The 63,482-nt window shown below is 37.0% G+C and overlaps 3 protein-coding genes and 1 non-coding gene across 6 annotated transcripts in view; 1 reads left to right on the top strand and 3 right to left on the bottom strand.

Annotated features, from left to right (window-relative positions):
* LYN (LYN proto-oncogene, Src family tyrosine kinase) overlaps window positions 1–30,200 on the top strand; it is a 34,383-nt gene extending 4,183 nt beyond the window's left edge. Inside the window, exons 3-12 of the mRNA XM_072411185.1 lie at window positions 6,533–6,581; window positions 6,682–6,787; window positions 8,418–8,516; window positions 8,596–8,699; window positions 8,929–9,078; window positions 12,715–12,897; window positions 14,205–14,281; window positions 20,380–20,533; window positions 21,029–21,160; window positions 25,482–30,200. Of these exons, the coding sequence (XP_072267286.1) occupies window positions 6,533–6,581; window positions 6,682–6,787; window positions 8,418–8,516; window positions 8,596–8,699; window positions 8,929–9,078; window positions 12,715–12,897; window positions 14,205–14,281; window positions 20,380–20,533; window positions 21,029–21,160; window positions 25,482–25,684 (1,257 nt within the window). The 3' untranslated portion in view covers window positions 25,685–30,200. The remainder of the gene's footprint in view (window positions 1–6,532; window positions 6,582–6,681; window positions 6,788–8,417; window positions 8,517–8,595; window positions 8,700–8,928; window positions 9,079–12,714; window positions 12,898–14,204; window positions 14,282–20,379; window positions 20,534–21,028; window positions 21,161–25,481) is intronic.
* A 2,245-nt stretch (window positions 30,201–32,445) lies between these two features.
* Window positions 32,446–46,624, bottom strand: LOC140330777 (kinesin-like protein KIF20A). 3 transcript variants are annotated; one of them, XM_072411182.1, is made up of 19 exons: window positions 46,567–46,624; window positions 45,990–46,125; window positions 44,348–44,431; window positions 44,022–44,141; window positions 43,790–43,928; window positions 42,740–42,924; window positions 42,308–42,383; window positions 40,881–41,045; window positions 40,406–40,517; window positions 38,948–39,019; window positions 38,572–38,718; window positions 37,480–37,642; window positions 36,880–37,041; window positions 36,062–36,201; window positions 35,211–35,376; window positions 34,562–34,640; window positions 33,745–33,806; window positions 33,504–33,614; window positions 32,446–32,812 (listed from the first exon to the last, which is right to left on the bottom strand). In XM_072411182.1, the coding sequence occupies exons 2-19, from the start codon at window positions 46,098–46,100 to the stop codon at window positions 32,552–32,554; spliced, it is 2,355 nt and encodes a 784-aa protein (XP_072267283.1). In that variant the 5' UTR covers window positions 46,101–46,125; window positions 46,567–46,624; the 3' UTR covers window positions 32,446–32,551. The 3 variants fall into 3 exon arrangements, with proteins under 3 accessions (XP_072267283.1, XP_072267285.1, XP_072267284.1); XM_072411184.1 differs by having other exon boundaries at window positions 45,990–46,108; window positions 46,567–46,589; XM_072411183.1 differs by lacking the exon at window positions 46,567–46,624 and having other exon boundaries at window positions 45,990–46,141.
* Window positions 46,625–50,838: 4,214 nt separating this feature from the next.
* On the bottom strand, window positions 50,839–54,944 carry RPS20 (ribosomal protein S20). The gene is made up of 4 exons (XM_072411181.1): window positions 54,805–54,944; window positions 52,409–52,508; window positions 51,961–52,034; window positions 50,839–51,064 (listed from the first exon to the last, which is right to left on the bottom strand). The coding sequence occupies exons 1-4, from the start codon at window positions 54,805–54,807 to the stop codon at window positions 50,882–50,884; spliced, it is 360 nt and encodes a 119-aa protein (XP_072267282.1). The 5' UTR covers window positions 54,808–54,944; the 3' UTR covers window positions 50,839–50,881.
* LOC140332241 (small nucleolar RNA U54) lies at window positions 52,164–52,229 on the bottom strand. Its single transcript, XR_011921088.1, has one exon. It is a non-coding gene; the product is annotated as a small nucleolar RNA U54 (small nucleolar RNA).
* Window positions 54,945–63,482: the final 8,538 nt, after the last annotated feature.

The following is a 63,482-nucleotide window of genomic DNA, read 5'->3' as shown; positions in this document are numbered from 1 at the left end:
CTGTGCCAATTTAAATTCCCCTTCTGATCACTTACTGGTACGGTACCTTTTTCTCCGCCGGGGAATTCCGTTAGGGCAAGGATCAGCTTGCTTCCAGCGTGCTTCCGGGTTCCGTGCTTCGCAGGGGCTCGTGTGCCAGCTTCTTCTCGCGGTGCTCTGCAGGAAGGAGGAGACACGCGCTGCAGCCAGCATCGAGGAGAGGAGAGAAGAGGAGACGTACGCAGGATCGGGGTATCGGGTGAGTATGTTGTTTTAATTATTTTTTAAAACGGTGTTTGCCGTATAAGACGCACCCACTTTTGGGGGAGAAAAAGTGCGTCTTATACGGCGAAAAATACGGTAATGCAAAATTTAATTGAACAGAAGACTTTCTTACAATAATTTATACAGAAATTTTCCAACCTAACCAGTAAGGTTCTTTTGATTTTGCATTCAATGTTGAGGACTTAGTTACAGAATTAAACTGAATTCAGAAAAAACAAATTGATTCACGGTTGATATGATAAAATGATTGAACAGACTGCTTGATTGAAAAGTAAAATGTACCTGTGCATGGCAGATCACCATTCTTGTGTGTTAAGAAAGAAAAGGGGATTCCATAATAAAGATTATTTAACACAAAACAAAACAGCTCACATATTGCTAAAAAGGAAGTACATTCTCTCTTGAGATTAATGCCAGACGGTTACAGTGAAAAATACAATATGCAGCTCAGCTTATTGTGAAGTGTTCTTCATTAGTAAACTTCTGGTAAACGGTTAACAAGAAAAACAGACAATACAGTTTGGGCTGTTCACTTAACAAAGTAAATTATCATCCCCCAAGGATTTTTCAATAAACTTGGGGAATTAGTTGAAGCTCTGCTGACAATCCAATCATATGCAAACAAAAATCAAGTTTTTTGTTTTACATTTTCTTGCATGTGATTGGGTATTTTTTGCAAATGTCACTTTCACCAGGTTCCATATGCTTAGTAAATTATCACTTACAGAGTGAATGTGTATAGGAAGGCAATAGTGTTTCCTGGACAATGTAATGCTGTGTTGGTAGTGTGGTTTGACTATAGAGAACAAGGGATCAACCACTTTTATTTTTTAAATTTATTAGGCAGACAGACATTTTTTGAAACACTCACTGCACTGGGTAACAGCAGTAACAGCAAAAGAAATACAGTTTGCTGTTACTACCTGTTTACAAACAATGGCACATGACCACCATCACATGGATTGCTTCCCAATAATTAGTTTGGCTTGGCAGCCATCAGTTATTGCCTTTTATTTTGGTGCAAGGGAACAATAAACTAGATTGCAGATGGCAAAATACCACAAAATAAACTTGACAAACTACTAACCTTTTAATCATCCTTAGGCTAAAGTTCAAAAAATGTCAGCGCCTACTATGTGCAGTATCATGTTGTCCAAGAATCTATGAGGACTGTACCATAGGTTCCTAGTGGTAAATAAAAAAGTTGGAACCAAAGAAAATTATTGAAAATGTTAAACACTTGAAAAGCTGCATATGTTTTTTTTTTGCTCAGCCATATGACATTGGGCCTGATGTATTAAAGCTCTCCAAGGCTAGAGAGAATACACTTTTATCAGTGAACCTGGGTGATCTAGCAAGCTTGGAATGGATCTGGTCCAGTATTCAAAACTAACAAATAGCAAAAGACTTTGAGGAAATCCATTCCAGATTTGCTGATGAAAGTCTATCCTCTCCAGCCTTGTAGAGCTTTAATAAAACCAGGGCCATTACCTCAAATATTCCCTGGTAGAGTATCAGTTACTGTCATTGAAACACATAGAACTTGAAAATTCTATACCAGGGAAAGTTTGAGGAAACATCTTATTCGCTGCTTTTTAAATCGGGATTGCTTGAGAAAATTTGGCTGTGCATAGACATGTATGGTCAGCACCATCTGTTAAATTACAAAAATCAATATTTTCTATTCTAAAAAAAACGCTAACATTGCAAAAATATTTTTAAAATATGTAAGGCATTTCCCAGCACAAAAGAGGAACATTTTCTCACAGAGGAAGCATGTCTATTTTCCATTTGCAATAATTTATTACGAAAGCGTGATGTCTTCCTTCACAAACGTAATGGTTCTTACCAGAAGACCCTCAAAATTGTCTATTCTAAAGCCAAATGTACAAAAAATTAAGCTACATTCACACATTAGATTTCTGATACTGGAAACAATCTTTTGTAATTGTTTCCAGTGACAGGAGATCAAATGAGTTCTGTACACACAGCTTAGCTCTTTGGAGAGAGGAGTGAGGAGGACGAGGCACCTCCTGCATCCTTCACCATGGAATATTACTGTAGTCCTCTTGTACAATTTAGATTTTCTGGGAATCTTTCCCAATCTCTAAACAAGCATCCATGAAAAGTTGGTTATGTTGGTTTGGTTTAGTTTTTTTAGGTAAACTAAGAAGCCATAAGACTTGGTCTATGAGACACTGGCAGAGTGAGCTTTTGTTTTCATAAATGTGTTTGTCATCCACTGATTAATTATTTTCCAGGTGCTTTTTTAATAATAATATAGCAGACAATAAAAGTTACTGTCTGTTCACTGGCCAGGTCTACATAGAGCTGGCCTAATTTCTATTTCTACACAAACAAAGCTGAATGTTGTCCAACAAACACTATGGAGGTTTCTTTAGTTACGAAAACCACATTCTGTTTTGTAATGTAGATAACATAAGATATACCATACACAAATGTAAAACCATGTAAATCTTGTGGTAGTTAGTATGATTGATTATTGGCAGTATTACACTGCTATATATTTAAACAAGTACAAAGTGTACCTGACCTGAATTATATGTAACACTAAAAGAGGTACCTTACAACTCTTTTAGATATTTCTTTCATTAGATAGGAGGCTGGTGAGTGTGTGGCTTGTCTGCGTTACTGTGCATGCACTGCAATGTCCATGAATTTTGGGGCTGCACTATTATTTCTAAAGAACCCTCTTCCACACAGCTAAAAACACAAGAGATGTAACTCACTGCTACACATACACCAATAGAAATCTAAATTACATTGTATACATTGTTTAAGGTGGGTTAACATTGATCTCTGCTCATTAATAGCTTTCCAACTTATGCCTCTCAGCCCCCTGACATTAAAAATTTCCTTATTACTAAATATTATTCAACCTTATATTTGCCCTAAGATTGCTTTTAAGTGGATAGGGAGATGCAGACATGTTCATCAACATTTGTCAATGCATAATTCAACTTTTCAAGAAACATTGTAACGCGAGTGCATGAAAGTAAATGTTCCCTTAGAACCATTGGTGGGAAAGAATAGAAATCAAAACCTCCATAACCTATGTAGTCAGAGATGGAGCTAAAGTGACAAGAAAGACAATATCACCATGGAGCACACAGTCATAGGCACCATTATTAGTTTTAGACAGAATAGAGAAAAGTTGCACTTTTACAGACTGTTGTACCTTTGGTGTGAGTTATACTTTAAGGCAGGGTTCAGCAAACTTCGGTCTTTAGGCTAAATATGGCCTAGCCAGTAGTTCGTTCCGGCCCCCTCCCCTCCGGAGCCGCGGTTTGGCGGCCAAGTCTGCCAGGGGGCGTTAGGAACTGGTGGAGCTGCCGGAGCTCCGGTGCTGCCTCCTTGCTGTTGCTCCCCTATTTACCGCGGTCGGCGTTGATATTCCGCCGGCGCAGTAAAAAGGGAAGGTTCCCTGAAGGGACATCCGCAATGCATACAGAGGAGAGGGATTTCACTTCCCTGCTGGTGGGCTGAGTCATTAGGGCAGAACTCAGAGACCGGCCTAATGTACTCCCTCCCACCCCTGAAATGGCCTAGTGGCCATAAAAGTTTGCCTACCTCTGCTTTAAGGCATGGTCCCTATTTAATGTACAATGTTGCGTAATATGTTACCCCCATATAAATACTTTTTATTTTTTGTTTATTAAGAATAATAATATTAATATTAGTACTGGTCTGATTGCCCATAAAGCAGCCCGTCTTCTCTGATATTTACTTTTGCTTCCATTCCACTGATTCTATGGGGCCCTGCCCATAGCCACATCGTTCTTCAGATACCAGTTCTCTGCAGGACCACTGGAGCCCTTTATGCATAAAGATCCCCAAAGAAACAGGGCCTTAGGCGCACACATGCAGTATGTAGATGACCCAGACTACACTCAGGGTGGAGAAAACAAAGATGCAGTTCTCCTTTAAAACCCAATTCCATTTTTTTTTTTGGCAAATGGGTTGCTATAATATTAGGTCTAAAATTTTACCTTAAGAGTTTCTTTTGCATTACTGGTTTTTAGATTTTGTTTTACTAGAAGGTAGCTAATTCTTCAGAATGCAGCTGCCTTTTAATTTTTAATATAAAAAGCCTGCAGAATAGAGATATATCAGTAACTAAATCTGCTTAGGTATTTCTGCACTGGTGACCAAGGTAAAAATATCAATTGATGAAACATGATGAGATCATAATAATAGGAAATAGGTTCTGTAATTAAATGATATATATGTGTATGAATAGATAAACAATTGGTGTGATTATTTGGAAAGACATTTTAACAACATTTTTTCAACATACCCACTACTCACTAAAAGAGTGAAATTGTTACATGATCATGTCATGGCTCACTTAGGTGCTAACACTATCAGTAATTTACATCTTCAGATCATATATGTGTAATTTAAATCAATTCCCATAACCCTTGCATGTTATTATTTCCAAATTTTATTTGCATGCATGCCATTTTTAAAATAAATACTGTAGAGTTATTATGTGTTTTAAAAAATTGTACAGCTCCGCAAAGGCAAAATTCAGTGACCAATGCCCATCAAGTTTTTACTGGTCCACTAAACAGAATTCAAATGGTTTTCATAGAAGATACTCATCATTTCTATTTGCTCTGTGTTGTTAAAGTAAACCTGGCCGATACTTAGTGCAAACTAAGCATATATAAGCATTAAAAACATAAATTTATCGTCAGCAATAACACCCAGTTGCGATTATCATTAGGTTCCACAGTTATATCTGAATCTTTAGCAAGTGCTTTCCACTTAAGAGATCCTCTTGGTTGCTTTATTTTCATTTTGAATTGACGAGGCTTAAGGAAAAATATTCTGTTATCATATATTTAGTAGGGCAAGGAAGACCAAGTTTTTTTTAAGTTTGAGCCTAAAAGTTGACTAGGAGTGAATAGAGTATTCAGCCTTTTAAGAAATACTTACAATGAAGAAATCATTAGTTATATGCCATATTTAGTCTTTATTCCAACAGGCAGAGCACAACAGCACCCTGTGCATTTTATGCTACTACTACTTAATCATAAGGCTTAAAATGGAACAAAGCAGTTCATTCAGTCCTGGCACTGGAAGCGGGGATGTGCTGGGTATCAGGCAGGTAACAATGTTTATTGCAGAGGTGACAGCGCCTGTCTTGTTCCTTTCTGCAATAAAGCCTTCCTGATCACAAATTTTTAAAGTAAAACTAAAGCCTAATGTCTTATGACTAAGTGCTGGCACAACAAAACGTGTCAAGGTGCTGCCATGCTCTTTTAAATACGCTGTGTTTAGATGTGAATAATAAAATTACTGAATATAGCATACTGCATATGATCCTTGTTTGTGAGTATGTTTTAATGCATTGCGACTAAGGAAGGTCTGCATTGTTAGTGGCATTGCCTGTGTTGGACATTGGGGCTGGTGATGTTTTCTGGCAGCAGAATTGTTTATATTTCGTTTAATGCTGAACAGGATAGAATACCCTTCATTCATCGTTGGTTTAGGGGCTCCTCCATTAGGCAGTGAATTGTATCTAAACTTCACTTATTACGTATTGCAGCAAAAGTATAATAGAACTGCAGTAATCATTGTTATCCAATCATATTTCAACTTGGTGTTGATTTCCAGAAGTATGAGCCAGGAACCTCTAGTTTGGACCATAGACTTCTCCAATAAGGTGGGCTGGGTGTCATTTTTAATCTTTGGATAATCTTGTTTGACTATATGTAGTTGGATTTTTTGGTGTCAATCAATACTCCTCCATCTACATACCAGTCACAGATTTACATTTGATTGATATATATGAGAACAATTGTGCTGCTTTTTTTCTTTTAAATGTCTTTTTTAATATGAAATAATATGAATTAGTTTTTACCTCCTACAGAAATAAAACAAAAATATTTTTGTGAATATTTGGCATACATAGGAGGGGGTGCTGAGAAGTTCCTGGCTTTGCCCAGAAAGAAGAAAGCCAGAGGTATGAAGAGCACATTTACTCAACATATTCCCCCTGAGACAAAAATATTTTTTAACAAAAATATTCGCCCCTTGTAGAGGGTCAGCAGTGTTTGCTTCATATTCTAACTCTTAGACTCAATAGCACAATTAGTTTTCAGTATATTTGTTGCTTGTATCTGTCTTCACTCATTGTGAATAAATGAGATACTAACTTGGTGGTGTGTGAAAGACTCATCTTTGTATTTTGTAGTTTATTACTCAGTCTATTAATTACCAATTAATATTGTTCTTTTAGACAAATAGATCGGACAGCCTTTTGCCTGGACAAAGATTTCCAACAAGAGGTATACTTTTTTATTCAGCCAGAATGTATGCAAAATGTATTGCTTTATTTGTCGTTTTTGTATGTTACATCATTTTCTCACTTTTGGATTGTTTTTGAAGAAACCGAGGAAACTGGGAATATTGTTGTAGCCTTATACCCATATCAAGGCATCCACCAAGATGACTTGACTTTCAAGAAGGGTGAAAAATTGAAAGTACTTGAAGAGTAAGTGCTATTTATTATTTTATAAAGATGATAGAATAATTTGCTTTTCATTAGTCACAACTAATTAACTAAATTCAGCTCCTCCTCCTACTCATTTGCAAGCTGTAAGACCCTGGTCAGCACCAGTACTTACCAGACACCGGTCCCCCAATCTAACACCGCAGTCTTCACCTACAGCAGCCCCCGCTCATCCTCGGGGGACTGGTTGCATCTCCCAGCACTCGGTTGCCCCTAGGACTTAACGCGCAAGGGATGGTGCCTGGGGATGGGTTGGCAACAAGCCAGAAGCCCACAGATAGCAGTACCAAGGTTCCAACAGAGACAAGTCCAGAATACAGAGCTGAGGTCATACACAGAATATCCGTCAACCAAACGAAGTACACAAGGGCAAAACACAAGCAGAGTCCAGGTCACAGGTAAAAGATTGGTCCAGGCTGCATACAAACGATAGGTCAGGAACAGTAAATCAGAAGAAACACTCTGCAGCACAGATTAGCCCAGCTATACACTACAACAGGCACTGGTGACTGGGAGCGGAGAGGCTAAAAATCTCAGCAGCCAGAGTGCAGGACCGAGTCAGGAGCGGATCAGCCTCTAGAGTCCCCTTCAGCTGTGCACAGCCTAACAATGGATGCTGGGGATGCCATAGAATACATCGGGCCGCACGACTAAAGGGAAGTAGGAGCTGCGGCTATCTTAGTTCTCCTGGCTGCTGCAATGACATCGCTGGACAGAATAAACAGTGTTTCATACTGCGATGGTGCACAGCATAGAGTCTCAGGACAGATGAGCATCTCCTAACACCAACACCGACATATTCACCCAATCCTGTTCTGGGACCTTCAGCCATGTTTATTGGCTAGGTGAAAATGACATAAAATCTTTCATTCCCAGCAGCCCAGCATTCTGTTCCTTCTGCAAAAAAAAGAACTTATCTGCTGGAAAATGTTCCATTTCTAACTTTAGCTTAGTTTTAAGTAATAGGGTAACTCAGAACTGTTTAATTTTGTTTAACCATTGGGTAGGCAGTGATAGGATAGCTCATTTGCAGTTTTAATGACATTTGGATCTTTTATTGGAAAACCTTAAAATACTTGGTTCTGCCCCCCATTTGACACTTTAGCACAGTCGTATTAGTGCTCCAAATACCAGTCCCAAAACAATCCCATCCATCTAGAATTGTGATTATTTTTTTTTTTGTTTAGTCCTTCATTACTTCTTCAGTGAAATATTAGGCTCCAGGTTCATGATTTCAGCCAGTGCAATAGTCAGAAGCAGGTTGTACAGGAAAGGAGTTGCTATAAACACAGCTGCTGCGAGGATTTGGGTGACCCTGTTTGAGCTCACCCCTTACTGGCTATTAAAAGTTAAAGAGGCAGTGGCTCAATCAAAAAATTTGATTGAGTGTTAGGAGAGAGGGTCAGGCAGTAAGGATTCTTTATTGGCATTTACCATATTTATTGTTCCTTTAAGTATTATTTTACCTTTTTTTATATTTATTTTATCGTTCTTTTGGTTACCTATGTGTTATGTAAAATTAGATCTATACAACACTTTTAAACAGAATATACTGGCCATTTGCCCTGGGATAGTGCCCTGATGTCATTAACCTGAGTCTTTCCTTTCCCAGGCATGGAGAGTGGTGGAAAGCCAAGTCCTTGACCACCAAGAAAGAAGGATTCATCCCAAGCAACTATGTAGCTAAAGTTAACACGCTAGAGACAGAAGAGTAAGTTTCAATGTTTATCTGGGTGATCGGAGACACATGTAGCTAGTCAATAATACTAATTTCACCAATTATTTCTCAGATGGTTTTTCAAGGACATTACAAGAAAAGATGCAGAAAGGCAGTTGTTGGCTCCTGGAAATAATGCTGGTGCTTTCCTGATCAGAGAGAGTGAAACGCTGAAAGGTTTGATATCTTTTTTTTTATTATTATTGCATAATTTATTTTATTATTCCTAGTTAGTGACCAGCCAGAAAAGGACTCAGTGTTTTACAACCTATTACATAGGCTATGTAATATACCAAGAGAAATAATAGAAAATAAACACACTCTGTTTGGTAATGTTTGTATTTGGAACAGCCACCTGAATTCTTGTAGCTCTTTACATGTATTTTTCATTTTTCCTTATTTGTAGGCAGCTACTCATTGTCAATAAGAGATTTCGATCCCAAGACTGGCGATGTCATCAAACACTACAAAATCAGAACTCTTGACAATGGTGGTTTTTATATATCACCTAGAATTACCTTCACATGCATTAGTGACATGATTCAGCATTACCAGAGTAAGTATCCTTTACATTGAATATGTTGATCCATGGGTCAAATATTATAATAAAAAGACAGTTTTACAATAGCAAGGAGTGTATTTGTAAGACTTTGGAATTCCAAATCTACTCTCTAATTACATTTTATGCCATACAGCAAAAATACTTGTGTGTCCAAAGGTATTTGTTGCATATATTAGTTCCTGTAGACTTGTATGTGCATGCAAAGGAAAGGTCTTACAGTTGGTTAATTACCGTATTTTTCGGACCATTAGACGCTCCGGACTATAGGACGCACCAGGTTTTCCGCACGGGAAAACAAGAAAAAAAAATTCATTTGATTTCCCCTGAGATCCAGCGTGCGGCACTTGTGCCCGCCCATGAAGGGTCGTCCAATCCGATCCGCCGGTCCGGTCGTTCGTTTCCAACGACTTTCCTCGTTCGTCGGCGTCGTTGGTTACTTTTTTTACGAGCGATTTTTGCCCAATCGATCGTTCGTCGTTCGTTCGTCGTTCATTTTGAACGATAAAAATTGGAAGTGTGTACGCAGCTTTAGACAGCGAGTTGATAAAGTGTAGTAAAAAAATGTCATGTGAAGGTCAAAGGTGGATACTTCAGGATTCATTCACCCTTAAATTCAATTTACCTTCAAGCAGGGGCAGACATCGGGAGGTGCAAAGTGTGCCACTGCACAAAGACCCTGGAACCTGCTCAACCCACAGGGGCCCACCGTTGGCTCCATCAGTCTATGCCTAATACAGCAGTCCACAACCAGAATATATAGTTGGTGGAGGACGGATTTTCCCGTCTGCCTGGATTTCTATTTTATATAATGTTGCATATTCTTGCTCACGGGTTGCTAAGTGTACAGTAATGCATGTCCTAATGGTCATGTAGCATTTATTACACCACACTGTGTATTGAACTGTGCTAAATGCATTGTGCTGCTCAACCTAGATGTACTTTATTAGGGTGGTAAGATACCCCCCTGCATTGGCCATGTAACCATTGCTAGCTCAAAGTTTCAAATAGTAAATTGCATTGAATTAAATTTGAGCAGATCCTGTACGTAAGAGTTTATAATAAATCATTTAATCACTAAAATCTCAACTCCAGGCAAACAGCTAAATTTACAGGTATGGGTAATGCTTTACCTGCCAAATGATTTGTATTCCTGACAATCAATTTATACAAATTTTCACAGCTCTGGCAGAGTAAAAGATCTGATATATCTGCAGTTCAGAAACACTTTCCTATCTTGTCCCACCACCACCCATTGAATAGATAGAAGAAGCAGCAAACTGATTAGCTCATCTATCAATCTGCTCCATCCTTTCAACAATGAATATTCATTCCTAAAGGAACTCAAACTTTAGGAATAGATGGACCTTGATTATTTAATCTTACAAATGTCATGCTACAGCGGATGTTGGCTTTGTAGCTCCAGCTACAACACTTTACATGTTTGTGTTTAATACACATGTTATTATAGTGTATATTACAGTATTTCCCTATTACATTTACATGCCAGAAAAGTAAATGAACAAATTATTCAGAATCTTAGCAGGTTCAAATTGCATAGGCAAACACACTTGCTTTAAAATAAAAATAAAATTCCAAATTAGTACACTGTTTGCATTCTTTCTTGATTTTCCTGGTGAAATCTTTATTTAGCATTCTGCAATAAGCTGCTGTCATGGTGTAAACACAATGACCACTGCCACTGTGAATGTGTGAAAACATTGTATGATATTCATTAGTTTAACCTGCCTCTGCCAATTCTATAATTGTGTTAATGATATTGTGTCATGTATGAAACAATTGAGCATAAAATAACAGAAAAAAGAATGAGTAGATACTTGAATAGCTAAGCTGTTACACACTCCTATAGCTCCCATAGCTGCTATAAATTCATTTTAGAATGTAAAAGAGCATTGCCTGCCCCTCCTCATGTACATTCACAACTCAGGAAATGACACAGGCAGTTTTTGCAACAACTACTAGCATGAGTTTCAAGATGTTTCCTCTTGTTGACGTTATAAAGCATGATGTTCATTTTGAGAGATTAGTGTGTCTAAATGAATGTAGAAATTGGGATAATGATGCCATATGTGGATTTCCTCTAATATGTCAAAAGCCAAGTATTGTATTCATTATAGGAAGCATTCTGTAGTTATAGTAACATATTAGTACTGTGTTATGGAAAAAAAGTCATATTGTACAAGTACATATATGTGGTAATTGTATTTATTTCCTGCTTGCTTTTCCCATGCCTTAGTTTTTTTAGAAATAAGATATATAAACATTTCATCCACCTTATAGTGTTGGCCATTATCCTAGTATCCTGTGCTATCCTGTGCTAACCAATATATAACTAGATAATTTCACAATCCAATTTTTACTTCCCTGTTTTATTGTTTCATAATACTAGCTGATTACCCCGCGTTGCCCGGGTATTTATTTCTTGCAATCTTATATTATACAGGAAAAGGAATTAAATAAAGCTATAGTGATTTTCTAGTCTATGGTGTTGTTTTTTTTTGCCTTTGATTGCACTTGGCCAATTATGTTTTCTCTAAGGCATTATTACAGGCCAGAAATTTGTAAAAGAGTCCAAAAAAAGTATGTAAAATATAAGCAAAAGGGACACTGTCACTGAGCAATATATATACATACATACATACATACATACATACATGCAAATATACCCCTGACATATACCACTCACATGAGTCATATGTATAGCAGGTTTGGTTAAAATGTCTCGATGTGTTTCCAAGTGATTTTGAACAGCGTTGTACAAAGATGACTGGTGCACTCACATGAGTCTCAGTCATATGTAAAGCAAGTTTGGTTGAAATGTCACCATGCGTTTTCAAGTGATGGTGGAACATACACACATACACACATACATACATACATACATACATGCATACATACATTTTTATATATATAGATTTATAAAGCTTTGACATATACCATAGGGCTGTACAATTAAACACTGAGCTGAACCTTATAGTCTCTGTACAGAGGAGCTGACACTCTAATGTCCCCCACAGTCACACACTATTATTATACATTTATATACCTCTGACATATACCAAAGCGCTGTACAAAGATCAGCGGTGTCATATGTCCAGCAAGTTTGGTTGAAATGTCTCCATGCGTTTTTGAGTGATGGTGGAACATACATACACACACACATACACACCAACATACATACATCCAATTTTATATATAAAGATATAATAGAGTCCTGCACTAATTAAGGTATCTTTAAGTTTACTGACGTGTAGGAAGGTGACAAAAGACAGTTGGGGGCCAAACTTTTGGTATCTGTACAATATTTCTTTAGTAAGGTCTGATTTGTCGGAGCTATATATTTTCTTTTAAAGTACCCTGTGCAGAAACTGGTGCTGAATTTGATCTACGTATTGCTAATAAACATTCCATTGGCTGCTTTAATGAACAAAAATATAATGTATGAGAATGTGACAGGTACACATGGCTTATTAATTATAGTAAATTATTAGTATATAGTAAATTATATAGTATATGTAAATTAATTATAGATGTGTGTTGCTTCCTATTTCAAGTAATTACTTTTTGGTAATGCATTCACATTTTCAGTCCTTTACCAATTATCTATTTCAGGGTTCTATAACAATAATACAAAGATAGCGGTGAAAACTTTGAAACCTGGATCCATGTCAGTTGAAGCTTTCATGGAAGAAGCCAATCTAATGAAGACTCTCCAGCATGATAAACTAGTCAGACTTTATGCTGTGGTTACAAAACAGGACCCAATTTATATTATAACTGAATATATGGCTAAAGGTGAGTTTGATATCTACATTTTTTTTTTCTTGAAGTATGTGTATAAATATATGTGCGAAAACATCCACACCAATATATATATATATATATATATAAGATATATCAGTGAAACCTGAAATAGATATTTACCTAAAATTGTAGTCCTCCATTGCTGTTGTGCGTTTGTATTGCATACACTTTCCCTTGTTACCCATTTTACATTGCAATTCATTGTTATCTTCCCTGTTGTCATTGATCCATTGTTACAAGTTTTTTTTATATCAAATATCAATAATAAAAATACATATATAGAGATAAAGAGACATGTGAGCAGTTAATAAAACATATCTCCCGTGGTTGCAGTTAAACACTGCCATGATCCCAATATTCCTTGATGCCCCTGGAGCTGGAGCTGTCCAAATGATGGCTCATCATTTAAAAGAATTTCCAACCATGAAATCATGCATGGAAGCTTTGAATACATTTTAACCAACAGGGCATCTTCTGATGAATTACGTAGGAATTAGTCTAGAGATTTCAAGATCAGGACATTTTACCCAGGGCGGCAATAGTTGTATGGTTTTCTATGCTTTCCAGCATTTTTAAGTTTTAACAACAGTTCTGGATAACACTTACACTACTTGAGTCCTTTTCCTTTCTTTGCATTATTTCACAGTGTAAATATTTTTTTGGAAGTATGATGAACAATTAGCTCCAATGAAGACTTTAACAATCTTCAACAGCACTAAAGATTAACTCTGGTCAGCACATTTTAAAGTACCCTCAAACCTCACCCTTCTCCCCTTGTATGGTGTATTTTAGTACTTCTTTTAGGTACCTTGACCCTGTACTGTGTAATCCCTCTTCCAAGCCTTGTGATATCATTAAGTCATGTAAGTACTCTGATAACACTGATCCATGCACAAAACCTAAAACTTGCTCCATATCTCTCTCCCCATTTACCTTCCTATTCAATTAAAGAGGAATAGCCGGGTAAAGCTTTTTCCGAAACCAATACACTTGGTATTTTTAATCTCCTGTGTCCCCCACAGCACTTACTAGTTCCTCCTACCACACTATATGTGACCAATGTGTTCTCTTGTGACACATGGGTCAGTGGGGAGAACCCTAAGCCATTTGTTTGACACAAGATATTGACGCTTGGATGCGTCAATTTCAGGAAAAAAAAAGTATATACAGTACTTTCCACCCTTTTTATACCCTAAAGGGACATCTTTTATGATGACTTTCATTTGTCAGCAGGGTTGTCAAAATTGTTCATTTTTTGTTTTCCTATTTAAATATATATACATTCTATTTGTTACTAGGAAGCCTACTAGATTTTCTGAAGAGCGATGAAGGGACCAAGATCATTCTTCCCAAGCTGATTGACTTCTCAGCTCAGGTAACAAAGGCAGCTTAATTTTTTAAGTACTAAGTGGTGTTTATGGGTTTTAACCTCATGGGTGCAATATGTAACCATGAGGCTGATTTAAAGAAAGTGGAAGTAAAAACAGAAAAAAAGGAAGAGAAGGGTTTAGGTTTAATTGTCTAACTTGTCTTTTTTTAAAATTCAAAAAGCAAGAGAAGATGATTAGCAGAAGAGTTACTTCTCTTTTTACAGTTTTTATAAATGCACAGTGCATTATTAGTTTTTTCTATTATTCATACAAAAGTACAAATGTAAATCACACATGTTCTATTTATTAATTGGTGGAGATATATTTGTGCATTGTGGTCTAAATATGAAAGTATTGTAGAGCAAACTAATACAGTACAGAAACCCTGTTTTATTTATGCTACATATTTTGTTCAAACTTCTGTTACCTTAAAAAAAAAGTTCATAGGATCTGGATGTTACATACACTTGCACATTCATTGAGGAGTTCTGCTTAGTAAAAAAACAGATCCTAATGAACAATTATGACAGACAGAGACAGATAGATAGATAGATAGATAGATAGATAGATACTGTAGATCACTGTTTTTACCCAGTATTCCTCCAGAAGTTGCTAGGGATAAATTGAGCAATAAACAATTTGTGACCCTCGGGTCAGTTTACCTGATAGCTATCTGTAAGGGTGACGATCTTCCCACTGGCCAGCAATGTAGGAGGCCTACTGATCATAATGCTAATACAGCGAGTTGTGGATATAGTAATTGTACTAGGGGGTCCTTGAGAACACAAAATTATTTCAAGGGTTTCTCCATGTTAAAAAGGTCTACAAAGGATGCTAAATACTGTAGATAGGTAGAAAGATGGATAGGCGCTGAATAACTAGAATCTGTTAAATACAAGTCAATTGCTATTTCTCATCATCAGCAACTGCATCTGCTCTTTTTCCGACATGCTAGCTTTGGATGGTATAACCCTTTAAGTATGATCGCCAAGCAAACAGTTATTATTATTATTAATATTAAACAGGATTTATATAGCGCCAACATATTACGCAGCGCTGTACATTAAATAGGGATTGCAAATGACAGACTAATACAGACAGTGATACAGGAGGAGAGGACCCTGCCCCGAAGAGCTTACAATCTAGTAGGTGGGGGAATTTCATACACAAAAGGATGGGAGATATGTAGTGTGGGAAGTAGTGATGGTTTCAAATGACAGAAGAAGCCGGGTAGGCAAGTTTGAAAAAATGGGTTTTGAGTGCTCTTTTAAATGAGCAGAAAGTAGGAGCAAGCCGAATAGGACGAGGAAGACCATTCCAGAGAGTTGGAGCAGCTCTAGAGAAGTCTTGTATCCGTGCGTGTGATGAGGTTATAAGTGAGGAAGTCATTAGTAGGTCATTGGAGGAGCGGAGAGAGCGGCAGGGGGAGTATTTTTTAACCATGTCAGAGATGTAAGCGGGACAATAACTGTGTAGGGATTTGAAGGCAAAGTTAAATATACAATCGGAATAAATATAAAGGGCCCTGTTTCCGCTGTTCATCTAGTCTTGAGATTTATAGAGCTCTGTCAGTACAGTTCTATCTATCTAGGTCTGAGTAGTCTCTGAGTGCATTTCACTAACACTTCCAAGTCTTGTCCCTCCTTTAGCCTGTGGTAGGACAAGTTGATGAACTGATGAGCTTATCTATTCCACTTTTCTCTCATTTCTTTTAGTATGTTATTATGAACCTTGTCATATGCGTTTTTGTTAGCAGGAGCACATGATCACAAATAACTGATTCCTTTTACTGATTCTTTCTCTCCCGCACTAAGCCACGTTGTATAGGGACTGCATAAGTATATTACCAATTCAGATTTAGGTACTTTCCATGATACCTTTATTGCTATTGAGCTGATTGATTTACATCTTTTTATCTGCCTAAAGGTAATCTTTAGCATACATTTCCAAGCAAAAAGTTCAGGCTGAGGAGTTTGATCATCTGCTGGCTTAGTATGTCTTTCTAAGAGTGCAGTGGTGAGATTTCCCAGCAGCAGTTTGTAGGTCTGAACTCTCATGGGGCCATTATGATGGTGTCACCATCTCACAGCTGCACTCCCTGGCTCTTTGTTTCATATTTTGGAGGAGGAAGAAATAATTGACTTGACTGTCGGCAGATACATTGCATTGTTTGTGGTACAGGAAACTGTTTATATTAAAGACAACACATGTATATTTAGAGAGGAGACCGGAGTCCAGTAATGTCTCCGAGAATGCAAATATGAGCTTCAGTCTTTGTCAACCATCCAACATTTTACTCGGAACTCTGATGCAAAGTAATACCTTTTGTCTGACTTTCCATGTAATGGGTCACTGTACATGTTTGTTACTTTTCTGTTTAGTGTGCTGATGAAGATATATTTGTGTTTATATGTAAAATACTGTTAAACAATAGACTCACTATTATGTTACTTTTTGTAAAAGTAGGAAGTAGAAAAGTATGCAAATTAAAAATAAACATAGCTGAAGAACCTAACTGAAGATACAAAAGCCAAATGTATACTGCAAGCTTTTTAATACTTTAACCTGAGTTAGTAATTTTGTGACTGTTATTGATTTATAACCTTTCATAATGAGTTAAACCAGCTCAAAAAGTTGTGTAACTTCAGACCTATAAATGTGGCCTGAACATTATGCACTGCATTTGTAGCTTGTGGTCTACGAGAACTAGATCAATAGATCCAAGATAGATAACCACCTTGATTAATATTAAATATATTTTTGTCAACCCCTAAAAAATGTGTTTTGTAGGGTAAGTTTTGACTCACATTATAGACGTGTACTGAACCAAAATAGTTTTTGTTTTTTTTGACAATGAAAGATGGGTTTAATTAAAATATTTGAAAGTAAAGAAATAAACTTCAATAGAGAATTCCACTTGTACATTCAACTTAATACAATTATGAGACTTTTTTCCTGCTTATTGGGGGATATATTGTCTGTTTAGAGAATAGGTCTGGGTTGCTGGTGCATTTAACCATTTAGCTTCTTTAGGAAAGGGTGAGACAAAAAACAAAGATTGTGGTCTATTGCAAATGCCACCACAGCACTACCTATGCACAGACATTGTCACCATTATGGGAACAATCATTTATCAATACAAAGTTATCAGATGTTCAGTACCAAGTAAAGCCAAATCTGCTTAAAATGTCAGGCAAACAAATACATATATGAAATTCATACCTGGGTATTGTTTTATTTGCCTCAGGAATTGTAATTCTAGACAGTTATTCTTGTGAATTTATGCATCTCGTACACTGCCAAAGAGGTCCACCTATTTCCCGATTCAATTTTGTGATTGTGTTACAATGAGCCATAGTCTTTGTCCAATAGGTAGGGAGCAAACAGAATATTAAACAGAATAATAAACAGAATATTAAGGTCTGGGATATTATGGAAATGGCTGGGGAAAATTGTTTGGCATGTAAAATATTATTTATGTATATAAAAAGATAGATAGATATATATTATTAAAGGCAACTACATAGTTAAAGCAGAAAAAACTAAACAAATAAACCATGATGGTGACAAAAGACATTTAGCACAAGAAATTTTAGAAGCATGAACATTGCACATACAGTACCATCCAGCCTATGGGTGTCACAAGCAAAGACAGTCTTTGCCATATGTCATCAATTTTATTAGCAAATAAAGCAATTTATACATTCTTTTTTATTCAAGTTCCCCATTTAGGTAATAATCTTAGCACATTGAGCTGTTCTCTTCTGTATTTCACACATCTTGTTTTAATTTTTAACCGGTATTGAGAAAGGGAACTACAAGATAGCAAATTCACAGCAAGTAGGAAGTAACAGACATTGAGCAAAACAGCAGAAGGAAAATATGGATCAACTTACACTCAGCTTACAAAATAGTTGTGAAATTGTCAAAAATGGGTTGCATTATTTTCCTATTGGGCCTGATTTGTTAAATCTCTCCAAAGCTGGAGAGGATAGACTATCCTGAGAGAACCTGGGTTATCCAACAAACCTGTAATGGATTTCTTGATAAAAAAAAGTTGACAAATGTTTTAGTTCTGGACCAGATCCATTCCAGGTTTGCTGGATTGCTCACATTCTCCCATGATAGTCTATCTTCTCCAGTCTTTGAGAATTAATAAATCAGGCATATATTATCTAAAGAAGTAGCCATATTTGCCACCCTTTGTTTATCTCTATTAAACTAAGGCTTGTAGTTTACACAAGAGATATAGGATTTTTTATTTGTTATACCCTGTTGAAGTAAGGACACTGCATTCCTAGCAAGATCAGCTGATATTTTCTGTGCTTGCTGAAAATATTCCTAGCCTGGAAACTAGGGCAGCCAAAACTAAAGTTGCAATAAAAAAACCTTAAGGTCAAAGTAAAGTAATACATTTTGGGAGACAAAAAACATTTTCTTGGTATGCGACAGTGGAAACAAGATTCATAATGATAAAAATAAGAAATGATAACAAATCAGCAGAAAAAAATTAACTAAGGTATGAAGTGGGCTAAAGAGTAATTGGGGTTGATAACATTTTATTTAAAAACAAATTACTTGTAAGTTTTTTTTTTTAGGTGATGCCATTTGCAGTTTTTTATTTGTATGATCAATATATGAAGTATTTTCTGAATGACATTTGCATACTATTTAGAATTATCATAACATATATGTTGTTGGTCATTCTATTGTTGAATCTGATCCCCCTGTCCTTCCAAATATTGGGTGCCTTATAGTGCCTTGCCTTGCTTGGTCCCATGGAAGCCACTCTTACATGTGAGCTTCCCTCAGGGATTGGACATATTTGGGGCAATCTAAAGCATGCTTTTTGTGCATGTGAAGTGAAGGGGAAAGTAGAAGCATTGGGGTTGTAGCAGTACACATGGGCTGTATGTATAAGATGTTAGGTCATAGGCAGTCGGGGCCACATTGGCAGCAAAAGGGTCATCGGCTTTAATACAACTTCATGTTGGCAGGTAATGTGATTATTGTAGAGAAATGGGCAAATGCTTAACGGCCCCAATGTCTTTACTGGAATATGCTTACTGTGTGCATGTATTGTGTGTATTAGAGTTTTGTGACCTCTGAATGTTTGGCAAGCTTTCTTAGTCATAAACTTGTTTTACTGGTTTATTAAAAAGACAACAAACATATGAAGGTTGATTTAGCTCAGGTTTCTGTTTTCTTTCATACTTAAAGGGAAATAACGAACTTGTAATGTCAAATTGCAGTCAGAAAAAACATGCAATGAAAACTTACCAGCTCCTTATTGCCCATATACTATAGTAATCCTCTCTGCCAGTATTTGGTTTGCTAAAAATATATGAATGATAAACCGGAGACTCATGTCCCTCTTCCTAGATGATTCTTCATTATTCCATTTAGGCTGCTGAAAGAAGCTTGCAGATAGTATTGGGTTTTATAATATGTAAGCCATACATGCTTTGCAGTCTGAATGTATCTTTGTAAAACTATTTACTTAAATTAACCAATAAAGCTCAATTGTTGACATCCTAAAGCACAGTGGTACCTTATGGTACATGTGCTTGTGTTCTTTAATCAAGTTTTCCCCCACTACCCCTATGGGTGCAACCCACCTGGACAAATACTTATTGTTTTCCTAAAACAAACAGTCTTTGCTATGTATTCCTGTCTGGATAAACAGCTTTTACTGAAAATGTGTCCCTACTGAGTATTCAATTAAATGACATGCATGTTGCAGTCACATTCAATCCTATGGGTAAGCTGTACTCTCCAAGACCATTGAAGACCAGTATGGGTTACCCATAGAAATTATTGCATTTTACTAAAATTGTGGACACACTTACCGTGACAAAGGGTTCTTGCATAACCTAAAAATACTCATATTATGTCTTTTGCTTATACTTCTTGGTGTAATTCTTAGGAATGTTTTCAACTTTGGTGCTGGCTTTTTCCCTAGATTAAATGATGCATGGCCCTTTTTGGTCAACTGTATCTTTCTATTGGTAAGAATGCAGGAATCCTTGATTTAGTTCATTTGAAATTAGGTTTAAAGCTCAATCCCACTATGCAGTTTATTTATCTCATTAATCTTTTATAGATTGCAGAAGGAATGGCTTATATAGAAAGAAAGAACTACATCCATCGGGATCTCAGGGCAGCCAACGTACTGGTATCGGAGTCTCTAATGTGTAAAATTGCTGACTTTGGTCTGGCTCGAGTCATTGAAGATAATGAATACATGGCAAAAGAAGGTATAGTTTCTGCAAAGAACAGTGCACCGAAATAATGAGTTCAACACAGATTTTTCCTTAACATGTTGCAAAATCTACTTAGGTTGTATAAACACTTTGGCCCTGATTTGTTAAAGTTCTCTAAGGCTGGAGAGAATACACTTTGATCGTGAAGCTGGGTGATCCAGCAAACCTGAAATGGATCTGGTCCAGGATTCAAAACATTTGCTAGCAAATAGCAAATGATTTTAGGAAAACCATTCTAGGTTTTTTAGATCACCCATCTTCACTGAAGAAAGTGTATTCTCTCCAGCCTTGGAGAGCTTTAGTAAATCAGGGCCTTTATGTCTCATGCAAAATATGCGTATAACCTTTCTTATTATCCAAAACTTTATAGTTACACTGTCTTCATTGAAAATTTCTTGCACATTTCAAGAAATGTTTTTATGTTTCAGCTTTACTGTTTGGTGACACAAGAAGAAAAACTATAACATCACATCTCTCATTTTTTTGTAGGTGCAAAGTTTCCAATTAAATGGACAGCTCCAGAGGCCATCAACTTTGGATCTTTTACCATTAAATCAGATGTGTGGTCTTTTGGCGTTCTTCTATATGAGATAATCACATATGGGAAGATTCCCTATCCAGGTATTCCAAAAGCACTAATATAGCCATATCTCTGACCAGTAAGACCATTACATCTTGAAGACATAAAAAGAGTACAGTGTGGCTAGTGTAAAAATAGTTGTTGTTGCCCTCACAGCTACTATGGGGCGTGGGGTGGAAGAAGGCTCCATTATTTGTGCTCCTGTGTGCAGGTGAAGATAACACACATGTATTTTTAAAGACTGCAGGGGTTCAGGGGACCCTGTACACTCTGTGAAACTTCTTATCAAGAATAGCCGATGTCAAGCGCACATGCGGACTCCTGAGAATCCTTGTCTGATTCCCCTTTGCAATATTGTGTTTTTCTGTCTACTTGTGTAGAATCATTGCCCTCAGGCCTCCTGGTCATCTTTGCCATTACTAAAACCGACCCTGTATCTCTAACACCATCTTCCTCAGGCCATGTTCCTGTGCCACTCCTCGGGGCTGGCACCTTGTATTAGAGTTACAGAGGAGCTTTGTACTAGATTACTAATCTGTAATTATTAGTCATAAAAATCATTTTATTTATTGTTATAATTTTATTTATTTTAATAATTTTTACTGACAAACCCAATTTCTTCTAGCACTTGTTTGCTGTGATAGTGAAAGGGTAGAAGAGCATAATGTACACAAAGGCCCTGCAATCAGACATGCTGAGAAATGTTTAGTAGTTACTGAGGATAGAGGCAGAAAAAAACAGGTTAAAAAGTAATTCTGTGCACTGATACCCCATTTCTGTCTGACACTTGTCCACAACACTAGTCGCCAGTGGTGTCCTGACTTTGCTGACAGCTCTTCTGCTACCTGACCTTGATATAGACATTTTATGTTAGGCTACATACACACGTCGGATGATTCTCACTCGATGCGAACGGTCGGGCTTGTCTAGGGTGAGAATCTGACATGTGTACAGTGGTTGCCCACTGACAGATCCATAAACAACTGACGGTGAATGACTGCTATCCATGTCAATGGAGAAGAGCACAGCGGAGTGCCACTCGCTCGCTCTCCCTCCTCCCCTCGTCATATAACAGAACAGCCCTGTGTGTACAGCACTCATTCGTTCACCTTTCACACTTTTGTCGCTAGAAACAATCACAAGAGATCAAATCCAACGACAAAAGTTAATCGTGTGTATGCAGTCTTAGGAAGAACAACAGTAGGTAGGTCACCTGGGTTTCCCATTATAAGTTTGCTATGGGACCCCATTATCTGTAGTTACACTCCTGCACATTGCCATGCCTTTGTTTTAGCAGTAAAGATTAAATATGCCGCTCTAACCACAAGACTAGACTGCTTCTTTGTCCCAGTGGTTGTTGTAGGTTCCAGATATTAGTAACTATGGTTTACTTGGCAACAAGTGCTGTTTATTCTGACAAACCTCTTTATGTAGCGGCTAGTACAGAAAATCACCCGGGTTCCCAGTACACGCTGCTTCTTGAAACAAAGGTTGTGTTACATGATCATACAATGGATTCCTAGGAAACTAATAAATACTCTTACCCCATAGAAATTATTGACATTTTCAACATTATTTAAACAGCCACAGATTAGATCTTCTTTCAAACATATCAACAGATAAAGGTCATATATTTGAATAAAAACTGCAAGCATTTTTTAAATATTAGAAGAGATATTATTGTACTGTGCAACAAGTGGGTACAGTCCTAGTCCTAGGAGCTGGTATTAACCCTTCTTTAGGGCATTTTGAATAACTGTTGACAATTCCTTGAATTTGACTTTCATACCAGTCCTCTTTTATATCCCACTACAACATTGCAATGAGATTCAAAATAAAGCTTTAAAGAGCCGAGTCCGTAACCCTCCATTTTTACATTTTCTATGTGCTTTGGAACATGTCATGGAAAATGACGTATTTTCTGGTCAACTACTACTTTTGAATGGCCTGACATTTTCATCAATCACCCTTTGATACAATGCCGAATACATAGTTGACCTGAAGCAGCAAAGTAACCTCAAACCATAACATTTTCATCACCATGTTTCAACTTCTCCTAATATATTGCCTTTGGTTTGACAAAATATGTCTACTGTAACTGTGACTAAACAACACTTGTCTTCACCTGATCAGTTCACAGCAAACTTTAATGTACATCTTGGCCTGGAAAGGCTTTATACTGGCAATCTCCTGTGCAATGTAAACTGATTGCAGATGCAATGCACTTTGACTCCAGCTGTTGCAAGAACTATGTGAGGATTCCCCACTGTAATTTATGAGCTTCTACCAGACAAATTTTAGCATCAAACTGTCAGCACTTGAGCTGATTTTGCTAATCCGGCCAATACTGGACAAATTAGCAGTCATGTAAAATCTTTTGTTTTTCTAACAGTGGGGTAATTCAAATCAAATAAGTTGCCAATCTATTCTAATTACCTGTCAGAGTTAAAGGATCCCACAAGCTTCATTTTGGGGGACTCTGCTGAATTCACATAAAGTAGCCAATAGCCCTCTTTCCCATAGCTACCCCCTAGCAAGTGCATACCCTACTGTCCACTAGCTAACTTATATGAATTCGGGTGAACAGATACTCTTGGTATGATGACACCACGATTCAATAAGAGCCAAAGAAAACACCAGACTCAAGATATCTGATGTTTAAATAGGAACCCTGCATACTCCTTAAGAATGTTCCTATTAGTGACACTTATTTTGGAACACCTAATTCTTATTTTTTAGATCAAAAGTGATGGTAAATGTAGAGGTGTAATTACTCTTTCAATATGACATGTATCTGTACCTAATCAAGTTTTAGCAATCTGATTATAAGAATGAGAAAAACAAATACACCATGAATGTTTTGTTAGATCTCAAGAAGTATATTAACTTTAATCTATAGACACCATTTATATAAAGCTTGTTTGTTCAAATATGCTAAAAAAACCTCAATAATTTCCATGAAGTGTATTCACATGACTTGTAAGTTAGATCCGCAGGAAATTGAACAGTTTTTTTTTTTTTACTTCTCCAAATTAAATAAAAAAGTGCATTAAAATAAATTCCCCTATACTTTACAGAGGATGTAGTGCCATCTTAGCCCCTATTCTGTGAATGCATCGGTAATTGTTCTCCCCAGAGGCCAGTTTTGAATATAACTCTTTATTATTAGGCTATATAATTGTTTTTTATGACACAGACATCTCACAGCAATTAGATTTAAACTGTCATTTTAGAAGTGAAAGTTGGAAAATAAAAGTTAAAACCTGGTTGATGTGAGATGTCTAGACAGTGCGTTCCATAATCAACTTTCCACAGAATTTGGAATTGGTCAATACAGACAACTATGCAAGAGACATTAAAGGACAACTATACCTATGAGAATATTATACTTATATTGGCCTCACTCCCCCTATCTGACCTAAACCATTCTCCCTCCTTCACAGATTTCTGGTCTTTGCATTTGTTCACATCCTCCTATAAGTTCACACATGTGTAGTCCAGCCCATTAGTTGTCTATTGTGTCCCACGACCAGGCCAGAGTACTATAGACAGCTCTGGGCTATAGTGCACAAGCATAGCTCTCTTGTAGGTGGATGTGAAGACTGAAGTCCTTTAGAAGTAACTAGGAATCTGTAGGTGTTTTAGGATAGCTCAGGGGAGGATGGTGGTTAAAGAGGTACTTTTTTAGTACCTCATGCCCCTATAACCTATAGTACAGATATTCTTTTAGGTTAACCTATTGCAAACCTGGAAACTTTAACTGATAAAACCTATACACAGATTATTTAATACCAAAATAAAATCATTGGATGTAGAGATAAAAGCAGGTTTACTTAACACATGTTGACTTTTTCTATAAAAGTAAAGCTTGCCCATCCCAAGCTTTCCCACATCAAAGGACTAAAAGTTAGGCTAGGAAGGTGAAAGGGTGAACAACAAAGCTTAGCGTTTACACATGAAAAGTTGAAATTTAACTTTTTCTATATTGTATACAAATTGGATGAATTGCCCAGTTGTGTATAAAGTTGTGACCAGCATTTATTAAATGCTAAATGTTTGTCATTATTGTAGATTTTGTGGGATGAGCAAAAATAAATATATAAAATATTTAATTATGTCTAGAATGGAAGTAAATAGGTGACAATATCCCATTGTTTTAGGATTAATATAAAGAAGGCGACAGTATCCCGATAGCAGTAAAATATATCTAAATAAAATGAGAATATTTGTAGGATAGGTAAAGAGAAAAAGGTGACTACGTCCCATTATTTGTACCAATAAAAAATATCCCAGTAGGATGAGTGAACAATCAATCTGTGATCCATTTACTTGGAGAGTCTGACATTTTCCATTTCTTCTCAGGAATGAGTAATGCGGATGTGATGTCAGCACTGCAGCGTGGTTATCGAATGCCACGGATGGAGAACTGCCCCGAGGAATTATATGATATAATGAATCAATGCTGGAAAGAAAAAGCTGAGGAAAGGCCCACATTTGATTACTTACAGAGTGTTCTTGATGACTTCTACACAGCTACAGAGAGCCAGTATCAACAGCAACCTTAGATCATGGACAAGATTACCATATTGTGCCAGAACTGACTAAGCAAGGTTTTCCAATTCTCTTTTGTCCAAACAGCTAGGAAACCTGAAAATATGGAATACCCGTGGCCTGAAGTGTACAATAACCATGGCTGTTAGATTTGTGTGGCTTTGAAACAAACAGCATGGCACTAACATTCCATGTAGCCATTGGCACCAGACTCTTTCAAGCTATGGAAACGTACACAAAAGACTTGTATATCTATTCTGCAGCTTTTGATATTTAATTAATTATGTGGTTCACTTCTTTACTTCAAAGTGCACTGTTTACCTGCTCGACATGGAGAAAGGTATGAGTTTGTAGTGAGAATGCAGATATTAGATCATAGATAGTAGCCACTTAAACCTGGTATAAACCCATACCTTTCATGTGGCTTACAGGAATGCCTTTCTGTCCTGATAAAGACACCGGCATGTTTGAATGCACATTTCTATAAAAGCTGTGCATGCAATAATGCAACTATACAAGGAATCATATAGTCTATATGTCATTAGACAAATGATGTTCAGTCAGAAATCTCTTCTTTATGCTAAAGAATATACTCAAAATCCCAACCAGAAATACAAACTGTGCTGGATACTAACAAATGCTTATACCCTTTCTTAAGGAAATAGTTCATCCATACGTTCTATAAATTACATCCTTTTAGTTTACTCCTGCTGTAAACATTTATTTGTAGAGATAAGAGCAATCCTTTGCCTTGAATTTATCATGAAAGCCTCTCCAAGCTCATCAGAGACACCAAAACTCTGGGGCTGTCGGTGGATTTAGTACATGGAAGTTGCCAGTGACATCAGTGTTAAAGCAGGCAGGCTATAGGTAATAAGTCATAATAGTAAGCTAAAGAAGTGGTGAATACACAAGGGAGAAGGTTGATGGGATATGGGATATGTGCAAATCTAGTTGTAGGAACTAGGCCCCTGTGGAAGAGTGCAGCCGAAGTCTTCACAGGGTGGGGGGAAGCTATGAAGCATAAAGTGAGGATTACTTTCATGCAATGCTGGATCCAGAGTCATATACACCATAAGATGTGAGTGGTCACAAAGGAACAGCTCTAATTAAAATGTTTAAAAAGAAAAAAAAAGCTGTAAAGTGTTAAAAACTGTTATATATTTTGTCTTTCTGGTATTTAGATATGAGTCTTCATTAGTTTGTCTTTTTCAGTTTTATTCCTTTTTTTTTTTCCTATTGCCAGCACAGTTCTTGTTCTAGGGCGACAATACTATGTCATTGTAATGTATCAATGAAAAGGCAGTGTTATCATCCCAGATTGCCTTCTGGCTTCAAAGCAGAACTGAAACCGTGGTACTTGCCTATCTACGCTAACCCATCTTCCATTCTTCTTTGTCATCTATCCCCAGCAAGGGAAGCCGGGATTTACACATTCCTGGTGCTGGTAAGTAGTGTTATTGCAGAAGAGGCATCGCCTGTCTCATTCTGCAATACCCACTTGTCTGACTCCTTATTTTGTAAAGTTGGACTTTTGTTACACTGTAAACTACAACATCTTTTCCTCATCTCCACCACGAAGGAAAAAGTTTTTTTTGTAGTTCACAGATAATAGCTAAGGCGGCCAGTAACATTGTGTAAGATTTCCATTCTTTGCACAAAGACAGTTTGTATGATCACTGGATTGTAGGTACTTTTCTATACTTATATAAAATGTACTTAACCTGAAAAAAAGAGAACTAATGCCCCCACCATATCTAAGAATTGGTAAGCTACAATAAATAAAATTGTGTTCTTGAATTTAAATAGCCTTTAGGCAACAGAATAAAAAAAGTATATTCTGTCCACAAAGAATTTGAGATAGATTTACTATACAAGTTAAAGCTTTTCACTTTGCTTTGTGAAAAAAATCCAGCTTGTAAAAAATACCCAAACGTGTATAGGGGAAAAATAGAGAGTTCTGCCTGCACATGACTGGACTCAGCAGAGCTCAATAATATATACAAAGCTAAGAGAAATACAAAGTGATAATTCCCCTAAGTATGCCAAGTGAACAGCCTAAATCCTTTATAAATAAACCTAAATATTTTTATCACTGTTTTAAACCAAAATGAAGGGTTAAAAAGATTTATATCAAACATTCTGTTCTCAGGAATTTTTATATCTGAAAGTTTAATATCCTGAAATATGACTTAACATGCATGCAGTGTCCCATCATTTTTAATGCTGTCTTTACTATGTATATTAAATAAGAACTTTTAAAATCTTAAAATAGTGTGAGTAAACTACTACATAAAGCTATATTCACATTCAAGTATTTCATTGCTTGCTAGTTTTTGAGCTTTTTGTATGAAATTTGGGGTGTTTTCCTATCATTTACTTGGCAAGCACATGGTAGCAAGGGAGGTAATTTAAAATGAACTAATTCATATTAACACTTTAACAAGAGTAATATGCACGGTTCCTGTATGATCACTGCTTACAGGGATGCACATCAATTCACCCACCTTGATAAAAGATATTGGCAGTAGAAATGTTTATAAAAATGATCGTTAGATTTTTTATTTTTTAGCAGGGTGTTAACAAGATGCATACATGTTTTTCTGATATAAATTCACATCTACACAGTATTCAAGAACAGGTGTGCTGCAAACATGGATGTGGTTCAGTGGCTCAAATCTATATGCAGGAAATGGTTTTCGTCCTCCTCCAGTCCCTAGTACTGCACAGAGCGGCATTTCCCCTCTCGTATGTACCACCATGGCTAGCATTTTTAATCATCCTTGCTTATGCACCACCATCACTAGCGTTTGTTCTTGCTGAATCTGAACTGTTAGACAATCAAGCAACCTGATGTCTGTATAAAGTAACCTTTACAATCAGCAGTATAAGATAGATCAATGCCCCCTTCCCCCAGATGAAAAACAGTACATACAATTTCTAAATCCTTGCTGTGATGTTGCAGCACTGTCATGCATAATGCCATCTTACTTAGCTTTCAAATTATTAGGGCTAATTTAATGAGATCTGTACATACAATTATATATTTTTATGGTGTAATTATTTTTACATTATATTTTCAAGAAAACCCATAGTGAAGACACAAGCCAATGGTTACCATTTTTTATTTACTTTAAAGCTGTAGAAAGCACAACCAAAAGGAGTTTTAGTAGTGTGTAGTATTACTGCATTAGCCCTATTCTAGACCCCTTTGTATCTCCCTTGGTAATAATTTCTACTGCTAATTATACAGTTACAAACAAACTCAGATGACCGATTCTGTATAAGGGAAACTCCCAAGTTCCTAATGTAATTCATTGCAGCTCACCAGACCAGACCTTATATGTTGCGGCTGCAATGGTTTTACTGTTCAGGCCAACATGTTGGAAAGTCCAGCTTGTGTGACAACCATGGTTCCCTCTTTGGATACAATAAAAATAACTGCAGCCAGTATATTTAAGGACAGATAGGATGCAATAAAATACAATATATTGTTTTGTGTATGTGTATAATTGGTAAATCTTTATTACTCTGTATTATTTGGAACTCTTTTGGTATATTTTTTTATTCTAAACTAATCAAGCTATATTGCTTGAAATACATGTTACACTCATCAGAAATAAAGAATGCCCAAGTCATTGAACGCAATAAAAACAAAAGTATTAGGAAAAGCATACAACCATTCTGCTGAGGTTAAGTCCAACCATGTTTTATGGGATGTCTATCCCATAGGCGATATAAAAGCTTTAAAATCTCCTTTTTTTGTGCCCCCTGATATACTTGGGTTGTAAAAATATGAATAACTTTACAAAAATACGAATGTACAAGATAAAAAATGCACAGATGTTTTTCCAATTTCCTCAACAGAAGCACTTGATCATATATCTACCCCCAGTAATTGGTTTGTGTGACTTCTAATTTCTAAACTTTCTAAGTTTAGTCTAAAATATGACAAAAATAAACCGATGAATATTGTACCAATCTGCATTTATTTTCCTAAACTGTATTGTAAAATGGGACATTTATTAAAGCTTAGCTACTTGAACTCCAGGCAGAAATGAAAGACAAATTAATGGAACTCCTCATTCAACAAAACTTAAGAGGCTCTTTTTATAAAACAGAGAAAAGGTCCAATGGCAGTATTTGATTCCCCCCAGGGAATGTCCGATTCCCTGTTTTATAACAAGAAACCTAAAAGATAATTATATGGCAGTTCATTTCAATAGGCAAAAAAACCTAAACCACTGTGCAGTAAGATAAATGCAAACACTTAATGATTTAGGTATCTATCTGCCACAACAAAGCCATATATGCAGTAGCTCACTTTGATTACAAGTTTTGTCGATACAAAGCCTTCAGTTTTATACCACCCTTGTTCTTTTTTATTATGTATAAAACAATTTTCATTGTAATTTTTAACTTAAGTAGAAATGTTTTAAAAGCAGAAACTTGTCTTATAGAACATAAACATTTACATACTGATTATAAATGTTACAGAAAACTTTTCATTAAAATAATTATTTAAAAATATGCCTTTGCCACTCAGTTTCTCAAATGTCAAATTTTGTGTTTAAATTAAATAAATCCAGCATCAACATTACAGATGTGTAGAAGACCATTCCTGCCAACATAGATATTGTAATACTTTGATAGCTGGGTTATTCCCCAAGGGTTTAGAACATGGAACAATTGAAATTGCACAGCAAACCCCAGTGTGTTCCTCATATGGCACACAGGCCTATCTGGGTTCTGTTTAACCTGTTCTTTGATACAAGGGGGTGCTGAGAAGTTCCTGGTTTTGCCCCCTTCCATGAAAATAGATGAAATAGAAAAATGAGTGTGGGGACATAATACAGCCTAATATCTTAGTATGTAACTGTGCAAATATCAGGTCTTTACGATTCCTTAAACTTTTTTTTCTTTTAGCAAGAAGCTGTGATGGCAGAGGCACAAGCAAGTTTCACGTCGTTGGAGTTACAGGTCGTCATTAAGTTTTTGTTTCTCCAGGGAAAGTCAGCAAAGAACAATCACACTGAGATGTCACAAACACTGGGGGAGAAGTGTCCTTCCTACAGCACTGTCAAAACCTGGATATCTCCTTTCAAGACTGGGCATTTCACCATTGAAGATGAGCCCCGCAGTGGCCACCCCCCAACTTCAACTGACCTGGCAACCCGCAATACTGTCCATGAGCTGAATATTGAGGACCGGTGAATATCCGCAAAAAAGATAGCCCAGATACTCGACATCTCACGGGAGCGTGTTGGGTTTGTTATCACCACTATCCTAGACATTCGCCAACTTTCAGCGAAGTGGGTGCCAAAATGTTTGAACAGTGATCAGAGGAAGGAACGAGTTGAAGCATCCAAAGCTGTTTTGGCCCATGTTGAAGCTGCACAGGACTTTTTGGCTAGTGACTGAGGATGAAACCTGGCTCCACATCTACCCTGTTTCCCCTATATTAAGGCACTGTCTTATATTTTTTGAAATGCCAAAATATGCCCTAGGTCTTATTTTCAGGGGGATGTCTTATTTTTCCATGAAGGAGACTACAGTACACATTTATTGTTGAAAATCACTCATGTGCCATTGATTGTCCCCTTCTGATCACTTGTGCCATCGATTGTCCCCTTCTGATCACTCATGTGCCATTGACTGTCCCCTTTCTGATCACTCTGTGCCATTCATTGTCGCCTTCTGATCACTCAGGTGCCATTGATTGTCCCCTTTCTGATCATTACTGTATGTGCCATTGATTGTCCCCTTCTGATCACTACCGTATGTGCCATTGATTGTCCCCTTCTGATCACTGTATGTGCCATTGATTGTCCCCTTCTGATCACTGACTCACTTTTTTCTGGCTTCTACGGCCAGGTAACAGACTGTTAGGGCAGGGATCAGCAGCTTGCTTGTCCTTTGAAGTTACTTTCAGTTTCACTCTGCACTGCAGCCAGCATCGAGGAGTCACACAGAGGTACACAGTATCAGGTATCGGAGGATGTCCTATTTGGGGGGGGTGCTTTATTTTAATTGTTTGAGCAAAAATCGGGGGTGGCTTATTTGATGGGGATGCCTTATCAGGGAAACACAGTATGATCCTGAAACCAAGGAACAGTCAAAGGAATGGCGCCACAGCGGGTCCCTGAGGCGGAAGAAGTTCCGATCCCAGAAATCAGCCAAAAAAAGTCCTGGTGTCAGTTTTCTGGTACAAAGACAGTATTCTGTTGGTGGACTACCGACCTCAGGGTTCTAGTATCGCCGGACAGTATTATGCGAACCTCCTGGACCAGCTGAAGGTGGCAATTAAGAAAAACCACCAGGCAAAGTTGACCAAAGGGATCCATTTTTTGCAGGACAATACACCTGCACACACGTCCAAGAGTGTGGCTGCCAAATTGAACACCCTGGGTTTCCAATTGGACCACCATCCCCCCTACTCACCTGACCTAGCCTCTTCAGACTATTATCTGTTCCCGAATTTTAGGAAACACTTGAAGGGGCAACGTTTTAAAGGACATTTCAAATGTTATGAAAGATGCTGCTGAGAGCTGGTTTGCGACCCAACCAAAGAACTTTTATTTGAACAGTCTAGAAAAGCTGTAACGAGTGCATCAGTCTCAGGGGGGAATATGTTGAATAAATGTGTTATTTCATAACTCTGGATCTCTTTGTTCTGGGCAAAGCCAGGAACTTCTCAGTACTGCCTCGTATAGAATAGTAAGCAAGGCAGATTGTTAGAACCCATTGCTCCCAACAGAAATATTGAATGAAAAAATAAATAAAAAAAACATTTTATTTACATAAATAGGAATATACAACAAAAACAACCCTAATTAAACAATAAATACATCAATAAATATGTTAAAATAAAAGTGGCTGGGTTATTTGCGAGCCAGCAAATGTTTTTTCCTAGTCAAGCCTGTGGTTTCCTCTGTTTTTTCAATCACTTTAGTCTTCTTTGGTGTGCCGGTCATGGTATTTCTAATATTAGAAAAGAGGCCCTTCTTAGGCTTTGGTTCACATACATCCACTGATGACACAAGCTTCCTGCTTTCATCCAGCTGAGTCTGTAGTTCTGTCACAGAGGCCTCTAGCTGAATGGCTCGTTCCGCCAGGCTCTGGAGACCTCGCACCTCCTGTTCCTGGAAAATGGAAGGAGGTGTTCATTCTGTATTGTAGTCCACAACCAAGACTACCACAATGTTTATACAATTGTAAGGTATGTATTCTTTTGTTTGAAACACACCTTTTTCCCTGCATATACTGTATAATGAAAAAAAACTGCAGTTACTCGAACAACCAGATTTTAGCACATTAGCCATTGAAGATTTGTCAACCGTTACTAGAAGGTTTGGAATCACTGAATAACGTGCACATCAAGCTTTTGCCAAAAATCTTAAGTTTTTTTTAGACATCGGGACTGGCAACTTCTGTATTATTGATTTGGCCTCAAGGAAATTTTGTTCTGTAGGTAACACATTCATAGAATATGATGCATTCTGAATGACACCTCACAAATGTGTTGCAGCAGAAAACACACTAATGTATGTTCTGTGCGCAAACCATGTGCATTAGGCAGTATATTCAAATGATTGGAAGACCTTGAAAGCTGTGTTTATGCTGTCACATCCTTTTTTAGGATGAGATTATTAGACTGTGGGTGGATAATCTTCAACAAAGCTCCTCCTAATGCAACAAAAGTCATATTCTGCACATATCTTCCAGTGCTGTACATTAAGTACACAGCCTGGACAGACCTTTTAAAAACACAAAAAAGATGCAGGTTTTAGGCATAGTGTTAGTTATTTTTTACATAACAGCTGGAAATATTACCTTTACTTTCAGATGCTGCTTCAACATTTCATTTTCTTCAGACAGTCTTCTTATGTTCAGATCCGTTACATCTTTAATATTCTGTAACTGTAACTTCAAACTGACAATAGTCTATCAAAAGAAATTTATATTGAACTTGGTTTAGTATAAATTCAGTCTACCCAAGTTTAGAAAAATGCACTCACTTCAAAGGGTACATGACACAGGGCTATTGAAAGGTAACTGCATATGGATAAATTACCTTTTCTTTTTCTTGATTGCGTTGGGTTAATGCTTCAAGGGGTCCAGATAGGTAATTGTTTTCTGATTGAGACAGCCAACAATAAGTACATAAGATTACTAAGCTAATTATTCAAAGTGCAAACCACCCCGTTCCACATGGATATTTTTTGTTTAGCTTGAAGCACCTTCTGAGAATCCCTCCTTCCCTTAACCTTGGTAAAAGTGGCCAAGTGTCATATACTAAAGGTTTCCTTAAATACCAATTACACCCATGTGCACCAAATCAGCACAATTACTATTACTACACAGTATTTCTATAGTGCCAACATGTTACACAGCTCTTTATAAAGTCCATATTCATGTAACTAACGGTGCCTCAAAGGGGCTCACAATCTAATGCCCTTACCACAGTCATAGGTCATTACCCAATGTGAACTTTGGGGGGGGGGGGTGCCAATTCACCTAACTGCATGTTTTTGTAATGTGAGAGGAAAGCTGAGTACCGGAGGAAACCGATCGTGGCAGATCGTGTCCTGGACCAGATTCAAGCTTGGGACCTAGCACTGCAAAGGCCAGAGTGCTAACCACGAGACACCGTGCTGCCCAAAGCTAAAGCTTCTTTATTCACATTTCGCCAATTTAAAAATGTATCATAACTCATCATAACTTGCTTTAATGGTGAATTAATGTTTTATAAAAAAAAAGAATGGGTTTTCCACTGTGTACAAAGGAGGCTGTGGGACTCCCAGCAAACCACACCGAAGATTCATGAGGTGGTAGGACAACTGTGTGTGGGGTTATTATTAGATTTGCAAAGCCCTAAAGGGAGTACATACCTGTACTGGCATCATCTCCATTGGACTGTTTCTTCATACCGAGTGCAATCTCAAGTTCTTCTATTTTTTGATCTCTCTCCTGTATGAGCAGTATAGTGTTAGATCTCTACTTCAGTAAGTGGTAGGATCTAAAAAGACTCCCTGTCCACAAACCCTTCAGTCAATTTTGTTAATGCATTAATACTTTTCAGTTATGTTTGTATGGGGTTTAACATATCTACTGACCCCAGTAAAAAATATAGTATGCTATATGGGGATTGTGGAAACTATGTAGTGTGCTGACTGTGTAAGCATCTATAGTTAGCAGGTATTGAATATTCAACACCCATGGAATCTCTGCATCCCCCATACTATAGATTGGTATTGATTTACCAAGTAAAAAATATTTGAAACACACTTTCCAAGTTATGTTTAGTGCAAGGTAGGGTAAAGCTGTACTACCAAATACCCAATAATGTGCTCCTGAGTTTATGTCCCTTCCCCCCTCAACACATTGGATATATTCAAATATCTACCTACTTTACCAACATTCTCACAGTACAGGGGTACACTTTGCTAGGCAAGTAGCCTCTGTTTGCTAGTTATTTCAAAACTATAGACCACACAGTCTCTACAATAGCAGCAAAAGGTGGAAAACCCATGCACTGACCATTACTTTCTCCTGTTCAGCCTGAAACTCTTCATATGACACATAATCCTCCTCCAGGTCATCCATTGCTTGACGATATGCATGGTTCCGGATGGCTTTCTTGTACATTTCTAGCCTGTTTTCAAGTTGCTCCTCAGTTGTTTCTTTAAACTCTTCAAATCTTTTACTAGTTATAAATGCCCAGTCATAAGAAAAAAAAAAAAGTTATACATGTTTGATATAAAACAAACATATCTCCTAAAAACCTAACAAAATCATTACAAGGTGCACTTTGACTGTCTATTAGGTGGATGTGTATTGTAAACTGTTGTATATTTTTCCTCAACCCCCAAGTTCTCACTTCCATACCCTCTCACTGCAATTTCTATTACAGACTAGTAAAAACAAACCCATCTCTTTATTTTCCTATTGAAACTCTTGGTGAACAATAATATTTGAGAGGCAACATATTCTTATATGGGTGGTCATTTTTTTGCAGCCTGTAACAGTAATCTATAAACCACTATATGACTTGCATTACATGATAAAAACTAAAGCTTCCTATTAACATTCGGGGCTGCATCATAGGTTGCTTTTTTGCTTCTACACGCAAGAGACGTCTTAATGCATCAACCACCAGATAATATAGACAATATCAAAACAGTTCTAGTGTTTGACACCTAAGGTTGACTTTAAAGAACTAGCCTTCTCTGAGAATTGTCAAAGTAACCAGGTCTTTTTTTACATTAGAATATAGATCAATATACATATTTAAATAAGTTATACAAACTAGGAACAATATTCTTAAGCCATTTCTAGTACAATGCAATATGTACAGCAACATCACAGTTGCAACAGAAATACTACAATACCTCCAGGTCTCATCAAGGTGAACCATCTGCTGATACATGGCTTCCCCCATCTCCTTTCTGATCTGCATTTCCAAAATCAGTTTGTTTTGTCTTTCAGTCACTAACTTTTCTTTCAGTTCTTCAATTTTTCTCAAAAGATCCTATAGGACATTACACAGTCAAACACCAATCGGGTAAAAGAAAATAAAAAAATACAACATTAAATGCCATATGTAATTACTTTCCAATGCACATTATATCAAAAACGGCAAACAACCCAGGCATTAGCATTAGATTAAATTCATGGATAGGGTGAGGACTTGACTGGATTGGAAGCCCTAAAAAGAAAAACTCCCCATTCAGTCATTGATTTATAAGGAAACCTAAAGCCAGTGACCTCTGGTAAGCATTAAAAAAAGCCAAAAAAAATGTTTTCAGCATCATATCCTTATGTGGTTAGAAAAGAATATGCAACTGAATCCAGAAACCGCAAAGAAAGTCTATACTAGAAGAAAATGGAAAAAAAGTAGGCTAATTTGTAAGAAGTTATACAAGATGGTTTCCAAGTAATTATGACAATGTATTTGTAGGAAAGTTCATATCAAACAGAAGCGGTCATCTTGTTCAGAAAAAAAATTATATGTGAAAAGGATTTACTATCGGCCACCATTTTTTTTGCACCATGGTCAGCAAACACTGCTCTGTGAGATGCTCTTTAAGTTTACAAGAGACCACCATGGAAGGGCCAGTTGTCAAAAATAGTTTTGGACATTGTTTAGATAAAGTTACTATATCAAAATGTCTACAGAACATAAAAACAACTTCAAATATTCATTTACCTCTGGGCTCATAACAGTCATGTCCATCTCATCTTCCTCATCATCGGAGAGAAGGTCTTCAATAGACACATCTGCATCAATCTCTGTAATAACCTTGCCATCTTTTCCAACTATTCTTGGAGCCATAAAGTCAAAGTTTCTGGGCTGAATTACCTGAACCACCTCAAAATAAAAATGTTCAATTAACTAAAACAATGCCCTTGAGTTGTAAGTGCAGCAAAGAGAAAAGTTTTCATTTGTATTGCCATCTACGCAAAGTTCTAATGCTAGTCACACCACTGCCCACCTTCCCAGCATAACCATATGGCCCCAAAAGTTTAGTTGAAACATTTACAAGCTTTAGCAGCAAAACTAACTACAGGCTGCAAACAAATAACATTTATTTATAATGAGGAGTTCTGTGGGGTACATCTAAAGGGCAAAGTAAGAGACAGAAAATCAACGTGGGGCAATCTAATGAGGTTGGTAAATTGGCAAACCATGTAAATAAAATTGTTAATCCAATTTACACTTGAAGAAATGGTTGACTAAAGAAGTCCTGTTTAGATGACTTATTTGTATTGTAACTTTTCTTGCTTAATATAAAAGGGGACAGCTTACTTGTTTAGCAACAGCTGAGAACTTCATGACGTGCAGAGTTTCGTCGTATGTAGAGGCGCACTGATTGATGTTGACAATCATGCAAGCCTTCCCCTTACCAGAAAAGAAGGGCTGGAAAAGCCGGGTCAGCTTGCTTTCCCTGAAGGGAACATAGCTTGCTTTTCTAGGACATAAAAAGAAAAAAAATGCATTGCAGAGAATTCTGTCTTTAGGCTGTGTTTATGCCCCTAGTGTTTTACCTAGCCCAATTATAACAAGATTATTATCTTTCACAGAAAAATTCACAAATTGGTATCTTGTATTTTTCCATTGAGGATGTGCCAGGATTCACAGCTTTAATTGTACTTTTCTATCACCCTAAATTTACATTTACTAACATTAAACCTAAGCTTTGTAACTTTGCAATTAAACAGAATGCAATGCCGATTTATCTTGGAAAACTATACTTCTCTACCTTGTGTCCTCTCCAAACACAGAAATGGCATTAGTCATAAGTATTTCAAAGTGTATGTAGCTTGGTATAGGCAGAATCACCATGAGAAGGGGAAAAAAAGATATTCATACAAACTTATTATTACACAGTATTTATATAGTGCTGACATATTACAGAGCTCCTTAAAAAGTCCATAGTCATGTTACTTGTGGTCCCTCAAAGGGACTCACAATCTAACGACCCTACTATAGTCATAGGTTTTTGAAGGTCTTTAAGGTCTTTTTTAATTTACAGTCAATTTGTGGGGGTAATCTACCCTACCTGCATTTTTTTGGAGTGTGGGAAGAAACCCACACAAACACAGGGAGGACCTGCAAACTCCATGCAGATAATGTCCTGGCCAGTGCTGCCCAAACCTAATGTGACCTCACTACCCAAGAAATGGTAAATCTTTTACATTGTTCTTGGATTTAGATACCCTTAACAAACAAATCCCAAAGATATAACAATGTCTTTAAAAAGAAACCGGTGCCACTTACTGATGCAGTAGGGATTATTAGGGTTCCTCAAGACCGTAAGAAAACCTTCAAAATTCTAACATAAAAGCGGCAAACTCATTTTGAAACTTTAAGGATGTCAAATGCATTATGAACACTTACTTGGGGTTCTGACCCTGCTTCAAAGCTGCGATACATTTGCCAAGGATGAGAAGAGAATTGTTTATGTTTCCGGCTTCTTTTAGTCTGTCGCCAACAGTTTGTGTTTTATTGCAACGTTCAGATCCAGCCAAGTCACACAGTGACATTCTGCACAGGGGCAAAAGACAAGAGAATGTGTGACAAATACGTCTTCCTGCACACCAAGCCATCCTGATACATTATGGTACAGCTTCAGGTTAAAAAGCTCTAAAGATCTTTGGCTATGGTTTACTCTGCAAAAGTCCAAAGTAAAAGGTTGTACAGGCGAGTAGCAATAAATGTATCATGTCACCAACAGTAATATACAATTCAAGGGACAAACCATGTTTGTGCTTACTCTGACACTCCAAGAACGCTAGGATCGTCACCACTGCTTAGTTTTAGGAGGCGGATTGTAAATATGCTGTGGCTGGAAAACAAAACAATATGTAATATAAGAAGAAATCTTAAAGCACTTTAGGCAACAACTAAAGCAATTTCTTCATTTTACTGCCCAGGCATTAAAATAAATAAATAAATAAATAAATCATGGCAATTGTGTTTGACCATTCGGAAAACTCTCTCTTTTTTTGATGTTATCTTCAAACATTCGAAAGTAACAAGAAAGTAGTTACTAAGTAGTAGTTAATCATTTTGTCTTTTTGGTGCCTTTGTAATTCTCCCAATAAGGCCTCAGGTAACAAAAACCCAGAACATAAGTTCTCATTTTGGGTATATTCCAACAAATCGGTTTCTTGATTACATTACCCATTAAGCAGAACGTTATAGAGAATATTCAATTACTTAGTCTGTACACTATATTTACAACCTAATGACCCTCCCAGATATTCAGCACGTTTTTATATGGGTACAGTTCTTCTCATTGGTAATCATGGATCCCATGGTATAATAAATCCAGATAATATTGTTACAGGCCAAACACGTAAAAACTTTAGGGGATGCAGCAAATGTAGGAAGCAAAATAGAAAACGAAAATGTTACCATCCAATCAAGTAAAATGTTGGTAACTGCAATAAAGCTACTGTTATCGTATTATATGGCAGATTATAAGGAAAAGATGAAACTTGTTTAATAAAATAAAAATAAGATGGCTGCATATACAAAAGTAAAAACTTCAAGTAAAGTAAGCCCTCTTATGAGTAAAAAGTTATAGCAATGCATTTTTACCAGTGGATGCGCCCTGTATGTTTTTTTTTTTTTTTTTTGCATTAAATGAAAAATGTGTTTTAGAGTAAATTTTGTATTAGAGCCACTACAAAGTAAACTGAAGGCACAAAATAAAATTGGACTAAAAAAAAAAAAAAAATTGGATTTTCCAGACTCTCTCTTATAGATCCTGACTAATATTTTATCAGCTTTGCATTGTGCTGATGCTACTTGTACAGTACTAGTGGACTTACAAGGGAAATGGGGCAATACAGGTTGGCATATATTCTAGACCCTCCAAGATGGCACATCCATGTGTGTCTTGGGCAAGGTATACTTGTGTGTAATTCTTAAATGCAAGAACGATAGGGGAGATGGGTCTTTGCACAAGGTGAGCAGGATAGAGCCGTAGAAGGCCAAAACCCAGCAAGGATGGGTGGTACCAGAGCCTTTGAGCAAGCAGGAACAGGAGAAGCACAATGTCAAGCATTGTTTTTCCAGATGTTATATTATAGGCTGGATTTTTCATAAGGCCAAATTCCAGCCCTGGTTATATGCCATTATGCTGCCTAAATATCATAGGCAGGACACATGAACTTTATTTAAACAATATTTGCATAATGTGATACTTGTAAACAAATCATTTTACCTTCTACTGGACTGCTGGTTCATTTTAGTAGACGCCAGGCTGCGATTTTTATTCCCAATTTGTAGTATCTTGCACGCCTCTTCTGTGCTGGTGATGTTGAACCACTTTAAATCTTAAAACACAAATATTACGTTATAATATTATAATTATAATTATGGTGCGCACTTTACAGTTTTTTAACTTCTTAGTACTGTGATATATATTGGTATACAGCAGTTTAATAATGTAAATATTTTCTCTTTTAGATTAGGGTACACAGCCATCTTATACTCCCTAGGTCAGCAACAAAAACAATCTTTATATTTTACATGAGTTAGAAAAAAAATTTGGCAAATCTGACATTTGTAATGCAATCACAACCCACTTTCCTTGCAGTGCTTAAAGTTACAAATTTTTATTACCCATTTCTGATTTGTACACATTAAATTAAGATTAAAAACGGCTCATATATATTCTAGGATAGAACCAGGATTACCTTTTACGTAGGAGATGCCTGCTTGGTCATCACATATTTTTAAGGCTGGCCTTTTTTGGTTTTTTGATGAGAGAAACTGATCTAGCAAGTCATATACATACTCATTGTAAATCTCAAAAAACGATACCCATGCTGAGAACTGGTTAACACTTTCACCATCAGCATCTAGAAAAATAAAGAAAGTTTTTATTGAAAAGAACGGTTTTATCCAGAAAAAGGTTTTATTGACCTCTATTATTGGAGACAAGGTTCTTTGCTAAATAAGACTAAATATTGTGTATTAATCTCTAAATAAAACACTAAAGCAAAGCCTGGTATGAAATAAAACAAGAAAAAAAAAAAAGCTGCTAGTTGTAAATGTAGATACTTTTTTCCCTTCATTTTATTAGAATATTTTTTTTTTTTTTTTTTTTTAGAAGAAATCTAGTTAAATGCAACTTCCATCACAACTGTTTTCATTAAGAAGGATGCTACCAGAAACTTACAATGGATAAGCTGTACTGATTATTGCAGTAGCAACTGATCATTGATCTAATGGGCAAATCACTCACTGTAAAGCAAGCTGCACAAACATAGCAGTGATCAGTCTTACATGAATTCTTTAATCACGCATTACCAAATGCCACAACATGCTACTCATATCCTATCCCAGGGTTCAGTCCAGGGGTTCCTTGAGCTAAATAAATTTGTGACACTCAGGTCAGCTTGTATTAGAACATTGCAAAAAGAAAAAAGGCCACATTATTTTGCATATAATGCATCAAATGCTTGGGGAAAACTTCCTGGCAGGAGAAGGCAGGTTGTCAATGGTATGAAGGTTTGCCTTGCATTGTGACAAAGACCTGAAGCACACAGCCAAACGGACCACACAGTGGCAGAAGGAGAAAAAGTTGCTTCCTCACAGCCCAAAAAACTTTTTTCTCTAAACTGTTGCTCTTATACCTTTCAATTGTATGTTTTAAGTTGTGATTAATAAATACAGGCTTTTGGGCATCTCTCATTTCAGGCTGTAAAGCAACAAATTATCATTTATGGGGTTTGATCATACCTGCCATAGGAGTACAAGAGTTACCTAATTTCTAAGTAGGGTTATTGCATATTACTGAAAATAAAAAAATCTAACCTTTTTTCATTCCATCAGGTGTAACCAGACCGAGCCCCTGCAGACTTACCTTTGGGTTGGCCACCATATCTCAAAGCAAGCCCGATGCCGGCTGTCTAGCCATATGTGTCAGCCCAGACCACAACCTCTTCAATACTTGGCTTCAATGTTTGCACTTGGTGTAAGGTACTAAACCACTAAGCAAGGCCAGCCAGGGCTAACAAATATTTAATTCCGGTCAGATCAGGAAATATGGTAGGGAAGATGAATAATTCATTTTGAAATTTAAAGCTGTAACATTAAGCCCCCATATCTCAAAACTTACCTTGAACAAGTGAAACTTCATTACTTAAGGGCAGAGTACGGAGATTTCCTGTACTTGAAACAGTCTTCATACCATCCTGTAATCAGCAGTCATTAGAAATGGCAATGCAAAAAACTTTTCTACCATGTAAAGTATGTCTTTAGCCCTAGTTTACACAACACAAAGCAAATGATTCATCAAGCATTTGTCTACCTAGCCATTTGACGTTTTAATACAGCCCTGCCATTTCAAATTTTCTGGTGTGTGAAATTAGTCAGAAAACTGTAGCATGTATGACCAGTGTTACAAACGTAAAGCTCAGCGACATATGTTCACATTTATTCTTGGCGGTAGGGTAAGAGAACTGTTCGTGAACTTAAACTACAGCGATAATGCCATCTTGTGGACAACTTCATTTGCAAATTCCATTTATCAGTTTATGTTGCCACTAACCTCTTTCAGGCTGGAAAACAGGGATGCTTTGGATGCTTCTTCCTGCTTAACTTGGGCAGGATCTAGTTTCATAACATCATTGCCAAGATAAGGCTTTAGATTCATCTTGGGGTACTGCCTACCTCTGATATAACCAAAAACTACATCAAGTGAACGAGGAAGTATACCACCATCCTTTGGAGAGCCTGTAATGGCAAAACATCAATGGTATAACAGTAAAATAGTCATAATAAATTATTCAGTTACACACCATGGAGCCACTCACCCCAAACCATTAACTCGTGCACCTCCATCAATACCCAAAGACTTTCTAAAGTTTTCATGTCCGCACAATCAGAACTGCTTTACCATTTGTGTGAAAACAAGGTAAAAAATTGGTTCACTTCTTGCTCACCTGCCTCAATGTAAAGGATAACAAGACTATATCATGCATGCCAGTTTAAATTCTTTTGACAGATGTGAAAATATCTGCAAGGAAGATCCACAATTACTTGATGATCAAAGGTAACCCCAGCACTAGAGAGGCACATGAACTGTGTTCAAAGTAAAGAACCAAGTTCAGATTCCTTGGACATTTTAAGAATGTCCAAGGACATGCCATGACAATGGGACAGTTCCTTTTCAGGGTTCCTGCAAAGTAGCCTAGGGAACAGAAGGACCTAATTTTAAGCACTTAAAAAAAACAATTCACTTTCTAAAGTACATGAACATGAGGACAGTTATACCTCCCAAGTTGTACAGTTAGGGTGCATTCTTTAAACATACAGAGCACACTAGAAGTTAAGCTTGTGGAGGCTTCCATTGACCTAATTTTTTGGGCACTAAAATTTAGCTTTTTAATATTTACAGAAAGTCATTATCAAGCCTAAAACATACGGTATACATGGGCAAGGCTGACAAAGCATGGGCAACATGAATAAAGCCAGATGGTTCCCAAGACAAGTATCTTAGGGTGCTGCAAACCAACTTTAAACTGTCAGAGCAGAATGACTAGAATACTGCTCCACCAGTGATATTTTCTAAAGATTTTAAAAACTAGTAACTAGCTACCTTGTATTGTGAATGTTTTTCCAGCATTGGTGACACCATATGTAAACACAAGCCCATTCTGTCCCTGGGTGAAAGAATTCACTAGATCCTTCATTGTGCCATCAAAAAATTCAGCTTGGGTTGTATCTGGTCCAAATATCTGTAAAAGTTCATAAATCATAAAAAAAACAAACATACAACAAACATACAGAAATGCAAAAGATACTGAAGAAAAATAATGAAAAAAAAAAACCTTGGTAAAAGTGAACTTGTGCACCGATTGGCCAATTCCTCTTTCACAGTTTTTCATGGCAGATGAATCTTTGGGCGCACTAAGAGAAACCAGTTCTGAGTTTTCAACAGTCACACAATCCTTAAAAAAAAAAATATACTCTGTAAATAAATATTATCCAAAATGCACAGTTGGCAGTTATATTTTGTATATGAAGCTCCTTTCTGATAGTTGGATAGTACAGAGGAGAGCAATAGCAAAAAGTTTTATTTCACCATCCAGCAATGTGCTAGCTTTGGGGTACCAGCATTATTCCACTATTGTATAACAAGATTGTAAATACCAACCTGGGACTCATTGCTTGCAAGCTCTGCTTTTGAAAAAGGTCTTATTCTCAAGTACACCTTCAGTGGTTGGGATGTTTGCCCATTCTTTAAAACAAAAAAGAAAATTGTAATAGTAATAAAATTGTAACATATACTCACAGAGTTTATTATGCCTAAACAGCATTTATATAAAGGCAACATATTACGAAGCGATGTACATTAAATAGGGGTTGCAAATGACAGACTGATACGGACAATGCCATAGGAGGAGGAGCGGTGGACCCTGCCCCAAAGAGCTTACAATCTAAGAGGCGGGGGAAGAAGCATTAGGATGTAAAATTCATGATGCAAAGAAGTGAACCAATCGAGAAAAATGATTTACTTGATGTTTTTTTTAGTCTAAAGCAAACAGATGTCCTTGTGGCAAGAAAATATATAAAAATCTTTCTGTACACTCAACACAGAGCTAATATCTGCATTATATTAGGTTACTCATTTTTACCATACCCTTTTGATCTGTAAGTAACTATACAGTGCAAAGGCTTGCTTAATTTAATAGTTAATTGGACTGCAAGTCAGGCCTCCTGCTTATTTAGATTTGGTAATCTAAGATTTTGTACAATGATATTATTGCATCTATCCAGCTTTAGTGCACATGATATGGAGTCATGCTAACGTACAGTACATCATTATGACATCCCCAGCATGCTTTGCCGACAGGTTAGGGTTTCAGAATGCTTCTGAAAAGGGTACATGGACCTTAATTTGTTCTGGAGCATCAGATGAGATTTTGATTAAATACCTTTATAACCCGATATGGGTATGAACAGATTGTGAATTGAATTGTGAACAGACCTTCTATGGCCTGTGACAACAACCTTTGGGTTTGAGTCAATGTAGGCAGTTTATAATGCATGGAAGGGTGCATCGGACCTGATTCAAGCAGATTTTCATTTACATAGATTTCTACGAGGATGCAAAACCCACTTGAATCAAACATAAAAGCTTTCTAACAGGGCACTTCAAATAATGGAGCAAAGAATGAACACATTTATGTGATGTGGGGCTGCTTAGGAGCACAAATATAAAGCCACTGAGATGTGTTTGTGAATGAAACTCTAGAACAATAAAATTGATACAGCACACAAGATTTAATTTCAGGGCAGCAAGGAAACTAGTGCAAGGAGATCCTATCCACAGTTGTAAAAGCAAAACACCTACATAAACAAAATATAAAACTGATCTAAAACTCCAGCTGTCACAATGTACAAATGTATAATGACAGGTTGTTATTCTTGGGAATTTCAAATGACCATTAGCAGCATTCATTACACCTGTGCCAAATTTCACCCCCTACAGAGGAGACTTTACAGATTGCTGGTCACATGACTTCCTATTGTAATGCATTTCCAACTGCTAACATTAGTGACACAAGTAAATGAGGGGGTTTTAATAAAAATAAGGACATTTACCCTTTATTACAGACTTCAGAAATAGCAAATCAGCAATTACACAGAACACCATAACAACTGAAATACTTTTAGAAATCTGTAAAATCTAATTTTTTACAGAATAAAACCTGCAACTAGTGAAATCTATTTCCTACTCATAGAAGCAGTTTGCACATCTACAGTTCTTATAATTTATTCACACTCTCACTTACCAACACTGCAGAATCAGACATAAAGGTGTCACCTACAGCACTGCATGATGCCGGATCCAACAAAGAACTCACTTCTGTAGTTACTATTGAGCTGTCATCTACGATGTCCATTGCAACTGCTGGAAATCGAGCAAATCTGATTGTACCAGGAAAATCAGTCATATAGTACAAATATGAACAAAATTATTAATATTAGGATTTATATAGCACCAACATATTACAAAGCGCTGTACATTAAAATAACACAAAAATGTAATCATGACCCCAGGTCCTTTTTTTGTATGTAACCACAAGGTTTAAGGTATCATCTCCAGAATCCCCCTTCCTAAATATACAGATATATTAGCGCCACTGAGTTTCTAGTAAAACATTCCATAGTATAGCACATAGTGTTAAAAAAAAAAAATCACATGAAAAATTAATAAGATAAATATATTATTAAATAAAAATAAATTCAGAAGGAGACAGGCATACTTTGATAAAGTCAGCAAGCTCTATTTTTAAGCGCAGTAGAATTTTAGAATTAATTTAATACAGCACAATAACTAAACATATCTGAAACAACAAAAAAACCCACCACACTAAACAGAGGTTCAACTACAAAAGTACAAGCAGCCAGGAACTAAGCCACAGCTGCTGCAGGCTACATATCATCTGCTACCCACCTGACCTCATCAGCCTCTAATTATATTGGCTTCCATTGCACACAGGGGGCAAATGTGATGCCACTCCCACCTGAATGGGACTTGGCTTCATTGGAATAATTGTTTTCATTGGTTGGACCCATGAATCATTCATTAATAACTTGCTTATTCATGCATTGTCAATACAACAATAATTGCAGTAAATGAAGTGTTTGCATAGCTATGCTGTAGTGCACTGTATAGGGATACTATTGATTATTTACCAATGAATGCACCACAACACATATACACAGTACATTAATAAAACTTGCATTATAGTATGCAATGATGGGATATATTATTGGACATTTTTAAACATTGTGTACCACAATGCACACATGGTTCACATATGTGCATTGTAGTGTGCTAAACACAAGTGTATTGTGCTGTGCTGGCTAGGTGCTTTATGTATATTTGTTCACTGCAGTAACGTGTAGTAAAATACTGTGAATGAGCCATTGCTATGGTATGTATGTAGTGATGTATCTAAAGGCCAGCTAGTAACTAAGAATTGATACCTCAGTGTTATCTGTTGCATTGAACTGCATGGCATGTTCATTGTGGTGCCTTTCATAATAAATGACACTCAGCAGTGCACTGGAAAGGTGTGGATGGGTCCTAAAACTGAGATAGAACATTGTTGGGCCCATTAAAACTACAAACGTTCACATTGTGCAATGCATGTGAATTACATGAACTGGTATGATGCAGTGCCATTTACTCTACTGCACTGCCGCACTGGTACAATGATGGAATACCTGGAATCCAAGCACATGTTCACCTTTTTAATATCTGAAATGTATTTAGGATATGTTTGCCATATGTCTGGAATAGGAATGTTTGCTTGTAAATAAAATTTGGTTTTGGAGAATAGTTGTGTCCAAAGCATTTCAAGGGCATAAAAAGTACCTTTTAGATGTACTCACTATATTTTATTCATTTTAATGCATTACCAATTCAGTAAAATGCAAAGTTGGAGCAAAACAAGTTGTTTTAAAACCTAATGTAAAGCCAGTGCTACTGAAATGACGGGAAGAATAAATGAATATATTAAATGTGCCTATAAGTCTTACAATGGCACCATCATAATCTGTGATCCCTACAGGAAGCGAGTGACCTGCCCATAACAACGAATCAAATGTTTTTATTCTTTTCTAATCTGAGTTAAAGTAGAACTAAAATCCCACTTGGAACAAATGGCGATCAGGCTGGTTTTTATTGCAGAAAGGAACAAGCAATTCCTCTTCTGCAGTAACTGTTTTTTTGCCAATTCAAATTTTGCTCTCAAATATCTCCAAGCTGCTCATGCACAGCATATATTGCCAGGGATACCCGGCAATACTGGCTTCTTTTGTTCATGCTGGGAATAAATCAAATCCTGCACATTTGCAGGGGAAATACGTATGCACAGTCTGGCCATCAAGGTGGCTGAACATTTTCAGGAAGAGAAGAAGGAAGAACATGGTGCCCTGCGTTGCATTGGTGAGTGTCGTGGGTTTAATTCTGCTCTGTGCTATGGCAGTCCTATTGCTCAAATGCTTGCTGCTTAAAGAAATAGGAAAAAAATATTTTTTTCAAGTTTAACTAGTGAAAAGTTTTAAAAGACCATAAACACTAGTAAAAAGTGCAAACTTTGTTCTGGTAATACAGAAGTGGTATGGCCTTACAAAAAAAGACAAATATTTCCTGACACATTTATATAGTAGGTTTTACACAAGTGCCCTCTATCTTGCCAGACCAGTTTTTACAGTACTCTGATGTTTTCAACCTAAAATATAATGATCATTTTAAGTCTAACCTACCATATTTTGATATTTTTTAAGACAAATATGGTTGTTTTTGGTACCCTTTAGAAGTACTACAAAAAATACATATGTATGCACACTACATCAGAACAGAAACAGTACCCTTAAATTTGGAAGCAATAGCTGAAGAATGGAGGAATGTGACTACTTAAGGGAAAGCTTATCAGTCAATGACTGGTGACCCAAAACCAGTATCTGCTGCTGATGGCTCAGAAGCTGCTAACTACTCAAGGAAAGAATTTATAATAAATGATAAATAATTTAAGTCTGCAGGAGAGGGCATTGGAACAGTCTTGTAACTTCTGCAGTCAACATATAACTAAGCGATTTCGATTTGTACAGATGTGGTAAAAACCTCAACTGAGAGCATCCAGCCACACCTGATCCAGCGGGATTTATGGACTCCAAGATTGGAAAAGAATAAAAACAGACGATAACATTTTTAAGGCTTCAAACAATGGGCATGCAGCAGCCCCCTGCAAGACTGCTCCAAGAACCAAAACTACGACATACCGTTATAAATGTCTGATGAGTAGAATCAGACATATATAACAGAAAGCAAATCTTGGAACTGGCTTTTGTTAACACAGAACCCCTAAATGTGTGAGATTTAAATGTCGAGAGGACTTCTCGTGATAAAAATCAAATACAGTTTATCACTCCTGATAAAAATTAATTCAATGCATTCTTCTGTGTTATGCATGTAATTAATATTGTAATTTCTTCTGACATGGATTGCCTGTTGCTGGTAATTTTCACTGATTGTAACACCTTCCGTGCAATAGATATGTTGCATTATAAGAACTACAACAGTGTGTTAAACAGTAAGATGCCTAATATTATACAACCATTTTCTGAGATGGTTAAAATTTTTAAAATGTAAACACACAAGATGCACCCTAAAATGAACAGTGATAAGCATTAATAGGTGTTAAGCCACCCTGTAGAAGAGCATGCCTACTTGTCCATAGAATGTTTCACATTCTTTCCAGTCAAGAAGAGGAATGAACATATTTTCTTACACGCAAGAAACATAAAAAGCTGCAGCAGGTAATCCTGACTCCACCTTATTTCCCACCTGGTGGATTACTAGCAGCAATGTCTCAACCACCAATGGGTGCTATCAATAAAACCTCCACATTAAGATATTTGCTTTCCTTTGTTATCTAGTCTGAGTATCTCTTTTAGAAGGCCAAATGCTTCAAACAGATATATATATTCTGATAGACATGTTTTTCATTGTTGTAGGAATTTCCCTGGTGAAATGGATATAATTGTGCTCAATTACACACCTTCATTAAACCTTAAACTGAGAAGTGATGAAACTCACAAAGTTGCGGCATTAGTGTTAGACATTAAAGTTTTCTTTTTCATTCTAAGGTTAAATGTTTTGCATGTCACTTTCATCATTACAACTTTTCTTGTGCGTTTTCACATGTTGGACCTGTTACCCACCACAAACCTCCTTATGACCTAGTGTTTGGACAAATAAACTAGAAAGGTTTATCAATAAGGCTTCAGGAAAATGTAAAAAGCCAGATGTTACTTAAATTTGTAACTTTCCAGCAAGGCTTACTTTTTACAAGCCTCAACCCCATGACCTTGGGTATACTAGATAGAAATGACAAAACATTTCACCAGAACTTTGACATATGAGGCATTCAGATGCCATTATATTTTAGCCATAGCAAATGTTAAAATGTTATTATAAATTGAAATACTAATAGGTTTACCTCACTGGGCACCACCTTTAACTCAAGAGTTTCATTGCAAAATCCTTGCAGCTGTAGGTAGACTTAGGATGCAGGGGACTTGACTTCTTGCAGTTTTTGGTTTTATGGTCTTAAAGTAGATAGACTGCTTTAACAACCATTGGGCCTCCATACTTAAAAAAATGGCAATAAAAGATGTACCTGTAGTTTAGACAGATTTTTTTTTCTTTCCCTACCTTCCCTCATTTTTTTCAGTTTACCTTGTTTTATTTTTGTACATTTCTGTGTTATACACAACCATAGACAACAGATGTAGCTTTGTTGTTTTTATGTTGATATAAATATTGGTCTACTTACAACTTGTATTTGAAAACAAAATGTGTTTAACTGAATCTGTTGTCTTATATTGCCATGTTCTGTACTTTGATTTGTATACTTTCCATTTTTTTAATAAAAACTTTAATGCATAAAAGCTGTCCCTGTAAAATACATTTTCTCTAAACTGTTAGAGAATGTTTTCACTTATTTCACCAACTTTAAATTAAATGAATGTCTTAACTGACATCAGTGGACACAGCTCCTAAGTAAAATGTTTTGCCTGAATATTAATTCATAATTTAATACTTTACAAATAAAAACACACAAGAAATAGCAAGAATATTGTGTTTATTCCTTTATTTCAAAGGTGGTATTTATGCATCAGCAATGGTCACCTCAACTTCTACACCAGGTTCAATACTGATGGAAGTGATCTGCTTCACAATCTCAGAGGGGCTGTGCAGATCAATCAGGCGCTTGTGGATCCTCATCTGGAATCTATCCCAGGTCTTGGAACCCTCACCACAAGGGGTTTTTCTTGTAGTGATGCGCAGAGTCTGAAAACAAAAACCATACACAAAATATTCTTAAGACATTTAAAAAGAATCAAAACTCGTCTATACTAGGCAGTGTCTGTATTTTCACTGCAGGATTTATACTTTTATGTGCAGCCTAACCACCAAAACTTTCATCCTGGAAAAGGCATGAGGACACCATCAGTGTTTAGCTGTATCACCATCAAAAGTTAGACACATCAAACAAGTGTATTAGCATAAGACTAAATCATTAAAAAGACTCATCAACCCAACACGAAAGAAACCAAGCAAAAAAATGAGGGGAGGGCACAGGGGAAATGATCAGTTCTGATGTCCTGAGGTGCATTACTTGTTCAACACAAATGAGGAGCTGCCTTAAAGCAGAAAGGTTTAAAGGGGTCTTATGGTAAAAGTTTCATCACAACTGAAGTTTGTTTTAAAATAAGCATCTTCCCCTTCCTTGGATTCACAATAGCTCTGGTGAAAAGGAAATGCAACAATGTGTAAAATGTCAAGCTTGGCTGGACCTGGATTTTAGGAGAGGTCATCATAAGCTGATATTCCACAATTGAAAGGGATCAGACTATATTGGTTTGACACCGTTCGACCCCATGTTGTCATTAACACTATTCCACATACATTATTAAATTGTATTTATGTAGCACCAACATATTAAACAGCGCTGTACATTAAATAGGGGTGGCAAATGACGGGTATGCAGTGACACAGGAGGAGAGGACCCTGCCCAGAAGAACTTTCGATATGTATCAATACAGTGTAAATGGTAAAGAATCTTGACACGAGTTATTCTAACAAGATACCCGATCCCATTAGGAGAGTAATCATAATAAGACTCAAGCAGAAATGCCACTCTACAACTTTGAATTATTTTGTGTAGTAAATGAATCTCATGTTACCTTGGTGGGCATGCGCACAGGTCCCTTCACCTTCAAGTTCTTTTCCTTGGCTCCACGGATCAGATCAGCGCAGACTAAGAGACATCAATAATTACTGCCAAAAGTTGCCAAGAATACTATTCAAAACACAAATATGATAATAAACCTTGTCATTTACATGAGACTACAGAAATGACATCCTAATCTGCAGTGACATTTCTTCTGGTTAGCTCAGAATAGCGTATAAATAGATCACTGAAATTCATTTAAATATTTTATCCTCATTGCCAACCAGATTACATAACAGTCTGGGATGAACTATTACTGAACATGATGTGATATTTAAGAAAATCATTAAAGAAACACCCCAGATACACACCAAATGCTAAAATCTCATTCATGTGAGAAAGCATGTAATAGCACACAATTTAACATAGGTAGGCTTTATAACGTAAATACACCAACATACCCTTTTCCAGAGATTTCACATTGCGGCTGGTAAGTGTAATACGGATGCGATGGATGGCAACCTCTGACTCAACAGGTGCTTTGCCTGTGTCTTTAAATGCCTGTGGAATAAACATATAAAACACATAAGTACCATTGTCGCATATTTTGACAGGTCTGGAGTACAAGTTGAAAACTGATTTTGCTATATTGCAAAAAAGGTGAGTGTTTTTGGTGCTTTTGGATGCTAGGCAATAAAACCGTAGCTGGTAATTGCCTGCTCCAAAAGTATGATTCCTTTACGGAGAATCTCCTTTCACAACATTATCTCCCCTCCTATTGTGTGTTTCGTCCCCCAACTTCTAGATTGTAAGCTCTTTGTGGGAGGGTCTTCTCCTGCGTCAGTCTGTATTTGTCTGTCATTTGCAACCCTTATTTAATGTACAGCACTGCGTAATATGTTGGCGCTATATAAACCCTGTTTATTAATTAAAGAATGATCAGGTTCCTAAAAACCATATGCAACCCAGATACCTTTATACCTAATGGTGGGATGATCGTGACCCAAACATGTCCATAATGCCTACATGCTCCAGCAAACACAAAGTATTTGGTGGTAACATGACAGGAAGACACTTAAAATGGCAAATGCGTTGGGTTGTAGTGTTGGCTTTAACCAGACCAACTCTCATTAAATAAGTAAGGTGTCTGGTCTCTAAACCTTACTAGGAACATGCCAAGTCATATACTTGCTGGGCAAAAGTCACAAAGAATCAATATATTTAGTAGGAAGCCCTTGTAGAAGTACATCTACCCTACCAGTTTAATTATGATTTTAACATCCATTTATTATATCAGCCGTTAAGCAATTATTAAATGTGGCATTTTGTCAGACTAATCAAGTGTAAGCATGCAGAAGTACCCATTTAGCTTCTGATATCCTAAAGTAAGCCATTGACGCTTTAAAAATAGGCCCACAAGTTATTCTACGATTTCAATTCTTCAACAACCTAGGTGAAGGGACAACTGTTGGGATAGCTAAGGCCTTTTACAAGGAGCCAGGATGGAGAGATGAATGATGTGGGGGTACTGCTGTACACATGCCTGATTTGCACATTCCCGGGCAGCAATCATAGATGTGTATGTACTTTTAAGATTTTTGATGGTCAATATTAGGACTATTAGGCTGCATGCACATAGCTATTCATTTCTGTGTTGCCATGCTGAATGCACATTTCTATTCAACACATTGCACTGATGTGCAGGTTTGTTTGCAGCAGGAACCACAACAGTATTTTTCCTAATTCAGTGTGTTGCAGTTTGCTATGGAGTTCTTTCTACATACAGAAAGTTACATTGTTACCAGATCACAACACACCAGTGTGATCAGACTACTGGAAATGACATGATCACCACTCCTGGAGAAAATATACAAGTTGACATTCAAAAATCTGGCAGCCTCCAGACCTGATGAAGGCCGGATTTTTATGGTTATATATGCTGTATATATTTAACAGAAAATGACTACCTGCAAAGTCCTTTAAATTGATACTGAATCTATAATGGGGCTATACAGCAGCAAAATTCTTCTGTCAATTGAAACCAACACTACATATTTCCCATCCTATTGTGTGTGAAATTCCCCCACCTACTAGATTGTAAGCTCTTCGGGGTAGGGTCCTCTCCTCCTGTATCACTGTCTGTATCTGTCTGTCATTTGCAACCCCTATTTATTGTACAGCGCTGCGTAATATGTTGGCACTATATAAATCCTGTTTATTAATAATAATAAAATAAATGAGAAGGACTGAGCAGGAAAGCATGTGCAAGACCCAACAGCTGACTCTGGAGTACAGCGCCATCAAAACATAAATGAGCTCCGAAATCCTTGTTGGAAATCTGAAGGAACCAGATTATTGAGGGCACAATGTCTGAATGTCATTCTGTACTAGAATCATTCTGCCTAAAAAGACCAGCATTGCTGGATTGTGGAGGAGGCTGGGCAACCATGGGAGCAGCAGCCATATAAAGCTATTTTATTATTATAGGTTTTTTATTATTATTACATAAATGGGGTTGGGAGAGATTTAAACCCACAACTGATTTTATTTAAAAAGAACAAGTACTGACAGTGTATTGGATCAATAGGGTGAAGGACATTTCCAGAATTACTAACACCAAGCACTGTCATTTTATTAGTGAATTTAGAGCATGAACTGCATATACCAGAATTCCTGCAAACACCCGAAACAAGGACTGAGCTGTCTACACGCCTTGCTAGTCATTTATTAGGTTCACAGACATCCAGCATACAAGGCGGGCGGGCGGGATAAGAGCGGCACATGGGAGAAGGTGATGGAGAACTATACGAGCTCCTATACAGACAAAGGACGACCCCAGAGAGGCCCGCACACTCACCATGACTGATCACCTTCCTGACCGACTTATTCGTAAGACTTGCAGTGCGAACAGCGGTGAGCCAGGAGCCGTCAGTCCGTACACCCAACAGGCTGTACTCAAAGAGAACGAGGCCACGCTCCGCCCTGCTATTTATAGAGCGGAGGCTGGCGCCTGTGGAAACACGTCTCCATAAAATGCGACAAGGAATCAGTAGACGCCATGATTGATCAGGGAATTACATCCACACTACGGTAGCTGACACAGTACAAAGTAGTACACGTGGAGTATATATTGATTTAAAGTGAATCTGTCAGAATAAAATAATATTAGGGTTACAATCACCAAGAAATGTACAGGCTAAAAAATATGTTAATACTTGTTTCGTGCATTAAAAAATGTCTAGAAAAAAATATTGTTTCATGTATTTGAATGTATTTGTATGTCAAGCGCAATTGTCTAGCCCTATGTTGGGGTTATAATTTTTTAATGATTAATTGAACTTTCAATTTAAAGGTGCTGGAAAAAATAGAATGAAGTATTATGTTTTATCTTTATTATTTATTATCTTTATTGTTTATTATCTTTCTAAAACAACCACAATTAGAATAGAAAAGTCTGTGTCCTGCCAGCAGCTGCAGAGAGTTTGAACGCTGAGTCCGAGTTGTCCAATCAGCAAGGAGAACAAACTTTACATATTATAGAGCCCCAGGATCTCAGCAGATAGTGTAAAGATTGTATTGTGGTTGTTTTAGAAATAAATCAAACAGGTAAAGATTAAATATCTTTTGATGCACTTGGGATTATTGTATCTGAAAAAAATGAAGATTCTGTTGGACTTTATGGAAAGGCTTTAGTTGTTGGTCACAGGATAGGTCATTGTATGCTGGGTGGCTTTATCCAGGGTGATGCCAAAGTTTTGGCTTTAGTTGGCTTTAGTTATAAATTAAGAGCTAACACATTGAATGTAGTGTCTGTGCATAAATAATTTGAACAGAAACTGTTGTGCAGTCACCATACAAAGAGAACTAAAGCATGTACTCCAGAGTACTATTAAGGAGAAGGTATGTTGTGCAGTGTCCATACAAAAAGAATTCAAGCAGGTATTTCGAATTACTCCCAACGTACCATATGATAAATGGAATTCTGTAAAGTATCTATACATAGAAAAGTGGACAAAATACTGAGAATTGTTTCCAGGGTGCAGAATAAAAGAAGTCTGTGCAGTGTTCATATATAGAGAATTTGGAAAAGTACTCAGAAATACATCTAGGATATCCAATAAAAAAGAAAATACAGAATAGTACAGATATTAAGAATTACAGAGTACAGAACAAGTCATTCTATGCAGTGTTCATGCATAGGTGAATAATGCAGGTACTCAGAATTACTGCCATGGTACCCATTAAGCCTGATTTATTTATTTTTCCAAGGCTGGAGAAGAGGGAGAATTACTCTCAATGCACAGAAAAGTGCTACAGTGCACTTTCCATACATGTCAGGAAAAGTTACAATAACATTTCAACAAAGTATACCAGTATTACATATAATAGTGTATTACCTATTGTAGTCCATAATACAGGAAAACATATTACCAGATGTAAAGCAAAATCATCGGAGAATTTAACATCTGAATGAAGCAATGAGCCAGCAGGTCTCGTCATTTTGACATATTTATTGGGAAAACAAAAAGAAAAAAACAATATGAATGAATGGAATTCTGTATCTTATTATTTGCATGATCTAAATTATCAAAAGATCTGGTAAGGCATATTATATTGAAATTCAAATATGGAAGTAACTGACTCTATGTTGCAGGCAATGCTGGATGATGTTTTATTAACCATTACTATATGAATGCAAATAACATTTTTGACTGTATAGCAAGTAGTATCCAATAAATTCTATAAGTACTTGTACCAGTTATTAGCAGCACTGAGTAGGTAACAAGTGATGCTGAGCATAGTAGAAATTGCTGCAATGTTATCTTCTGTAGAGAGCACTTGGAAAAGTTTCCATTTAGTCTTTACTTATAAAAGAGTGGTCATTGTTAATATAGGCAGAGCTCAGGATGAGAATGTCTCAGTTGATGTTCTCATATCATATCTTTTGTCATGTTTGGAATGGAGAAATTTTATGTAGTTTTAAAAATAAATGGAACCAACGACAAGTCATTTCCCTTCCTTCTACCTCCAGTATGGCTCCAATAAAGCTGAAAAGAGTCTGGAGAGGAGGAGACAAGGTGTGCACTAATATACAATAATCTACAGATTAAAACTAAAGTAGTTTGGAATTTATAAATGTTTTTATGTGCTTATTTTTAGTATTTATTTTATACATTTAATACAGGGTACATCTGTGACAATTAATCCTCAGAGTTCAGTGGTACCTTGGTATAAGTGCGCTTTGGAATAAATCCAACTTGGTATAAGTCCAATTTGGACACGCAAAATTTTGCTTGGTATACAACCTTTGTGCTAGAACTTGTATGGGTCAAAATGAGTCATAACACCACACGCTACCGTTATTTACCTCCCCCGAGACAAGGCCACGACTGCCCAGGAGCGTCAGTACCCCAGTTGCTACCATTCAGTGAACAACCCGCACTATAACTCTCTGTGATTTACATAACATCTCCTCCTCCTCCTCCTCCATTCTTAGCACCATCCTAGTAGGCACTCGACTCTTCTCAGCAAGGTAAAGGTAGCAGTGTTTAAATTATTCTATACAGCCCCATCAATGTTTAATATGCCAATAACAATAGAATTTTTTTCATGGGAACGGATTAACCATTCTCTTTTTATTTCTTATGGGAAAAATGTGTTTGGTATAAATCCTGTTTGGTAAAAGTCCAAGGATCTGGAACAGATTAAGGATTTATACCAAGGTACCACTGTATATTGGGTTTTCTAAAGTGATTGCACATTAGAAGGTGTCTTCTACAATAACTAATATAATGTTTGCAGCAAGAAGTCTTCATGCTTCATCGACTGGAAGCATCTTCATCTTCCTTTACCTATCGCATAACTCTTAAGGTTGGGAATACATCCTGTTACATTTTTACTGTGTATTATGCAACAAAATGGAGTCTCCAAAATGGAAGGAGACTAAAAAATTCTCAGTACTTTCCTTTTCCCCCCGGAGATTCTTGACTCTGCATGCAGAAGGATTTCAATCAAATTTGATTTTAAACACAAAATGAACTCCAGTACTCCATCCTCAAGCACACACAAAATAGCAAGATCAGCACTACCAAAGGACTCATTATTACACAGATTACATTATAGCACCGACATATTACCCAGCACTTTACAAAGTCATATCAATAACTGTCCCTCAAAGTGGCTCACAATCTAAGGTCCCTACCATAGTCATATGTTTTTAATACAGTCTAAGGTCAATTTTGCAGATAGTGTTCTGGCCAAGATTTGAACTCGGGACCCAGTGCTGCAAAGGCCAGAGTGCTAACCACTGAGCCACCGTGCTGCCTGATGTTCTCTATCCAAGGAGTAAGGCTATGTTAGCCATCAAAAATATTCTTCTCCATGTTGCCTCCATGAAGTCTGCTCCACATTACATTGGACCATATGTATTCTCCGCTAAGATCAACCCAGTTTGTTACAGAAGGCTCAAACATGTAAAATCTAATGGTCTCTAACCAACATAATAAAAAACAAGAATATTCAGCAAATGTTAAATTGTTTTACCTATAATATATAACTTTTTACAACATTGGAAATTGTATATAATGCAACAAATTTAATTGTTATATAACAAGGTTCATCTCTAAACCAGAAGAAACACAGACAGTTGTGAAAGTATAGGCACAGACATGAGACAGGGAATTCTTGAAGCTAGAATTAAAAATTGCAAGCGCCCTCTACTGTCGAGTCATCTTAAAATCAAATTCACGATTACTCTAAATACCCAATCATATATAAAAGATAAAAAAGCAACTGCTTCTTTTTACATGATTGAAAAACTGAAGTGAACAATTTAATAAGTTAGGATTTAAACTACTTTAGTAAATTAGTCTTTTATATTTTTGAATTTCCTAGGAGGCTGCCAGTTTTCCCTTCATTGTTTACTGCCGTGATGGTGAAGACGGAGGGGAAAGAGGCCTCCCCAAAAAATGTAGGGTGAACATGGCCTAAATACAAAATAAGATAATGGAAAATTGTTGTCATACCTACCTGTAGTTTTTCTTTCCTGTAAACTCCTCCTGGCAGCATGTACAAATGGGTAATCTCCACCTCTTGCACTCCAAAGGACTACTTTGCCAAAGCTATAAAAGTAACCTCCCTCTCCTATACAGGTGTTCTGTAACAAGCTCGCAACAGGATAAGGGAGGGAAACATGCTGCCAGGAAGAGTTTACAGGAAAAGAAAATTACAGGTAAGTATGACAACAATCTTCCATACTCCCGACACTCCTCCTGACAGTATGTACAAATGGGATGTGGCAAGCAATAACATAAAGGGAGGGAAGAAAACAACAAACGCCACGGAAACAAAGTTACTCTTTAGAAAGAGCCACTTGTCAAATGGAAGCCCCAAGGTGGCTGAAGCTCCAACCTATAAAGCTAAACAAATGTTGGAGGACTTCCAACTGGTTATTTACCATATAACGGGATCAGGTTCTCATGATCTAAGCATACCACATGGTATTAAAAACCCTAGAATGCAAAATCTGTCACAGATACTGCTGAGCTCCATAAAGGACTGCTAGAGAGACTGACTAGATCAACCACAACTGTCAAATCATTGTTTCTCTGAAGGTAAATGGAGAAAATCTTCCTCATTTTCATGAGAACCTTCAGAAAATGAAATTCTCCATGCTGAGGAATTACTTCTCAGTTGGAGTGATACACAGGATACACCATTAAACAAGACATTCAATGATAGATGCATATAAATTTCCAGAAAATAGGTGCAATCTGCCTCCTTCCGAAGAGGGTGCATAGTTCTGAAACTATGCTTGTCATGGTCACAGTAAGTCAAGAATCTAATCTTCCAATTCCATTTTCTTATTGAGCAGACCTAGACTGGAAATGGGAAGCTCCCCGAGAACTTGTGGGACCAGAGTGGGACCAGAGGCAAGTCCTATGCTGAAAATAAATACTTTACTGAAGGCTTCAATTTCACAACTGCTTTGAAGAACTGTCATCGTAAAACACATTTTATTCATTTGGTGGTTGTGGGGGCTGACACTTGGACCTAAACAAGTTGACCCCGAGTTCCTGGTCCAAAGCTGATGCAGAACATTCTGGAACCTGTGCTGTTGATGGGTTAACCAAGAAAACCCTTGATTTCTGCTATAAAAACTTTCTCTATATTGTGGCATCTATTTACAGATGTTTGTAAGCTTTGAGCCTATCTGCCACCACCGAGAAAAAAACGATGCTAGGAGGCTCTGCCTTCCAACAAGATGGCATTCAGTCCCGGGCAGTCAGGGAAAGAATGCTACTAATGGCCATGGAAAAGTTAGTTCTGGCAAGAAAGAATAAAAGGAGTAGGGAAAAAAATCAATTTCCTCGTGCCAGGATCATGGCCAGTCTTTGCTGGCACTTGGACATAAATGGAGATGCAAGCAGGTCTATCAACTTGAAAAATGGTGTCTGCCCAGAGGCCACTTGTGGTTGAGAAATGATCTGCTCATATGATCACCCAACAGATTTTAGGCTGGTGGTTAGGGAGAAAGAAAAGTTAAAATGCTTCCTTGTCCATAAAAAACAAAAAACTTTTATAGGAGAGGGAGGTTATTTTTATTGCTTTGGTAAAGTGGTCCTGTGGAGAGCAAGGGGCTGAGATAACCCATTTGTACATGCTGTCAGGAGGAGTGTCAGGAAAAAGTAATTTCCTCCACCTTTTTCCCCAACACTTCTAAAGCCACAGAAAAATGCTTGGCTGGGAAGCCATATAAACTTGTGGAAAAAGTGACTTTAAATAAAAAAAAATGCTTAATCATGGCATAATTAATACATAAACACAAATTAAGTTGATTATTATGTAAAAATCACAGCTGTGAAGAACACCAGATTTCTTCAATTAAAATTTTAAGTGGCATCTAAAACAAGAAGAACTAACATAAAGGATATATAAAAAATAAACTAACCACATTTGTTTAAGTTGGTGGTAAATGAAAAGTGAAATTCTAATAAACTCATTTTGTCACAACTAGCACTTAAGTATAATGAACAACATATGCTTTATTATGGTTCATTAAAAAACATACCTTACAATGTTAATATTTTACTAGCAAACCACATCAGTATAGATAGTGTTAATGGGAAACTTCAGTCAGCACAACATCTCATTCCTAATGGTTTGCATTGGTGCTGCATTTTTATGTGCTTAGCATATACTTTGAAAATATATTTAGAATTGATGCACTATATTCTGATCCAACTGCCTCTGTGGTTATGGGTCCATGTCCTTCGCTATAGCTCGGGGCAGCAGGCAGGGTTGCCCCTTATCCCCATTGCTTTTTGTTCTGGCTTTGGAACTCCTTGCGGCATGTATTAGGCAAACAGATGGTATTCCTGGATTGAGGACTTCCCAAATTGCCCATAAAATATCAATATTTGCAGATGAAAAATTATTATATATTGCCTCCCCTCATGTTTCCCTGCCATCGGTTTTGAGGATTTTTGCAGAGTTTGAGACGGTATCTGGCCTTAAAATTAACCCCTCAAAATCGTTGGCATTGAATGTGTCTCTTCCATTGGCTGAGTGTGGAGTTTTACAGGCTAATTACCCCTATTGTTGTGTAAAGGCCCTGCCTTATTTGGGTGTCCAGATTACTGCGGATCATGAGACGCTGTGTAAAGCTAATTATGTGCCGTTGATTCGATCGCTTTGTAGTCTCCTGCAATCCTGGAATATGCCGTTTATTTCTTGGTTCGGGCGTATGCACGTTATCAAGATGACCTTTTTACCTAAGCTTTTATATATAATGCAGGTCCTCCCTATACTTTTTCCCTACAGAATTTGTCAAAATCTTTAGAATAAAGTACTGCAATTTATTTGGGAGTCTGGGCTCTCTCAGATAAGCAAACGAGTACTCTTACGTCCTAAATTGGCGGGTGGTCTCGGCGTACCTCATTTATATTCTTACAATAAGGCATCCCAAATTGCCCCATTTATTTCTACTCATCATGCAGAGCGCCCGTTATGGACCTTAATTGAATTGACCTGATTCAGCCTTGTTCTCTATATTACGTACTCTGGGGACCATGGATACAGAGACCCAAGTTTTTGAGTCCCTTCTTAGCCCATATGTTACGGATATGGGATTCTGTTAAGACTCTGGCCAAGTATATCAGTAATCATCGTCCTTTGATGGGCCATATTTCATATGGTGGATAAAAGCAAACCTTACCACAGTAGATTCAAGGGTTTCTCGGCAGGGAGTACGCTCTTTTGCTTATCTTAGAGAAAAGTATGATATACCTACTTGTGAACTTTTTCATTATCTGCAAATTAGACATTTAGCTTGTTCACTACGCATCATTTACCTCTGACACTGACATGGTTTGAAGGTTTGTGTACAGAAAAGCCTGTTTTGGTGGGGGCTCTCCCTTCTTTACAGATCTATTGTTACTATTCGGTTTGACAAACCTTTATCCTATTTATTGGCATGGGAGCGAGAACTCTCCAATAACTTTTCTGCAGAGGATGTCTCAGATCTGTGGCAGGCTGTTCCCAAATGTTCACGCAATGCGATTGCCTTATTAGGTCCTTATGAGATGATATCTCACCCCTGCCAGGTTGGCACATGTTGTACCTTTCTATTCGCTCAATTGTTTCAGAGGTTGCAATGCAAGAGGTACTTTGGGTCATATCTGGTGGCTCTGTCCTAAGGTTCATAAGCTCTGGATTAGAGTGTACCATATGATCTATTCGGTACTGGGGATTCATTTGCAAAGAGATCCACGACATGCTTTGTTTCATGTTCCTCATCCTCAACTAGATAGGAAATCTTCTATTCTTATTACTCACATGTTTATGGCTACTAAACAAACTATTGCCTATGCATGGAAATCCTCAGTTCTGAACTTTATGGAAATTAAAAATCGTATGCATGGGGCTATAATTAATGAGCAAATCACTGCAGTTCTTAATGACACTCATGATAGGTAATCTGGCAACCTTGATTGGACTACTACTTGCCCTCTTCAAGAACATTTTCCTTGTTACACATTTGATGAGGACACAACCACTTTTTTTTCTTTCTTTTACAGTTATTTATATTTCTCCCCCCCCCCCCCCCAATTTTCATTTTTTCTATTATTGTGTTTTGTTTTATTTCCAAACCATTTGGATTGTTTGGTTTTTCTATGGATGAGGTTCCTTTTTGTGTATTATCATTCCTTTAGTACACAGGCTTCCCTTGTCATTTTTTTTTTTTATTTTTCACCTGTAATATCTCACAATTCAAATGTTGTATTATTCTGCCTATGTGCCTTTCTTTTATTTCCTTTTGCACTTTAGTGTATGTACTTTTTTTTTGTATCTAATAAAAATCTTATTATTAGGAAAATATATTTAGACATATATTAAACATATATTTAGAAAAAAATATTTTATTAGCAAACCTGGCAATCCTGTAAAGGCTCACCAAATAACTAAAAACATGATTGTCTATAACGTTCTCTGTGTGACATATGTTGTAAGAAATTATGATTATTATGCAGGACA

This window comes from Pyxicephalus adspersus, chromosome 5, assembly GCF_032062135.1.
Source record: "Pyxicephalus adspersus chromosome 5, UCB_Pads_2.0, whole genome shotgun sequence".
Taxonomy (NCBI): domain Eukaryota; kingdom Metazoa; phylum Chordata; class Amphibia; order Anura; family Pyxicephalidae; genus Pyxicephalus; species Pyxicephalus adspersus.
This window is presented reverse-complemented; position numbering and strand designations above follow the sequence as displayed.

Bases quoted from the DNA above. Each gene is read 5' to 3' on its own strand.
- LOC140330777 (XM_072411182.1), bottom strand. From the start codon at position 46,100: ATGGACATCGTAGATGACAGCTCAATAGTAACTACAGAAGTGAGTTCT. The intron at 42,925-43,789 runs GTAGCTAGTTAC...TTGCCATTACAG, and splicing joins AAAAACATTCACAATACAAG to GCTCTCCAAAGGATGGTGGT. The intron at 37,643-38,571 runs GTAAGTGTTCAT...TTTATGTCCTAG, and splicing joins AAGCAGGGTCAGAACCCCAA to AAAAGCAAGCTATGTTCCCT.
- RPS20 (XM_072411181.1), bottom strand. The intron at 52,035-52,408 runs GTATGTTGGTGT...GATGTCTCTTAG, and splicing joins TGTGAAATCTCTGGAAAAGG to TCTGCGCTGATCTGATCCGT. The intron at 51,065-51,960 runs GTAACATGAGAT...TTTTGTTTTCAG, and splicing joins CTGTGCGCATGCCCACCAAG to ACTCTGCGCATCACTACAAG.